This window comes from Cololabis saira, chromosome 3 (genome assembly GCF_033807715.1).
Source record: "Cololabis saira isolate AMF1-May2022 chromosome 3, fColSai1.1, whole genome shotgun sequence".
In the NCBI taxonomy this organism is placed as follows: Eukaryota; Metazoa; Chordata; class Actinopteri; order Beloniformes; family Belonidae; genus Cololabis; species Cololabis saira.
In genome coordinates, this window is record NC_084589.1 from 13,137,721 (window position 1) to 13,198,668 (window position 60,948).

The 60,948-nt window shown below is 40.4% G+C and overlaps 1 protein-coding gene across 1 annotated transcript; it reads right to left on the minus strand.

Annotated features, from left to right (window-relative positions):
• Nucleotides 1-22,411: 22,411 nt before the first annotated feature.
• emc2 (ER membrane protein complex subunit 2) lies at nt 22,412-59,788 on the minus strand. Its single transcript, XM_061716282.1, has 11 exons — nt 59,730-59,788; nt 56,251-56,364; nt 50,368-50,432; nt 49,450-49,535; nt 47,794-47,851; nt 42,983-43,068; nt 42,684-42,743; nt 33,508-33,589; nt 33,164-33,274; nt 29,319-29,423; nt 22,412-22,922 (listed from the first exon to the last, which is right to left on the minus strand). Exons 1-11 carry the CDS (start codon nt 59,767-59,769, stop codon nt 22,836-22,838), a joined length of 894 nt encoding a protein of 297 aa, XP_061572266.1. The 5' UTR covers nt 59,770-59,788; the 3' UTR covers nt 22,412-22,835.
• Between the last annotated feature and the right edge of the window lie 1,160 nt (nt 59,789-60,948).

Consider the following 60,948-nt stretch of genomic DNA (forward strand, 5'->3'; position numbering starts at 1 on the left):
ATGGGCATTTTCTCAGTCAAACGCGTTACCGTGGCGACGATAGACACCAAAAAGCGCATCCCCCCCTCATCTGATTAGTCCATATTTGATAGTTCCTACTTTCTGCCATAACTTTTGAATGGTTTGACATAAAGAGTCGTGGGTGGTGTCATCGGACTCGGTTTTGAGTCCTTGAACATAATTGGTGCAAATTAGCCCCGCCCCTTCTTCTGATTGGTCGATATTTGATAGTTCCTACTTTCTGCCATAACTTTTGAATGGTTTGACATAAAGAGTGGTGGTGTCATTGGACTCGGTTTTGAGTCCTTAGCACAAGGGGTTAGCAAACCAGAACATTAACTTTTTGAAGATAGCCCTGGGGTGTGCAAGAGTAAGGTATCATTGTGCCTGCATTTTTTATTTTTAAAAGACCTCACATTCTTTACTGTTGACAGGTCAGGACAGCAGACACATTGGTCCAGTACCCATACCCTTGTCTTGTTATGTGTGCAGAATATGGTTTTGCAATGTCTTTGTTTTAAAAAATGGTTGAGTATCCCTGGGACAGATGTCTTGACGTCCATATTTCAAATATATTGATAACATCAACTGAGAGAGTGAACTTCATGTCACAGTCCTCCCAACATATTGGACATCTCTCAATTGCTGCCTAAATGTGAGTTGTTTACCTTAAGCTTAATGTAAGTTAGTCTTGTGTGTGTGCGCTATTGTCTACTAACACAGCAGAGCTGAAAGTGAAACTCTGTGCTGAGACAACCCCTTGAGCCCGAGAGGCCCCAAAGTGGCTGCCGATGGTGATCAAAGCAACACCGCGCTGTCTGTTGGGCTTAAGCACGAAACTATAAAGGGATGCGGCAAATTAACCAGCAGCGCCCGGGTTAGAATACTACATAGGTCATATTTACATGCCCCAAACACAACTCAAAAGCCTCAGAAAATAGGTCAGTTTTTTAGAGGGGTTAATAAATTATCCACATAGCAATATTTCTGCTGCATATATCAGCATGTAAATAGCCTACCAATATCACTGTAGGCTCACGTGCACACTAATAATATAATAATTGAGCAATAAACCAATTTATTATTTTTATCTGGTGAAAAACTTTAGCAGTGAAGTTAATCATGTTAAATAACTGTGATCTTAATATCGATCCAAAATAATTCTGATTATGATTTTCACCATAGAGATTGAATTCAGGTGGTGAATGAAGGAATCAATATATTCTGATATCATCCTATTTATACTTTTTGTAAAAAAAATGAATACCCCCTTTTTTTTCTCTCTCTCTTTTTTATTTTTTGTTCATGGACCTCATGCACTGGCATAGGGGGCTACTCACATTGCGAGTGTACAGGGCCCAGGATTTGGTGCTACGTCCCTGTTGATGGTTACATATGTTGCTCAGCAATCAATGTACTTTTCTGAACGATATAAGCCCAAAACATCACAAAGTTCATGCTGATAACAGTCTGAAGTAAACTTGACATCTCTGGTCCAGAGCATTCAGAACCCATTTCTTAAAAAAGAAAAAGAAAATACTGATTTGTTTCCACTGTGTGATGCTTCAGAGATGCCTTAGAGAGATGTTGATGCCTCCACCAGACAACATTGAGGTTCTTTGCTACATGGTAAAGTTTTAAATGGTATTTATGAATGTGGCTCTGTACTGTCGTGCAATGTGAGAAACATGCATCAAAACGGTGACATTTTGTTGTTTTAAATTATTTTTCTTAGCATTTGGTGTACAATTTAGTTGTGAATTTTTGTGCAGAAATTCATTCTGCAACAATGAACAGTCTCCGAATGACTTTTATTTTATTGGTATCATTGTAAAACACTTTTAAAATGGATATTTCTTCATCATATATAATAAATGTCAAACTAATTACAATTCCCAATGTATTGTCATCATATATTTTCTGTTTTAAACTGAGTCAGTGACTCTGGTAAACATTAAAAGTATAGAGCATACTAACTCCAAAGGGCAGCTCCAAAGAGCTGGGAGTATGACTTTAAACAACCTACTACTATGTTATCAATATCATAATAACAGCTGTATTCTACTGAAATATACATTCTGTCAGGGACGGAGGAGTACGATCCAAATTGAGGAAATGGCAGGAGTGATAAAATGTCTAACTATTTAACAAAAAAATGCTGTACAGAGCCCGATATCCAGGACACCAAAAGTCTAAAATGCAGAAGCAGGCTGGGGGATGAAACAGAAGCAAGACAAGCTGGCATGTTGGAGAAGCAAAACTGGGCAGTTGTACTGAAAGCTGGATCTTTGATGTCACGTACTGTACTGTAAGATACACAGTACCCTCTAAATCTGAACAGCACACTGAATAGCATGTTATTACTAGAATCACAGAGTAATAAGATTGTGTTATCTCAGAGTTATGAGTTGGTATTAACTTCAGACACACAAATATACATTTTTTTTATTATTTTTTTTAAACATGTCCCCTTGAAACACTGGATGACCCTCACAGGTGCTGAACAGATTTTTCTTTGTGGTGGTCAATCTACTTGTCCTTGTTTAGAAACAGTTTACATGATAATTATATGAAAGCTATTTATTTTAAGGATCAGCATTACTGTTTCTCTACAAACTTAGATCTTCTTGGTTTACTGTAACGTCATTGTCAGGGACAAAGAAAACATGCAAAGCCTGTTCATTAAATCATAACATTTTCCATTGTTCTGGCAAGAACTGTAGCTCACAAAAATTGACACCAGCCTGGAGATTGTAGTTTTATCTTTAAAAAAAAATGTTTCTTTACCCATTAGAAAGCACATGCCCAATCAAAAACTGAGCAACTTTCAGCTCTATTTTAAATTGAGGTTTATCTTAGATTCTCTAAAGCAGAATTAACCAAGCTGATTGTTGCAATCTTGGTAAATCTGCTATGTTGATAGCTACATGTTTGGTTCTGAACATCAGAGTTTGGGTATAGCAGCATTACTCTGTCAGTTCATCTCAGTTGCTCTTTTCTATTTTCTTACATAAATCGGATATGCAGTTTGATTTGTAACGTGTCGTCTGTCTAAGTGCAAAATTGCTTATATAGCAGTCCAACATTACTAACCAGATTAAACACCGTTTTTGGTAGAAATTATATCTCTACATGGCATTCATTCATTAGAGGGGGTAGCAGAGTTAAAGAAAGCCATAAGCCATGACATGCATGCTGCTGATTCTTTGCAATATAATCATTAATTGAAAGGAGCGTGTCCAAAATGATAGCAGTGTGGAGTTCAATTAGTGAGGTCATTTATTCTCTGAAAAAAACAGGAGTCAACCAGGTGGCCCTTATGTGAGGATGAAGACAGCAAAGGTTGTACATGCTGGTTATGATGCATTTTTCTCTAGGCAGGATGTTCCAGACTTCGCTCATAAGTAGAGTATAATTTAATTAAAAAGTTGACTGGGGAGGTTAAAACCTATAAAGAAGTGCAGAAAATGATAGCCCACGATGTGCTGATGAGGATACAGTTTGCCAAAGATCACATTGACTGCCTGCTGAAAAACGGCATTACATGTTGTGGGCTAATGAACGCAAGCTTGTTCTTTTACGGCTATATATATATATTATTTTTTTTGAACACAAAACAACTGCTATGATGCATTCCAGTCAGCTTTTAGACAGCACCAAATAACTGCTCCGACCAAAGTGTTTCATGACATATACTTCAATACAGATAGTGGAAAGTGGAAAAATTGGATCTCAGTGCTGCATTTGATACAGCTGATCACAATATTTTACTCAAATGACTGGAGAACTGGTCGGTTCTTTCCAGAACTGTATTAAACTTGTTCAAAACGCACTTAGAGAACAGGGAGTACTTTGAGTCAATAGGGAACTTTACATCTGAGCAGGCAATAATCACATGTGGAGTTCCCCAAGGTTCCATACTGGGGCCTCTTCTGTTTAACATCTACATGCTCCCACTGGCACAGATTTTAAAGAACAACAAATAAACTACCATAGCTATGCAGATGATACTTAGGTATATATTACAATGTCACCGGGAAACCGAGGCCCTGTACAGGATCTTGTTAAATGCATTGGGATTAATGACTGGATGTGTCACAACTTTATCCAGTTAAACGAAAACAAAACTGAAGAAATTCGCTTTAGCACTAAAGAGAAATTATTACAGGTCAGCACAGAGCTTCAATCTATACACCTAAAAACTACCAACCAGGCCAGAAATCTGGGTGTAGTGATGGACTCAGACCTGAATCTGGAAAAACACATGAATCACTTTAAGAATATATAAAGGACAAAAGATCTGATGTCTCAGCAGGACCATGAAAAACTAGTCCATGTGTAGTAGGGTAAACATCTTTTCCCTTTAATAACACTGGGTATAAAAGGGTGAGTGCACAACTGTTTGTTTGGGTTTATGATTTAATTTTATTTTGTAACAAGCATGACTTAAATTGTTTCCTTTTTTGTTTTGTATTTCAGTTTTATTTTATTCTATTTACTACTTAACTTTTGGTTTATTTTTTGGGGAGGGGGGTTTGTATGTTACTGAGCCACTTTGGCAGTCAGATTTCAGCTACCTCAAGCAGTAGGAGGGGAGTAATGAGATTTTCTTTGGTTAATTGTTTAGGGATTGTTTTTGGTTTAATCTCTTAGTGTTTACTTTTGTTTATGTTTTAATATATACTTGTTAATTATGTGTCTCTCTAGCTGTGTAATTAAGTGCTGGGGGCCTCACTGGTGGACTGTAAGGATAATTTATTTTTACCGGCTATAGTTATCCTGTTGTTTTATAAATACACTTTTGTATAGTCTGGGAATACGTCTCTTGCCTTGCTCAGTATTATGAACTTGGGTTGTTGTTGGTTTAGATTTAGTTACAGTTAAGAGTTGAAGAGAGCAGTGATCTACCACCAACTCAAAATATTGAATCACTTTTCTAAGTGAACGATGCGAACGCAGCTCAAACAGCAGGTGTACCCACCCCTTAAATCTGATTGGTTTACGAGTAAATCGTCCCCCACGTGTGGTGCGCTCATATGATTGGCTGAAACAAAGGAAGATATCTGATTGGTTGCAGATCCTTCCGTGTTAAAAAAAACGTATTTGTGGATCGAGTCACGTCAGGGGTCTCAAAAGTCACACACAAATCCAGGGCAGTTCACAGACAAAAAAACATTTGTAAATCAGGTTATAATTGTGTGTGCATCAAAAATACGTTTGTGTATCTTGTCCTACGCACGCGTGAATTGTTCTGTGCATTTGTGGATTTTGTCCTGTGCATTTGTGGATCGGCGTGTGCATTTGTGAATTATGAGACTGTTCTAGCTCCATACACACTTGCTGCCTGTCCCTCAGAGGATAAACTATAAAGTTCTGATGCTGGTCTATAAAGTTCTGAACTTTGGTCCAAAATACATCAGGGACTTCCAATCCTGACCCATGAACCTTACAGACGCATCAGGTCATCTGGATCCGGTTTTTTATCAGTTCCCAGAGTCAGAACCAGACATGGAGAAGCTGCATCCAACTTCTATGATACACATGTCTGGAACAAACTTCCCAAAAGTCTCAGATCAGCTGAAACACTCAGTTTATTTAAATCCAGCTTAAAGAAACATCTATTTTCAGCTGCATTTGAATAAAGTTCCAAAACTGCACTGATCCTTTTAAGCTTGAGTTTCAAAATGTGATAATATCTTAACTAATATCTTAAGTTTGTATCTACTGTTCTCTGTTTTCTTTTTGTTTAAACTTTAAATCATGCTTTTTATTTCTTTTTTTTCTGTGTTGAGATGATATTTGAATGTCTCCGTAAAATACTTGTTTTTGAATTGTGCTGTATAAATAAACTTGCCTTGCCTTGTCTTTTTGGGTCCAGGGGCCGTAGAAGGCTTGTAAAGTGACCCCACCAAACACTGAATTCAAGTCTCAGTTCACTGTGAAGACAGTGACAGCGGCGGCGCCAGCATCATGATGATGTTTCTCATACTTCGGTGTCAGGACTATTCATCAGACACCAGGGATTTTGGATCAGTTTGAATACTACAAAAGACTAGAGGTCATATTGGCTCATACGAAAAGGAAATGCCCCTGAAACAGTGTTTCACCAAGACACCAAACACATCAGTAAGCAGCATGTTGGCCTCAGATCAACAAGATTATTGTCTTGATCAGCGTAATTCCTGAACCCAAATTCAAAATAAAACTTACGGGTCACATCAGAAATGTATTTCCGAGGCAAAAACCAAGAAATGCAGAAGAATTGTGGAATGTAGTCCAGTGGTCCTGGGCTGGAATACCTGTTCACAGGTGCCAGAGGTTGGTTGACTCCATGCAGCACAGATGTGAAGCAGCTTTCAGACACAGTTGATTATTTGTTATTGCCAGGAAAAAAAATCCATCTTCAAGCATTTGTCAGTTTATACAGAAAATGTTTGAGTTTCTAAAGAAAAATGCAGACCGCTGTTTTCTTTTGTTTTGCATAGCCTCATAATCCTTTTTCCTTTACTCTCTGTAAAGTAGTAACACATTTGATGAATTTTCATCTTCTTTTTTATTTAGATTAACATTAGCATGCATGAAAATAAGAACAACTATATATATTTTGAGCTTTACCCATTTTTAAAAGAAAAACTCATATTTTTATTTTTAACACAACTGCATATGTAATTTCCAAAAAAGGAAGATGATAATATCACAGCTTTCATTCCTGGCACATGTAAATATGAGCTTGTTAAATAACCCACTGTACTGGCAACATACCTCTTTATTGTCAAGTGTTACCTGTAGTGCAGTAACAACCCTGTATGTTACTGCACTGCTGCTCAGTTTTGTTCGTTGTTAAACTTTCATTGGTTGACTCCGTTTGCTTGAGGCTCTTTTACATAACACTGTTTTGATTTTATGGCAAACGTATTTTAAATTCATCCATTTTTATTCTTGTCGTTTATTTTCTTTATTTACTGTTGCTTTTTATGACTTGTCTTCCTTTAATTGCGTGTCCACTGCTGTAGCTGCCAACATGACCACCACAACCCCACAATGCAATGGCTATTCCCTGTTGAGGATCCAGACGGTGAGTCAGCACAAAGAGACAGAAGACATCATAGTTAAATAGCCATTACCTAATGATGACAGGATAATTGATGGGCAATGTGATAAACACTCGTCATTAACTGCTACAGATGAGGCTGTACTTCCTTCCAAGGAAGATAAAAATAATGACTAATTAGCAGCTAATAATGAATTATTGATTCAGTCCTGATGAATTTCACTTCATGATGCTCCACTTCACTTGAAACCATGATTAAATGTAGGGCTAATGCATAAAGAGTAACCAAGGTGGTCTTGCTGATTTTGTGCTGTTTAATGAAAAATAAATGGATAAATAAAAATATCTGATGTTTATAGCAGTTATTTTCCAATTCGTCTTCATTAAACCTCATTTAATTTATTAAATTATGGTATTTTTGCGTCACTACCTCACAGATTTACAAGAGCGCTACTGAAGCGGTGTTCTTGTAAATCTTGTAAACCCTTGGTTAGTCATAGTAAGCCTTTCCACCTCAGCTTATAAAGTGTTTGTTTACCACTTTAACAGACGATGATGAGTGACAGCAACGCGAGGTCCCAGAGCAACCAGAGCTGGCCAGCGAGAGCAGCCAGTAAGCCGAGCACGGGCATCTCTGCTGGATGACTTTTTGCGAGGCCAAACTGAGCTGCCATGAACACATTACTGCTTCTCTGCTTCTTCTTGATGGACAATTTCTGTCCTCGTGTCAACAGAAAAGAAACACAGAGTCCAATTCTAAAGGGTTTTACACCAGAAGTTTTATTTTTTTTGTCAAGGTTGCAGGCCAAAGTGACGCTGACAACAACACCGGTAGCTCCAGGGACAATGGGTAATTAGACAGAATGGATGGGAACTTACTTGTCTAAATAAAATGAGCCAGAGCCAACTCTTTGTCGCATTGAATGATGGAGGCATCCGGGGTTTATGGTCCAAAGTATTTGAGCCAGGCTCATTAATCTTCAGGGAGGAGCCCTACCCTTGAGATACCAGATTTGGGTCCTTTGAAACCTTTATAGATTTGTATTCAGTTCTTATTCAGGATGGCAAGTTCAACCCTGGGTAAAGTATCCATGCTTGAACCAACACTTTTGAATTCATATGAGTCAAACTGAGCACTCTAAAGATTTGACAATCCCACTACATGCAAATGTCATCTAGGAAGGAGAAAGCATTTTTTCCTTCATTGGTGCATGAACACCACTTGAACATTCAGGTAGACTTGCAGACTCCGTAAAGGACTTGATTGCACTCCAACAATTTCTCAAAAGGAAATAAGAACCATAAGAGTGTTGACAAGGGGGAAAAAATAATACTGTCAGTCAAGAAACTTAATAGTTTTGGGTTTTTTAATACCACTCACAGCGACCTCTCACAAGAAAAATACCCCAGCATGGGCAGCTGCGAGGAAACCAGACCTGTCTCAATGTTGGCCGTACATCCACAATTATTTTCCAAGGGGGTAGAAATTTCTGCAAAAGGTTTCCAGAGGTATAAACAGTGTAAATATTGACAAATAGAAACCCTTTTTCTTTTGGATCATGCAGATTACCATAGTTTAAAGAAAAGGTTTAACTTCTCTCTGCCGGCTATGGAGTTGATCCCACAGCTCTGATGTGATGATACATGCATGACATGTCAGACGAGGACACAGACTGCACTGCTATTTTGATTGTATTGTTTCTTAAATGGGCAGCATGGTGGCTTAGTGGTTAGCACTGTTGCCTCTCAGCAAGAAGGTTCCCGGTTTGACTCCCAGGCCCAGCAGGGTCTTTCTGTGTGGAGTTTGCATGTTCTCCCCGTGCTTGCCTGGGTTCCCTCCGGTTACTCCGGCTTCCTCCCACAGTCCAAAAACATGCATGCTAGGTTAATTGGTGATTCTAAATTGCCCGTAGGTGTGAGTGTGTCTGGTTGTTTGTTTGTATATGTGGCCCTGCGATGGACTGGTGACCTGTCCAGGGTGAACCCCTGCCTCTCGCCTGAAAATAGCTGGGATAGGCTCCAGCAGACCCCCATGACCCTGCAAAGATAAAGCGGGTATAGATAATGGATGGATGGATGTTTCTTAAATGCTTTTTATTATATTTTCCTGTTTTTTAAATGATGATTTCTGTTTTATTGTTATCTTACTGTAAAGCACTTTGGTCAACCTTGTTGTTTTTAAATGTGCTTTAAAAATATATTTGTACTTGACCTTGTCATTAATGCATGTGAAAAATAAGCTGCATCTTGTTTCAATTCTAGGCTTTTATATATAAGGACCATAGACTGCATGAGAAGAACTTGACCCACCTTTGTCATACGTATCTGAAGACTGCTTTTGAAGCCTCTTTTCCTTGTACTATAGCCTACAGCTCCTTGTTGGAATGAGTAGAGGAAGCCAGCTAGAGCCCACCCGTCTTAGTCACAGTTAGCAATTTTAGCTTGGCTGCATTAGCTTATGCTAAGCTATAATGTTAAATATTACTCTGGATCAATTTTTATCAAATCTCTCATTACAAGTGTCACTACCAGAGCTGAAATGAGGACTTGCAGGGCTCCACCAGGATCCACGGTTTCACTGCTTGCTTTTGGAGGTTAGAAACACTGCAGTCACCACCGGCATCGTGGGCTGATTGACTGCAGGTGCCAGACTTTCACCAGCAGACGGATCCACTGTAGCTCCCGGCTTCTTCAGCCAATACTGAGCTTCCATCAAAGACTTGCATTGAACCTCCTGTTTCAAATGTAATGTTAGGGATCATGTCAGCAATAACCGCTACTACTGAACTTGGTAAAACCTAAACCAGTGCTTCTCAATCCTGGTCCTCGAGTACCACTGTCCTGCATGTTTTAGATGTTTCCCTGCACCAACACACCTGATTCTAATTAAAGGTCCTAATTAGCTTGTCACCAAGGTCTGCACAGTTCTGTTGATGACACAGGTACTTGTATCACGGTGTGCTGAAGCAGGGTAGCATCTAAAACATGCAGGACAGTGGTACTCGAGGACCAGGATTGAGAAACACTGACCTAAACAATAAAATAAAATAAATGTTGCTTTATTACCAGGAAACAAATGAGGAACTAATCAAACTTAACCATTAGTTAATCGTCAACTATCTGTGTGGGTTTTTGGTAAGTAATGGTTGATTAATGTTGCTTAATTACCAGGAAATAAATGAGGAAATAACCAGTACCATTAGTTAATCACAAAGTACCTAATAGTGTTTTTAGTTAGTAACAGTTGGTTAATATTGCTTAATCACTGGGAAACAAACGAGGAACAAACCACATGAACTAACGAGAAGGCTACTTAAGCATTAATTAATCATCAAGTAGCTAAGAAGGTTTTAAGTAAGTAATAGTTAGTTAATGTTGGTTAATAACTGGAAAACATATGACAAACTAATCAGTGCTAACTATTAGTTAATCATCAAGTATTGAATTGGGTTTTGTTATAATGACAGTTAATGTTGCTTAATTACTGAGAAGCAAATTAAAAACTAACTACTACTTAACAAGAACTTAATCTCCAAGTTGTAAAGCAGTTTTTAAGAAAGGAGTCAGGTAAAGATTGGGCACACAAGGGTTTCTGGCCTCACATGTCCAAACGACATTATCCAAGAAGTCTAGTTTAATGAGGTGCAACTTTACCAGCGTAAGTAGTGCTCACATCTTCTTTTCAATTCAATTCAATTCAATTATTTTACTGTCATGTGCACATCTAAAAATGTTTCATTGCACAATGTAATTCTCATTTTGCTCATCCACCCATAATGGCATATTAAAGAATAGAAAAAGAAGTAAAATTTGAAATTCAAAATGAATGAATTAAAAAGGATAAATATAAGAATAGGTTGATAGAATACAAAATACACAATGAACTCTTCGTACACACAAGAGGTTAAAAAAATGATGTACATAAAGCTTAGTAGCAGATAAACAAGGCTCTGTCCTTGCAACCATACAAGACCAAAGTTCATCAACCTTTTCTAATTGTACAAACGTGAATTAAAAAAATGCTCTTCCAACTGAGACTTGTTGAATCTGAGATGCAGCTATCTGTTGTTTAAGCAATTTTTTGAGCATTGTCAAATCTAATCTTTGAATGATGGTGGTATCATTATCACTTACTAACAAGGACCTTTTCTTTTTAAATAACATATGTGGTTTTATGGTAAACCAAAAGGGAGCTTTTTACTGAATCCTGCGTGAACAGGTCTCGGAGCTGCCACACCTGCTGCAAACCGTGGTCCTTTTTGACAGCCAGAGTGGTTTCACAGCACATACTGTGAAACAGTTTACGAGTGTCCCACAGGGAACTGTCCACTCTCCTCTAAAGATGTGCATCAAGTTAAGTTTGGCAAAGGACCACGGCTGAGTTGCATCAATTTACATACAGCAGATCGAGGTGGCAGAAAGCCAGACATGGAACTGTCATAGACATCAGCTGGTGAATTTTCAAAATAAAATGCCATGAATGGGCTCTGACTTGAGCACTGGCATTACGTTATCCTGTTTAGGCTGTTGGTAAATTCATGGGGTTTCAGAAGAGATTTGAGGCCCCTACAAGGATATGTTTGTTTGATTAAATAAAATATCTTATTAAAGCTCATTTGACACCACTCATCCATTTGATATGTATTTTTTTAGAAAGAAGAGGATTGTTAGACACATGTCTTTAAACAACAAGCATGACTTTCTCATGAGCTTAAAGCCCTCAGGTAAACTCTCAATCTCACTAATCCATCTGCGGAACAGGCCTTGGACATGCTCCACTTCTTACACGCTCCCAGTGAGACCTGAGGAACATGATCGCTACAAAATTGCTGCAGAACCAGACCATGGTAGTTCCTCTCCGTGTGGGACTCATTTATCAGATCATTGCTGCTTTCTTTCCCCCGTGGCACTGTGTAAACGCAGATGTGAATGCAGCTCACTACCAAAACTGCTGCTTTTTCCCACATGTAAAGGGCTTTCGGGCACCAGGTACTGATAAAAATGTGTCTTATGAATATAATAGTCAGTAAAATGCAAGGACTGCACATGAGGCCAAAAAGTCATCTGGCAATATTGTAGTTTTTGACTTGCCATGTCTTCATGTATTTTCCGTGCACACTATCGCACCAGCAGGAGTCCAAACTAAAAATTTTCTCCAAGGGCACTGATGCTTGGAAATAATTTCCTCTCAGGCCAGGAGAACATCCTCCAGAAAAGCATGCGAGCACACATTCTCTCCGTCTTTGCCTTTTGAGAGGCAAACAGGGAGAGAATGTGTGGTTATGAAAGTGTGATTATGACTGCACAGACAGTGTGCAGGCATGCCTGTGTGTCAGTTTGAGTTTGTGTGCACATGTGAGCAAGACTATGTGGTAATTTCAACAGTATGAAGACCTTTTACCCATGGAATTGGAGTTATTGGCCTCAGGCAGCGCTTGTACTCCTAAGCCTCTTGACCAGGAGGCTCCAGACTGCTGCATTGTTCTTCCAGAGGATATTCTGTTGCCTCCACAGGCCTTTCTGGTTGTTGCTCTGGTTTCTCAGCTCCAGGCTCTGGCGGAGGTCTGGACCGTGCACGTATCAGGCCTTCGTCTTCTCTGCACACTCTGTCACAGTTGCAGCGCATGTGTCAAATCAGAGAGGGGCAAGTTGCTGGAACCAGGACAGAGTTTTTCTTTCCAGCCGAGGCCTTCAAAACCGCAAATCCCTTCTCAGAGCGTCTTCTCGGCCAGAATGCACAAGTCTACCCCACACAAGGCCTGGGGCCTAATTACCTAAAGGAGGGAAAACCAGAATTGGCAACTGACTGAGCTTCCTGGGTGAATGTTTCTGGCAACCAAAGTGGGATATTTTATACCAAAAGAGAGATGCAGCAGAGACCGGCAGTATGCCGACGATGTGGAGACTTGGGGTTGCAAAGACGAAGCTTTTTGTACATTTAGGAGAACACACACAAGCTACAGCACATTCCTTTAATGCAGTTAGGACAATATTCCACGACAGCGTGTACAGTAACCCTTGAGTTTCATTACACACATGACATGGTGCTAACAGAAGTACAGTATTGTAGTAGAGCCTATTCTTCATTTGAACATGTTAAAGTTTGACAGGACAGCACTGTGATGTCCATACCGCTCATCCACTTTTACCTTTAACCAAAAAGACTGGAGTCAGCGAGAATCAGTGTGCACCAGGTAAATTATACTATTTAATTTCTATTTTTCAATTCTGAAGAGTGCAGTAGCTTTGGGTGGCAGCTCCAGAAACTGCTAAATTAGCTCTCTTTCCAGTCTTTATGCTTAACTAAGCTAACTTATATTTGACTTGGCTATAGCTTCACATTGGATGGAAAGATATGATCTCATCTAACACAAATACAAGACAGGCCTTGCCGGCTGTCTGAGAAGTGGATCAAGTCCTGAAATGAACATCTTATGATTCTTTAGAATTGTGCATTCGTTCTCAGTCAGATTAATTTTTACTCACCAAAAAATAAACATAAAAAAGGACAATGGTCAACAAAGATCAGGCTTTCAAAGCAGTGGTCCCCAAATCAGTGATTTAATGGTTATTAATGTTGATGTAAAGCACTTTGAATTACCTTGTGTTGAATTGTGCTCTAAAAATACACTTGCCTTGCCCATTGTTTTTGTATGTAGGGCCTTTTTTTACACACGGCACATACTGTGCATTTCCACCGGTACAGATCGTCCCAAACCGGGTTTAATGCAGTCACCCATGCCGCCGTGTCCAGGAGCCACTCTTCAAAACATCCAAGACAGCTGCAAACTCAAATTCTGCAAATTCACCAGTGTTCCTACTCCACAACACACATTGGGATGACAGTCTGGTAGTCACGCTGCAGATGTCACATGCTTTGTTTGTTCTGATGTGTTGGTATTCCTGTCCAAATTCACCCGGAGACAGTTTTTTCTGCGTCAAGGTGGAATCCAGAGGAACCAGACTAATCTTTCATGAGGATGTTTAGGATGATTGAGCTGGTGTGAGAAAGTGAGCAACCCCTCCCCTTCTCACCATCACCGGACTTTTTTTTTAATGTGTGTGGCAGAGTGGAGGATTGGGCGTGGTCTGCGGGGGAGCAGCACACAGGTGTGCCTGGTTCTGCTGATTGTGGCACACCTGTGTCCAATCAATCTCTCCACCCTGCCTGGGTTTATAAACAGCAGCTGTATACCAGAAGAGGGGTCTGCTGATTTGAGATAGCTTGTTGAGAGGCTATGCCCCTTTGTGCCATTTTTTAGAATACAGATTTTGCCTTCCGCCTGTATGTCTGTGTTTTTTTTACGTAAATTAAAAAGCCTTATTTTTTTGGCATTCTACGCTCTGCAAGGTTTTTTTTTTACACCTCATCACCCAGGTCCAGTTTTGCCTTGTCCCCTTGTACGTGGGGAGGCCGCTCTGGTTCCTCACAGCTGGCTAACACCACACTGCCATGAAAGTGAGTAAATGTTTCCCAAAATGTGATTTATTATTTCAAGATAAGAGCCTTATAAGTTATAACCCTTCACCAGTAAGATCTATACGCTAGTAGTGAAATATACTGTAATAACTGTTCAATTACAGTTGAATATTTAGTTATTTTATTAATTTTGGTGTTTCATGCTACTGCTTTTGCAGATTATCTTTTATTAAATCTAAAGGTTTGATAAAATGGATTAACAAAATGTTAAAAATAATTATTCAGAAAAGTTGAGTGTAGCCTATTTACATTCAAATACCACATATTCAAATTTTTACTAAGGTATTTTTAACTGTTGATATTGCTACTTTATTTAGCAAAATTAGCACTTGTATTCTTTTTAAACCCATAGTCAAAAAACTAAAGCATAAAATCTTGAAATCTAAGCTTTTGTCTGGATTCAACTAGCGACATATTCGTGTTATTGAGCTTTTAGTGGTGGCAGAGTTTTAATAATAGAAAAATCCAAACCAGCTCTTCATAGCTACTTTCATTGCCAGCATCAACAGCAGTGTGCTTGTACTTAATAAGAGTGGGTTGATTCTCTCAAATTTAACACTATATCCATGACAAAATAAATTAATTTCATAATATGTAAATGACGTAGGCTATGCTTATTGGAAATGTATGCAAACTAATTATAATGTTGTTAGCATCTTAGCATTCTTCCACCTGTTTCATTGTGAGGCAATGGGCCAAGTTCTTTAAATGTAAGTAAGTTATTCAAGTAAATATATATTCAGAGATGAGAGATGTGCCCAAACGTGCTTCGTTTACCAGTTGGCTGTTTTTTATTGCGTTTGCGAAAGCAAGTTTCTCTCCTATTGTGTAGCAAACATGGAAGGCTCTGAAAGCACAAGGCTGGGCAGGAAAAAGGCCTTACTCAGCTCCGTGTAGTTTGATACGTGTCAATTATAGAATCAGCAAGAGATTCAAGCCGCAATCTCGAGGACATACTGACATGCAATATGATCTGACTTACTTTCACAGAGCTGTTCATTTCCCACTGTCAGCTGGCCATCTCATTTTCACAACAGGTCTGTTACATCCTCCCTTCACACATACAGTCACTCATTTTCCCGTGACATGATCTGTAATAGACACGAAAACACGCATTGTTCTGATGTGGACGATAAGGAGGAATTTGTAAGTGGTGTATCGTGACGAACGAGAAGGAGCTCTACCATGTGACCGCGTATGATTTTATGCAGAGTCACAAACGCGTATAGACCAGTGGATACTCGCGTCTCTCACACTCTCGCCCTCATCCAAGCTAACTCGACAAATCAGCAATGCCACCATCTGCTTGAAAGGGATATGGTAAACTGAAGACCGCAAACAGCCAAGGTAATAGTGATGGATTCCACCCAGTCTCTATCTCCCAGACAGCACTAGACCCCCTCATTTCACGGCTTTTGGACTTCGTACAACTCAAGCCACAGCACGACGACAAAGTGCTTCTCCAGTTCACTGGCAGCTACTGGAAGGTTTCTCTCACATTTATGCAGCTTTTGTAAACCTGACAGAATTTCTTATTCATGCATTCTCTTACCCATGAAAACCTTGGAGCCAGTTTCAGCCAATACTTCCAGGTAAGCACTTTTTTTTTAACAAATGTTAATTACGAAGAGAGTTCTTTTGTTCTTCAAGACGTATAAAGCACGGAAAAGAGGCACGGAAAGAAAGCATGAAAGTGTGAGGCATCGCCAACAGACTAATAGGAAAACAGAAACACAAAATAAAAGAATCTAGTTTATGAGTTGGGTCCTCGACCAAATGAACAGAAACAGTCTTTGCCAGGGAACGAAAACCACTGACTGTGTCATTATTTTAATGGACACTTTCTTAAAGCTAGATAGTGGACAGCAAAACCTTTACGCTGGGCACTTTTTGAATTTCAGGAACACAAAACATCTATATAACTGAAGCACTAATAATGAATGCTAAAGCTGACGTTCAGACATTATGTTTTCAGGTATAATTGACATATTGACATGTTTCTGTGTCTATGTTTGCCAGAGTTTGCACATTTCTGCTTGTTTTCATCACGAGACCATGGGGTGTAATTTCTCCAATTCTCTAACTTCAGTTCAGAGCAGGAACTTTTTACAGGTGCTGAATTACAGACTTCTACTTACGTTGATTGTAACATGTTTGAATCCAGGTTTAATTGCTCTGTGCAAAGAGGACAATGCCTTACAATCAATAATAGCACTGATCCACTGTGTCTATCACTACATTTTGATCAGTTACACATCAAACTCGATGGACAATGTTAATACTTAGGGGAATTTTCAACAAAAACACCAGTAAGCTGAAGAAAGAACATATATTTTCCACATTTATCATTTAGAAAACTTCCAAAAGTAATGCAATCTTTCAACGATGCTTTAAAGAGCTCCACTTAACAACTATAAAACTGTGGTTCTGAAACAGTTGAAATGTTGTTTTAAACGGGAACTTTAAACATTTTTAAATGATTATGATGTTGTACTATGTGCAGAATGTGCTTTGGCATTGTCTTGCCGAAATAAGCAAAAGCTGAGCCATGACGCAGAAGCAGTGTGTGATTCACTAAGTACAGCCTTACTGCTTCCACAGGAATTCAAAGGGAAAGTAACAGCTGGGCGATGACAGTCAGATGCATCTGATGGCCATATGGCGTGGTCAACTTTAGAAAAGGAGAAGTTTTGGGAGTGTGCTCATCTGGAACATTCAGGTGTGTGTGTTAAAACAATGCCAAAGGTTAGATAAATCAGCAAATGTCTTACAAAAGCAACTGCTTCATCCATCGGTCTGGAGAGGGTTACGTAACCATTTTATTTATCATACATCAGTTCATTATTTAAATCAAGGAATATTATTTACAAGTGGAAAACATTAAAGACAGCTACCAATCTTCTCAAAAGTGGACGTCCCACTCAGACAAAAAAGTCCAAAGCTTTTTGCAACAATACTCAAAGGCTCCGTTTCAGACTCCGCAGGCCACACCCAGCATCAAAATTAAAGTTTATGAATATAAAAGTAGAAAAAGATTGAACAAGTATGTCTTGTTTAAAAAATACTGCCCAAAGAAAGCTTCCTCTCCCGGTAACCCAAGATCACGGAAGCAAAGCTTTGGCTTGCAAAGTTACATCTTTAAAGAAACCACAAGACTTCTGGAACAATGACATTTGCACACACAAGACAAAAGTAGCGTTTGGATCTAATGCACAGCACCACATTTGGCAAAAACCACACACAGTGTATGAGCACAAACACCTAATACCGACCGCCAATAATGGCGGTGGAGGGGTGCTGATTGGAGGTTGTTTTTCAGCCACAGGACCTGAGCCACAAGAACTGAGAACCTTGCCGTCATGAAGGCGATCACGAACTCCTGTGTATACCAAGAGTATCCAAGACGAAAACGTTTGGCCATCTGGCCAACATTAAAAGCTTGGTCAGAATCGGGCCGTGCAGCAGGACAATGATACCGGACATACCAGCTAATCTACAACAGCATGTCTGAAAAAGAAAACACTGGAGGTGTTGGAAAGGTCCAGTCAAAACACAAATCTCAGTGGGACTCAAATAGTGGGACCTTAAGGCGCTTGTGCATAAAGCAATGCTTGCAAACCACAGCAAAAAAATAAATGAATAAAAAGACCAAAGAAGTGCTGTGTGTGATGGCAAAGCTGGAAAAACTACTTTAAACTGTCAACTTTTTTTATTTTTTTTTTCCACAGACTGAATAACTTGTAAAAATTTAGGTTCATAGAAAGAACGGTAATTTCTCAAGACAAGCGGAACTAACCTATGTAAGCAGCACAGAATGAACACTTCTTATTGTGCTTTATGTATGTTAATTTTCAAAATCAATTGAAACCGATTGAAAACCTGGAAGCCCTTATGGTTTCACATTTTTGTACGTTTGTTGAGGTCTGGATGGGCGGTTGCCTGGCAACCGGTCCTCTCAGCTCTCCGCTGCACGTCAGGTGTTGTTTGATTGATCCATCCTCACTGGTCTGACTCTCCGCTTCTCCTGCATCCCCATTCCCAGAAAAACGGGAGTGAGTCAGGCCGTCCCCGTCCGTAGCCAAAACACTATCTCATCACCAGGCCGGCTGGTGTGATTGGACAGGGTAAGATTTAGCATTGGAGCCTCATCCATCTTTGACACTCCCAGTCTCTCCCCGTAAAACAGACAGAGATAGATGAGTGTGCTGAAGCCCTGCTCTCAGTTAGTCTACTTCCTCACCTTGGGAAAGTTACCACAGATGTAAACAGGAGAAAATGATTATATTTTAAGTGTTAAAGTTTGTATCTCCACCTTCAGACAGACAAGTGGAAACAGATGCTTGCGTAGGACCACCTTACTACTGACTGTTTTGTTATGTGGGGTTTTTTTCTTGTAATTTTTTTCTTAAACTTTCTGTTTTTTGTCTTGATTCTGCTCCATTTAGTGGCTGATAAAATGTTAAGGCACATCTAGGTGAGGCAAGTTTATTTGTATATTTCATGTACAAGACAATTCAAAGTGCTTTATTTAAAAATGTTTTTAAAAATGCATTAAAAAGTAAAAGAGTTTATTATCAGAAATTAAAGACAGACACACAAAAGTTAAATAAATAAAACAAATGAGAAGCAGGAAATAATGGTTGCAATGCATCACGGGAGATTACTGAAATGCAGTAAATAAAAAGGTTTTCACCCTTGACTTAAATCAACTTTCAGTCCCAGAGTTTCAGTAGCCCAGGTGCATTCTGGGAGCATAAAAGCTGAACGCTGCCTCACCATGTTTGGTTATAATTCTGGGCACAGAAAGTAGGCGTGACCCTGATGACCTGAGGGTTCTGGTTGGTTCACGATGGACCAGGAGATCAGAGATGTATTTTGGTCCGAAAACATTCAGAGATTTATAAACCAACAGCAGGATTCAGCATCTATTCTGTGACAGACAGGAAAGCAGTGTAAAGATGTAAGAACTGGAGTAATGGGTCCATTCTCCTGGTCTTAGTGAGGACTCAGGCAGCAGTGTTCGGGACTAACTGCAGCTGTTTGATGGAGGTTTTAGGGAGACCTGTGAGAACAGCGTTACAGTAGTCCAGTTTGCTGAAATAAAAGCGTGGACACGTTTTTTAGACATCGGTTCTTTAAGCCACGATATGTTCTTTGGTGACCTTACTACATAATGTGGCTGTTAAAATTCAGGTCTGCTTGAAGCTGAGTGCTGACTTTTAATCTTTGTTCCTTGGCTCCAAACACAATTATTTCTATTTTGTCTACATTTAACCAAAGAAAATTCTGGCACATTCCCTCTTTATTGGATTATAGTCTCCTGGCGAGATGGTTATATAGATTTGTGTGTCACCTGCATAGTTATGGTAACACATTTTGTTCTTTTTTTCAGAATTTGAACAAGTGGCAACTCAACATTAAACAAAGGGGCTACATCTGGACACTAACCTGAAGTCAAAAAATTGTATTTCCTGTAACGACCACTAAAAAGGGTGGCTCCTGAGGTTCATACTGTCTATGCATGAAACCAGGTTGCACTTCAGTATTTATCAGTGGGGGTTTGTTCATAAGGGTGATCAGGTGACGCATAAAAACATTGGAGAAAAGGTAACACATTTGTAGTATTGTTCCTACTGTTGATTTCCATCGGTAACAACTTTATAAAAATACACACACACACACTCACCTACTGTAACATCAATTATTGGTAGCCGATATAAGGTGTGAAACAAACACAATATCGCCCTACATGGTTATTTGCTACCGACATTAGACATTTAAACGTGCAATAAACATTCAGTCTTCTATTCTTTGGTGTCGAACCATTTGTCCACTAAACTAAATCACTGCGGCACTATTTTGTTCAGTTGCAATGAACTACACGATATGTGTCCGTTTAGGTGAAAGGAGGATTGAGCTCACAGGCAAAGCTCCTCGACTACGTTGCAGCTCCAGCTCGTCCTGAGTTGTGGTCAGTGACTGAAGGAATGAGATTTTAATATACAAACTGCTGAAATAAGTTTTCTTTTGAAGCATGTTAATGCAGACCCTTAGGGATAGAAGGAGGGGCTCGTCATTCAGAGCCGGCTCAGAATAGGAGCCAAATGAAGTGGTTTGGACATTTGATCAGGATGATTTCCAATCACCTACCAAGAGAGATGGTTCAGACAGATTCCTCTGCTAATGGCTTCAGGGCAAAACCAGGAATCTCTTATTTGTCAGAAAACCAGCTTGATCATTGGTATTACATGTTTATGTGATGTGTGAAGTTTTCACCAAGCACTGGAGGTAAAGAAAAGGTCAACACAGAATCATTTATGAGATTACGAGAGAATTGCATGTTTATTAGGCTGTGGAAGTTGCAGATCACTGTCGTCTCTTCTGCTTTTTGATCTGGTTGATCAGATGGCTCCCCTCCACTCATGAACCCAGAGCTCTGCCTGTTCCTCTAACCTGACCACTGCACTGCTGCCAAGCACAGGCAGACTCCAGCAGCTCATCTTCCAGGGAATCCTCCATCAACAATAAACACAGACGCTGGCTTTCACATTTTCTCCCCACTTTCTTCTTTGTTCCAGTCCAGCACTTCTGTACTTCTGGACCACTGTACTGCAGGTTCACTAGGCTGTCAAAAGTGGGGTGGAAATCAGTTTTTAACTAAAATACGAGTAGGATCCAATATGTTACTTAAGTTTCCCATACTAGGATGCGTTCAGAAAGCAAAGCTAAAGAGAAAAAGATCAGTCTTGATTGGTTAGTGATGTGCATCCGACTGTTTTCCTCCACAGCAAGTCAGGGTTGAGGGCAGATTCTGAATTACATTACGTTAGGCGCACACCGTCACTGCTGCAAACAGGTTTACCCAGTCATAAGTTCTCCATCCGAACTACAGATGGCACTATTGCTTCAGCGTGGCTGGCACCGAATACCCATTTCTCATGACGATGGTCAGGACTCCCATCCAGCTGATTGCCTGAAATCAAGCAGCTTTCACCCTGTAATTCTTCTGAAGGAGCGTCATTTAGCCTCAGCTCTTTTCCTGTTCAAATAACTCATGGCAGTTAATGCTCATACATCCCACGGCTTTTATTGGTTCTGCCACATTGGTGAGGCAAATCAAATGCAGACACCCTCATCCACTGATCAAGGCCAGAGCATTTAAAAAGTTTGGGGAAAATTAGTTTTCCCCACAGCCAGCTTTTGAGCCTGCGACCTTTCAATTTAAATCTCGTCCCCTCAAAAAAGAGAAATAAAAGAAAAAAATACAAACACATAAACTCAGCACTTACGTTTTCCGTCTGCCCGGAGGAAAATTATATTATTGCAGCGGCTTAATAAACAAAAGGAATGGAAGTAACAGCTGACCCCGCACGTGTGAGCGACAACTTCAGATGAGTTTATGGATCGATTCAGATTCAACATTTACAAGTGACCCGAGCGCAGCGCTCCGGCGGTACGAGGAACCTGCCCGGGACAGCATTTACACGTCTCATTTCTCCATCTGTTATGAATGTTCCCAGATTGATGAAGAGAAATGTTGGCGTGCTGTCCAAACTGAAATGTCTGAGGTGTTTTTCAGTCTGCTGCAGTTGGTTTAGACACCATTCAAGGGGAACCGAAATCCAGAATATTCCAGCGGTTATTACTAAGACAGAAGCTCCCTTTTTCTTTTTTAATGGCCGCTGTTGCGGTCATTTATGTTTATGAAAATGTCTTTCCTCCTTTTCTTGGAATTGTTACATTTCAAATTTGGCAATAAATACAAAACAGAAAAACAACCTCAAGAATGCGTTCATGCGACCACATTTATCCTGAAAGAAAAAAAAATAAAGACAAACATTCAACTCAGCTAACAATCCTACAAGGAAACATCGTTGGGCTTTGAGAAAAAAAAAAGAGGTTTATTAGTTTCATTTACAGATATTATGGACACAAACAAAAGAAGATGCCAGTGCAAACAGGTGGGGTCTCCACAATATCTTTATAAATAGCTTTTTCTGTACAGCTTCTCGTCTTTTCTTGTCTCATGATGTTAGCGTTAATGTGGATGCAGCAATAAGTGTTTCAGCTCCCACCTAAACTAAAAGAAAAACAAAAAAAAGTATTACTTTACTAAAACGATCAGGAAACAGTTGAGAGGAGATTATCGTGTTTCATTGTCTGTCAAATTAAAATGATTACAAAAGAAAAACCTAAACAGTTAAAAGACCCAGCTCTGGTCAAGGCTGTTTGAGCTGCCATGTTTCTCTAACCGAACAGAAAAAAAAGAAAAAGAAAAACGGAGAGCGGCGAGGCCGATCAGGACTAAGACATGGTGATCTGCATGGACTCCAGCATCTCCTCCACCGCCTTCATGGAGTACTTGTTCTCCTTGCTCCCACGGCCGGCCAGCTGCGTGTCAGGAGAGGAGGGGGGGAGGCGGAGAGGCACAAAGGAGAAGGAGAAGAGAAGAAGGGGGAAAGATATCATCACATTAGGTTCTCCGCCAGCTGAAGTAATGGAGAACACAAAACACTCAGGCATGGCCTCGGCGAGGCAGCGATAGCCTCGTCCGCTGCTCCGCTGACTGAGAAAAACACGGCTCTCCGGTTAAAGTGATCAGCGTGTTCATTAGGTCGAGCTGGGAAATGGGTCACGCAGAGTAAACTAATGCTGCTTATCAAAGTTTGTTTTTTTCTTCTTCTTCAAGTGTTGCATAAGTGCTATTTCGGATCAAGTGCGCTCGGAGACAGGAAGCTCCTATTAGTCCACTTCCACGGCCTGTGGTGCAGGAGCAGCCCTCTTCGCTCTGCTGTCTGTCCCGCAGACGGCGGCGCAGGAAGTGCCGCAACTCATCATCCACTAATATGAATGAGATCACTCATGCGTGCGCATATTGCCACACTATTTTTCTACTCAATTTAATATTGCAACCAATGAGGCGGCCCCTTAAAAAATACCCAAACTGAAGAGGATTTCCTCCGCCGTGGGCTTATACCAGGCTTATAATTAGAAGTTTACAGATATCAAAGATCTGTCCGGTGAAACTTCACCTGACCCGAGACACAAATGCATCTTTGAAATCTTGAAGAGGAATACTTTTACAAAGCTAATGTTAGGATTCGGTACGGCGTGTAAAAGAGAGAATCCAGGGATTTTCTCAGTTATTTAAGGTCCTCTTAAAAATGTCTAAATCATTTAATCAAACCGTTTCTTCTCCCGTTTAGCCCTGACTGTGTAACATACACGATTTCCAAAAGCTCTTTTCCACTGCGACCGCTCAGACCACAGGACTGCTCAAGTTCATCTCAGAGGAGCTCGGAGACGAGGAGACAGCAGCTTCTCCGGGCATTTCATTGCACTGCAGTTGTGGATTAGGCAACAGTTTTCGCTGATAACGGGGTTCTGAATCACTACCGAGGTCGTCGGGTCACAACGCGGGTTTAACACCCAGTACAGTAGTTGGCTTTTCTACCTGTGGATTTTGGCATCACCAAATCCTCGATCAACTACTTCCTGGGGAGTGGTAGACTAGTAGTTACAGAGGTGGGCTTGGGTCTAGTTCCAGATTCAAGCCCAGAAGATGGCAACAGAAAAATATACCACTTTGGGCCCCTGAGCGAGGCCCTGAACCCTTATTGCTCCCAGGGCGCCAGAATAAAAGGCAGCCCACAGCTACTAGTGTAACTAGTGATGGGTTAAAAAGCAGAGGACACATTTCAGTCTGTTTTCCATGTAAACTGACGAATAAAGTCATTATTATTATACGGTGATTATAATATTCCTTTGTGAAGCGTCCTAGTGTGCGGTGCTGAGCTTCCTTCTGTGTACTTGCACCTCAGACATGGCAACTGAAGTCAATCTTGTGTGATAAATCTGGACCTACTACAGTATAAGGTAGGACACATCTCCTTTAAAAACACTGCTACTTTTTGGGAAACTTTGTGTTGAGTGAGGCACTATGAGACGGGACGGCCGGCATTTCCATCAGGTTGGTTTTCCACTTGTCGCATCGCACTGCATAAAACAGCAGTCTGTATGGTGAACTCCAGCTCTACAGCCAAATGGCGCCTCTACATAACTAATTCAATCCGTGTTTGTGGAGCAGCGCGGCTAAACAGACAAGACTCGGCCGTTTATTCAACGGGGAGCGCCGTTTTTCGCTGATCCGACACCTTTTTTTCATGCCACCTTTGGCCCTTTCACAGCAAACAGGAACTAACTGTAGCCTTAACCTAGCCCATACTTAATTGTCATGGCAAAAGTTTTTTCCTTGCTCTTTAGCCAAACTCCAATTTAGAGTGTGCAGTTGGCTTAGGTATACAATTGGCTATGCAATTTCCACGGGTGACTCATTCTCCCAGATTTACTGAGTGTGCGCGTGTGTGTGAGCTGCAGCTGTAATGATCAGTGCATTTAATTGCTTTGCTGCCTAATGCACCATTACCCCGGGCCTGGTAGTCAATTATCTCCTCGGCCTGAGGTGAGACCTCCACATTAACTCCTGCCCTGCTCTACAACAAAAGGAGCAGACCAGACAGCTCCACATCTATTTAGAGCATCACGCGGCAGCAGGGAGCCTGTGCTCCGTGATCGAGGGGCTAATCAGAGAATTTGTTTAGAATTATGGCAGGAGGGCGAGTCGTATCGTGCTGCGTTAAAGCCCCTCTGCACCTACAAACCACACCACTGCAGGTCTTTCACATGTCAGCGGGCCCCAGCGAGGTAATTACATTTTTTTTTAAAGTGCCCCCGTCAGTCGTGACCTCTCCCTAACGTCTGCTCCCACTTGTGCTCACTTGCCTTCCTCTTCCTGACACTGAGGTATGACAATCACCAGGTACCGAAGTCTAATAAAAGTGGACGACTGACACGAGCAACACTTTTAAGGGGCCATCAATCAGCCAGCACAAGCTCGTAGCGGCTCGCAGCTGTCCGACGGAGGCCCACACCGGCGCTCCCTTTTAAGAGAGCTCAGAAGTCTCTGAGCTGGAGGTGGGAGCAGCGACGTGAAGGAGGCAACCTCACACCTTGTCATTTAACTCATCACATGGCAAAAGGGAAGAATTAAAAAACACGCCGGTAATGGACACGGACTGAAGTTTAAACATACAGTCCCAGTGCCATGAGGCTAAACAAACATGTTTTAAATGAGGTGGAGAAGCAGAGGGATGACTGATGATCGATTAACGTGCCAAGGAGGACAAAGGTCAAACATCTCTTATCGGTCAAAGCCTTCCATGGCCAGCCTTTTTAATGCTTGTACCTCTCATTTTTAAGCTTTTAATGATACAATTGGAACAAAAATATATTAAAAAAGTGTTTTCCACCAACTATCATGTGAATGGTTGTAGCTTTCAGTCATTTCTATTGGAATAAAAAGGTAAGTGTTTTAGACATATGTTTGGTATGGTATATGTGAGGTATGGTATATCACTAAAGAGAAACATGTTCCCAGTTTGGGATAAAACTTCCTCCCAAACACAATAACTACTCATACTTAAGAAAGGAGATGTGCTACACTGCTGGTTTTGCTGCTGTCCTGTGGACACATACAGAAGAAATCCCTTAAGAAGTTCTCTCAAAATCTCTCTTTTGGACCTCTGGTTCACGGCCCAAACAGTTGTCTTGTCCCCTACCGGGCTCAAAGCATTCATGAGGCAAATTAAAATAAATTTATGTACCAGTATTAACAAGTGTTCTTTTGAATCAGTGCATTTTCTTCTGGCTCAAACTAAAGTCAAAAGTTCAAAGTTTCAGCAACATTCCTGCCACTTCGACAAGACAGGATTTACTGACAAGTAGACTTTTTTAACAAACAGAGGTGAATAAGTGCGTAGCTAGGGCAGGGTGAGTCAAGTCTGGTGAGACGAGGTCTTTAAAGCTCCACACGGCCCACACCTGCGAGCAAGACCCTTAAGTGTGACTGCTACTGTAAAACAACACGGGAGCATCACAGCAATGCTCAAAGGTGGCCTTTCTGACGCCTTCATCGTACCAGTAAACAGCCAATCAAATCTCTTTCTGCCTGGGATACAAGTAGAGACACAAGACGGAGGGTTCTGACACAGATCTGCCCCCACGTAAAGTTTAACTGGCTAGCACTTGCTGTGTAGTCACGACTTGATCGGCTGGTGCTTGTGTTGACGCCTGAAAAGTTGAACTTTTGTCCTGCTCTGATGGGAGCAACGCCTGCAAGGTGAGGCAACAGACCCACAATTCATGTGAGCGCTTGGTGAGAGCCTTGTTCCACCTGGTAAAAACATGTATTTATCGAGGACTTTCCTGCTCTGCATGCAAATATCCGTGCTGCTAGCGTCACACAGTCCGCTCAGGCAACCATCAAGACAGTAAAAGGTTTACTAATGTTTAAGCAATATTCTCAACTGCTTTTAGTGACCAAGCGACAACCTTTACCCCCGAAACGGTCCTGGTAGCGAGGTAGTACGCTTGAAAATACTCGTACGAATGTTCAGGGTGGCTTTTCCAGCGCTAAACATTTCTGACTCATCGGGCATTCCCAGACTTTAATTTCCACAAACTCAGGTTTCATATCCAAATGGCTCGTAAAATCTGTTAAGTCGTGCCAAAGTAACAATTGTTAGTGTTTGTAAACTCAAATTTAACCATTCATGTCTGCTTTAATCAGCTGAGAAGACACAGACCCACAGACCTGCAATGGTTGAGCTAACTTCCTAATGAATGAGGGAAGAGAGCTTCAACGCTAACAAGAAAACAGGAAAATCCCAGCAATAAAACAATAACCCGAGTTCTCAAAATCGCCTTTGTTCTATCCAGAGATGATAAAATAAAATAAAATACAAATAATCCATGGAGATCATGTAAAATTCTCAGACTCTGTTTTAGGGCATATGAAATGTGCTTCGTTTAACGGCGCTGTTGTCTGAAGTGGAAGGAAGAGACAAAGAGGATGCAGTTCATCTGATTGTTTCCGAACTAGATCCAAATATAAAGCCACACGATCTCGCAAAAGTGTGTAACTTGAATAGATTTTGAGAGAATACACTTTAGAAAGTGTCTTTAGGCTGCTCTGACCAGCGACACACCAGCAAGGAGCGACTCGCCTCAACACTCTTCATTGAGAGGCAAAAGTCCCAGGTCTGAAATGATCCACCAATCAAAAAGAAAAGCCCCAGGCTCTTTTCTGAGAGTAGCTAGTTGAAATAAACCCTTTAATCTGCCTTCATTCTACACAATTTTCAGGATTTTAAGACCAATTTGTGAGTTGCCTGGTTCAGAGACAAAAATAGAAACACAACTATTGGTCAGAGGTCAACGCTGACCGCTCACAACACATTCTGTCTGGTAAATATCTGAGCTGTTGGCGACTCCACGTCCATCTTCAAATAAACAACTCCTGTTTTGCTTGTGGGTTCAGATTATTTTTCATGTGATGCATTTCCATTCATCTGAGATTATTTAGATTATTTTGACAGACATTTCCTTTCAATCCACTTGTTTTTCCATGATTTTTTACTGTGGCATAGAGGAACCAATAATATTTAATGGTAGATCTTATCTTTCCTATTTTGAAACACAATGATCCATTTCAAAAAGCTTGACGGTGCGTACGAATTCTTAAACTTCAACTTGAATTTAGATCATTTCATGATTTAAATCATTTCATTTCTGTGATTTTAAAAGCTTCATACAGTGAAATGTTCCACTCAACACACTTCACAGAGCATTTCACTCACACAAACACTCATTTAGCCCTGCTTTATATACGAACACATTCTATTCACAGCATTTATCTCGTTCTCTTCACAAGGTCACCTCCATGAACATGTGAAGGTTCAGTCGAGCCTTACTGCAAAAACTAATTACCTGGAAAGGAAAAAAAAAAAAGCCTAGTTTCAACAACACCAGAAGACTATTTCAGACTATTTTGCTAATTTTAAGAAATCTGGCCAAGAAAATGTTTCTTGGCCCATTGGCAAAGCTTTTGTTGCTTAAAATAAGACAATTTCGCCTAAATTTAAGGAAAATTAGGCTAATTTCTAGAGGGGCTGTTTTTGGGACGCAGGACTAGTTGCAGGACTAGAAATCCAAGTGTTTGCAGGAAGACACACTCCTCCCTCTGAAGCCCTTCATGTGAGCTTGAATAAGAAAGATCTTTTTTGAAATATCTGTGAATACTTTCTCCCCTGAAATGGAGCGTGTATTTGGAGAGAAAAACATTGGAGAGCCTCTGAACCGGAAAGACTATAAGCAGGTTCATAAATTTTTAAAGATAAGATCAATTCCTTTCAGATCAATCAATAGGTCACAACATCTCACTCAGAGACAGACTGAGCGAGACAACTATCTGCCATAGTTTAGTGCGGTTATTCTCTGAGAATCTGTTTGTGGCTCTGCAAGAAACTCGTCTGAAGCCAGTTTGTGGGATAAAGTCTTTGCAGACGTTGTGGCCAGCTTAAGTCAACACATTAGCAGTAAATGAACCCAGACACACTGAAAGACACTATGATTGTTATTACAATTTTTTCCAAATCAAAGCTGCCGTCAGCTCTGCTGTGAATTTAGGGGTCATTTGGTGGTGAACGCGCTTTACATTTTATGTAAATGAGGCGGTTTTCAGGATGTCTGGATACAATGTGCAAATATCCCATGAAAGCTAAAAACACAACAAAAGACTGAGTGGTGGTTTTCAGTGTCTGGGGATTAAGGAGGGATGCAGGGAAAAGGAAAAACACATCTTTTAGGAGTTGATGGAGACAGAAAAAAAATTGAGGAAAATAGAGAAATGCGTATGTCGTTTGTATGTAAAATCCGGTCATCACTCACCTTATAGGCTTTGTTTATTTGAGTGGCGGCCCAAGCAGCGTACTTCATGTTGTCCTTCTTCACCTTGGCACTGGCTTTAGGATTGGAAGCAATGTGACTTGCAGACTGTAGGAAAAATAGAAAATGAGAGGAAAGAGCAAAGGACAGAACAGGGTATGGAGTGTTATATCAAAACCTGGTGAAACAGCAATAAAAGCATAATTGAGATGAATATGCAACCACTCTTACCATCTACCACTCCACTAGTCATTGTGGCAGAATGAAGAGAAAAAACAGACCTTGGCCTGATGACACAGGGGAAATCATTTATGGGGAGGAAAAACTGAGTGTTTTAATGCTTCATACGTAAATTGTCACTTAACAGGGCCTAATTTCTCCAACACCATTGATTCTGGGCGATGAAAGGACCTTGTATGCTTTAAAACGAGCCCGGAGCACGGTGAGGGGAGCGCCTTGTGAATCACGGTCTTCTCCTGCCCCGACGGCTCCCCTCTGAACCACAAATCCCATGTCTTCCCCATGTCCCTGCCATCCTCTCCACACAGCAAACCCCAGAGGACTAACCATGCCTGCACTTCAAAGTCCTTCCTACCAGTGCGCTGAAACTTTAACTACACACCAATCAACCTGGCTTTGTTGTTTTTCTACAAAATGGTTTGGCTTCTGTATTTCTTTTTTAGCAAGCAATTTCTTTATTTCTATTTTTTTAACTGGAGAGACTCAATTTAGATGATGTCAACCCTGACAGGCTATCCCTGAATAACAGTGTGCGCTATTATGGAGGGGGAATCCCCACGCATCTGTTGTCAGTAACTAACCCACAAACCAACTGCGGTCGGCACCAAGTCCACTGTCACACTGACTCAAGACGCTCGGAGATGGCAAAAGTTTGCTGTCCCTTCACTGAACTTCTTCCACCTGTCAGGATTTGAACCGCAGCAACTAGCTGACAATCTGCAAAACACTCTTGAGACACATCTGTGACCGATGCAGAACAAACTCCCAACTTAGGCATTCATTTGAGACCTAACTGGAAGTGGATGACTTGTCCAAAAACAAAACCCGATGCTCGGTCCCCAGGCCAGCTGGAGTTGTCGCGGGTGAATGGCTTGGATTTGACCCCACGCTGTTCCTGCCGCACTTAGAGGTTACGAGCGGCTGTGTGGTGTTTGGACTACCTGAAGAATCCAAGTGCAGGGCAGAGGGAAAACACTGGGACTCTCTGTGTGAGACCTGCTTCCCGTCTCCACCTTTTATTTCCTGCAATGCTTTGTTTGTGTTTTTATGTCACATCTCCCTTATATATGTTGCACCGGCACTGGCAGACATCAGCCTGTTTAAACAAAGACGTGAAAGCAAGATTTTGCAGTGGCAATTTTCCACAAATACCCCAAAGAAACCAGCACTTGACTTGGGAAATTACCCACCGAGGCTGGACTTCTCCCCTTTTGTGCTTTTCTCTTCATTGTATTTTGAAGCCATTAATGGTATTTATCTAAATACTGCTTTTTTTTTTCTCAGCTTACTCCTTTTATTGCTTTTTGTATTTGGTTTAACCTTCAATGTGCTGAGGGTTAAAAAACTGCAATATCTGATTAGCATGGCTTACATTATTACGCTGGTTTACTATTTTGAGAACAGTCAGTGCATTTACATGTCATTAGAGGGAAATCTAATTACTGCATTAGCCTGACTGAAATCATCAAAACTACACTGTAGTTGGACTAATGCACTCAGGGTAATATGACTGAAAGTAAACTAATCCATGAACTTGCCAACGGGACTGGAATTGACCCACGCAGTCTGAGCCTGCTCCGTACTTCCTGCACAGGCTACAGTCTGGAAGTACTGGGAGAAGCTTAGTGAACAAACTAAAAACACGAGCTTAAACAACACACAAAATAGAGCGAGACACAAGTCTCTTCAGTTCACCGTTTGTTGTTTTTTGGCTGCCACCAGCTAGAGTGCAGATTTATCTAATGTGTGGTCTGGTGTGTGGTGTAAGAGGACAACTGGAAAAGCACAATGCCAAGGACAAAGGAGCGGGACAGACTTTAGTTGATAAATCAATTTCCTTGGATACACTTTCCCAATTAATAAATTGACTGGGAAAGTGTGTCCAAAGTTTTTACTCCTGGTGTGTGTGTGTGTGTGTGTGTAAGTATATATATATATATATATATATATATATATATATATATATATATATATATATATATATATATATATATAATATATAAAAACTTAAAGCATAAAAAGTAAGAAAATGTGTGTTTGGTAGATTATTTCTTCATAACGATGCTTCTTGGTAATAAATCTTAAATCGCTGCAAAGCCTGTTTATTTCCCTTTTCAATGGTGTCACATTTTATGAGGAACATGCATTTGTGGGAGGAGCAGCAGAGCTGAGTATGTTGGTTGCAAAATATACTAAATCTCCTGTGCCAACAACACAAATTGGCAATTCAACAGTTTATCTATTTAACAAACAGGGGCTTCCCCATTTTTCCTGTGAGGCAGTGTGATTTTTCCATCACACTTTGACCCTACGATCCAGCTGCTGTAGGCTGAATCTGGACTCACGGCTGAACATAACGTTCCTCCACATGTTCAGGTTCCAGTGCACGTGTTGCTGACACCAGCACAAACGGGCCTGAGGGTGAAGGGCAGTCACGGCAGGCCTGCTTGATTGAGGGGTGCAGTCTGTTCAGGATTGTCTGGGTAGAGCGCCGTCGGCCATATCGTCCTGCAAGCCTTGACTGTAAATCTCTAGAAGACTGTAGAAGCCTACAGTACCAGAGTGCTGGCAGGGTGAGGAAACAGTCTTCTTGGGTCGCCCACTTTGCAGCCTGTCTCTGACGTCCCCCTCTACATGGGGAACCCCAGCTTAAATAAGCCCGAAGGCCCGGCCCCTATCCAGATCAGTCGTGCTGATTCTCGGAGCAGAGACCTACTGACCCTGTAGCAGGGCCGAGCTCACAGGTGCTGCCTATCAGAAGTCTAACGCTGCCAAACACTAATTTCCAATTAAATGGCCTTTTAAATGAGGCCTTGCTGAGGTTTAGACTTCCTTCTTTCTTTCTTGTACATTTCTCTTGATGTCTTTTAAATGCACTAATGTTATTTATCTGAAGCAGCTTTCACTCCCAAATTTGGATGTTTGAAGTGTTCCCGCTTTCAGATGAGCATGAGATCCAGAGATAATTACGCTGGTTCATTATTTTGACAACAGTGCACTCCCAGCTGTCTCCCTGATGGGGAAAAAAAATCAATTAATCTTATCTGCGTGTGTTTGCGAGTTATATCCATCAGATTTAAAGATGTTACAGTTGGCAGAGTTGTTTGTGTGAAGAAAAGCTGTGCCCACTTTCTGCAGCATCAAGTGCAGCGCCCTAATTGAAAACGAATACGTGCTGAGGTTGTGTGCTCCCTTCAATCCAGATCAAAGTGCCAATTAATTACATCCCCATTACATGCAAAGGCAAGATGTTAGCAGCTGGTAAAGGCTTTTTGACCAGTGTAGACGGGCTTAAGACAAACAAAGTCTCACCAAAAGCAAGGTTACGGCTAAAATTAAGTGCTCCACAGGGGCAGACTTTTCCGATGCTGAGGTCCACTTACTGAGTCAGCAGTGCGCTGACCTGTCTGAGAGCCCCTTCTTCGTTCCCCTCAGATGCATACATGCATGCACACACACATAGTACAGTCTTATTTAACTCACACTGTGGCCAACCTCAGCCTTGACAAACCACAGGGTTACAAAAAGGTTTCTCCTGTTCTTGCTGTTTCTCTCCTCGCCCTCTCTCTATGTCTGTCTCTTCTCTCGTCATGCAAAGCAGTACTCACCATATACAGACCAAACAATGCCCTCATGTTTCGGTTGTTCAGCCTCAGCGCCTGGGCAAAATACTTTCTGGACAGCTCCAGGTTTTCCAGCCCCCCCTGCGTGTACTTCACCTGTGTGAGGAGGCATTAAACAACCAATGAGCTGCACTAAAGGGCAACTTGCGGGAATGACAGCACAACATCTGTACAGCAACACACGGAGGAGGAAACACATTTGGTGTTGTGAGTATATATTCCCAGTGACGAGGAGCATCTCTCAGAGGGCCCACCGCTGACAAAGAGCTAACATTCATCGCTGCGCTGTTCCCCGAAGTCTGACGACGGACATCCGGGCGGGTACGTACCTCGGCGTACTGCTCACAGTACAAGTGATTGTGAGGGTTGGTCATCATCAGCTCCTCCAGGCAAAACGCAGCTTTTCCATAGCTGTGGAAATAAGGCAAACAGTAAAGCGATTGACAGAGCCGGGGATGCGTCATCCTTAAGCTTCCTCAAAAGGAAGGAGAACATCTATTTCTATATTTCATTTACAGGTACATATCTAAGCTACACAGTATATAAGTAAAAGAGAGGTACGCGTAAAGACTTTCCAGATGACAGTCTGTTTACCGGCTGACAATAAAAGACGGTGCAGACAGCTGGGGAGGGTAAAGCCTTTCTGGTGTGAACATTCCTTCTCCTTTGAGGGCACAGAAGAGAAATCCTGTACATTTGTGTGTTTTTTCTGCCTTTAATGTGCAGCTAACCACCTTCCTGAGGTCAGCACTACAGTAAGAGCTGGCACACCGTGCCTACACTCAGATGAGATCATTTCTCAGCAGCACACTGCTGAGCTGTTGACCTCACACTAATCTGCTGCGATTCCACTTCTAATGCACAGTTTTCCCTCCGCGGGATCCTGCCAAGACGAGCCACGATACAGTATATCATTAAACACAAAGCAATAAAACGTCTGTACACCTAACAAAATAGAGGCAAACATGCAGAAGCAGAGCCACCGTCGCGTTAGATCTGTACATCCAAAATAGCTGCAACTTATTCTGTCACAAAGCTTTCATTTAAACGCTGAATCCCTCGTTTTAAAATTACTTTAAAGGATGTTACACATTTATCTACAAAACATAACTCTGATTTCTTTTGAGAAAATATTGAAGAACTCAAGTGAAGTTTTGTAGATGTGAAAAATGAGACAAATGTTACACACTCCAAAAAAAGTAGTGTTTAAATCCAGCGTCGTAATTAGTTTAAGATAAAATAAAATAAATAAATCACACGATAGCCCAGAAAGAAAGGTTGGGACACAGAAAGAAAGAAATAAACAGTGGGAAGGAGCTGAATGGAGGTGGAGATCAGAGGGCTTGGAGGGTTGGGGGGCCGCTTACAATTACCACTTCCTCTTCATAAAGACTTTCAGATGTGCTGGTGCAGTGGTCGCGCACTGCAACAGAGCTCCTTCAGCCGTCCCCCGAAACCTCCTGCCGGTTCCAGAAGTTTACCTCTATTCTGCCTAAGCGTCTAACCTCACCATAACCAAGTTACTCTAATGATGATGCCTGAGCTTTTCTGCGCTGCAGCGCTTCAGGCACGGTTGTAGTCCCTCTGTTGTCCAGGACTGTAGGAACTGTGTTTGTTTCTTTTGGAGGGCAGTGAAACCAGCGGCAGCCTGTTTCAATACCACATTCTGACCATGTACAAGACTAAAATAGAATTAGACTCAGTAAAGTATAATGAAAAAATTATTACTATTTAAGAGGCTATTTTGGTCGACCAAACTCATTTTGTTGAACAGTCTCGTAACGCAGGTCTGACTGAGTCAGCAGCAGATCCAAACAGGAGCCCAGCGCGGCACTAACAGACAAAATAATCCATCTCAAGGACCAATAAACAATGTCAACTCAACGACAACAAATTACATGTAATTAAAGGGATATTCTGCTTTTTTTGGTAGTAAGATTGTACGAAGCACGAGTTGTTTCATGTTTTATCTGCTCTAGGCATACTCCTCTGCTGACCTCAGACTTAATGACTTTACTTGATACTCAAAGTTGCAGACAACTTTCCGCAGGCAGAATAGTCGTGAAGACCTTTGTTGGTAAGTCAGTCTTTAAGAGTATGGCAGCAATCGGATGCGTCAATCTTTAAAGTAGGACAAAGCAGTTTTCTTTTAGGTTTAAATATCTATTTCAATTACATTAAAGGGAATATTTGATTTCTTTTTGGAAGCGTCATCTAGGTCTTGCAGTTAACAATCCCTACCAAAACATGCCAAAGTCACTTTGGACTCGTGTCATGGCTGCTTCTGTATCGCTTTCCAGCACAATGTCACATATCAATGGCAGTAAAACTAAAGAATACTTTCCATGTTTTTTTCTGTCTTTTATTCTCATTGAAGTCCAAGTTAATTACTTAGATGTGGACATGGTAGCAAGGGCAACTAAGAGCTGGAAGAGAGCGATGGTGGAAGACAAAATGAGAACATGACTGTGCGAGAAAAATGAATGACAAAAGGAAAATCTGCAAAATTTCCACGGTGGTGCTGAGATGTTATCTCAAACCTTTAGTCTCGTCTCAAGTTAACTTTATCATTCCATGCGGTTGCCGTTATTTTGCAGAATCAGTGGGGAAATCCTGATGGATGAGCCGCCCCAACCGCTGCTTACCAGAAGCAAAAGGAAAACTAATAATGACTATTTGAAAAATAAACTCTAACCTCCAACATTTTACATTAGTTGAGTGAAGCCTGAATGTCTGAATTTTGCATTAGTAACACAAACGTTGTAGGCTTAACTGTTGAAATAGACTCTTTTCTGCCGATAAACTGCTTTAAGCTTGTAATGTAAATTGAATAAAGATACAAAAGGGAAGAAATCCACAATACAGCACTTGTTCAAACTTCTACTTGATTCCCAGTGACCATGAGTGAAATCCACTGTTTTCAGCTTGGCCAACACATTACCTTATTTAAGTTAGACACCATGTCACCTGACGTACCAACACCCTCAAACAAACACACAAATAAGGGGTTGATGCTGGTGCATTCAACAGCTCTAACAGCTGCGAGGGAGAGCAACATTATTATCAGCATCCAGGCTATTTAGCAGTGATAGGGCCGTTTATTTTTCCTGTGCGCTTCACCATTAAAATCAGTTTTCTCTGGATGGCAGGGAGAGGAGTGCCACCACCTTCTCCTGGGAATTTCACACCGAGAGTTTTCTCCCTGTTCTGTCATCCTGGAAAAGAGTGGTGATAATGCCTGGCTATCCGGAAGGAGGAGGAGGAGGGGAAACGGAGCGCTTGTAGCCCAAAATAAAGAACATAAAGAAAAGATATTGACACGCCTGTAGATAAGAAACTGTGGGAGTGAATGGCATGATATTAGAAGTGTTGGGATAAGCCGGGAGATAATCCTCTCACCCTGGATTTCCTCTGGCTACTACAGCAATAAAGCCTCCCCGGACAAAAGCACGAAATATCCAATAAGTAGCCTTCTGACTGTGCTACACATTCCTGCTGCCCCTGCCTTTCTGCCGGAGCAACCACACACACACACACACACACACACACACACACACTCACACACACACACACACACACACACACTCACACAATTGTTAAACAGCAGATTCTGCTTCACTAACTTCTGAGCCTAAGACAATTACAAAAAAAATTAAAGCTGCAAGCAGCGATGAACGGGCCCTCGCACTCACGGCCACCGCCCCCCATAAGCATATCAGAAATGACACCACCCACGACTTCCTATGTCAAACCATTCAAAAGTTATAGCAGAAAAAAGGGACAACCAATCAGAAGAAGGGGCGGGGCTAATTCAGGCCAATGAAGGTCAAGGACTCCATACAGAATCTGATGACACCACCACGACTCTCTATGTCAAACCATTCAAAAGTTATAGCAGAAAATCGGGACAACCAATCAGAAGAAGAGGCGGAGCTAATTAAGGCCAAAGAAGCTCAAGGACTCATTACAGATTCCCATGACACCACCCACGACTCTCTATGTCAAAACATTCAAATGTTATAGACGGAAATAGGGACAACCCATCAGAAGAAGAGGCTAATTTTCACCAATTATGGTCAAGGACTCAATACCGAGTCCCATGACACCACCCACGACTCTTTATGTCAAACCTTTCAAAAGTTATGGCAGAGAAAAGTATTCTAGGGGGCGCTGTTGAGCCGTAAGGCCACGCCCATTAATGCAAACCATGAAATATCAAATTTATCGCCAGGCCTGGCTTGCATGCCAAATTTGGTGCCTTTTGGGGAACTATCAAATATGGACCATTCATATGAAGGGGGGGTGCGCTTTTTGGCATCTAGCGTCGCCACGGTAACACTTTTGAAAGAGAAAAGTAATGCGTGTAGTCGCAGGATGGAGACGCACATTTTGATGTATCACACATCTGGGTTCACGATACGGTACGGGCCGTATTAATTGCCGAAGGAATGGCATAAATTGCGCCAAAATTACACAATTAATTCAAAATGGCTGACTTCCTGTTCGTTTCGGCCATGGCGCTAAGAGACTTTTCTTTAAGTTGCGCCATGATACAGGTGTGTACCGATTTCCGTGCATGTACTTCAAACCGTATTGTGGGGCTTGAGGCACAAAGTTTTCCGGGGGGCGCTGTTGAGCCGTTAGGCCACGCCCATTAATGCAAACCATGAAATATCAAATTTTTCGCCAGGTCTGGCTTGCGTGCAAAATTTGGTGCCATTTGGGGAACTATCAAATATGGACCAATCAGATGAAGGGGGGGTGCGCTTGTTGGCGTCTAGCGTCGCCAAGGTATCACTTTTGAAAGACAAAAGTAATGCGCATAGTCGCAGGATGGAGACGCACATTTTGATGTATAACACATCTGGGTTCACGATACGGTTCGGGCCGTATTAATTCTCGAAGGAATGGCATATATTGCTCCAAAATTACGCGATTAATTCAGAATGTTCAAAATGGCCGACTTCCTGTTTGGTTTCGGCCATGGCGCCAAGAGACTTTTCTTTAAGTTGCGACATGATACAGGTGTGTACCGATTTTCGTTCATGTACGTCAAACCGTTTTATGGGGCTTGAGGCGCAAAGTTTTTTCTGTCTGAACCAATCAGATGAAGGGGGGGCACGCTTTTTGGCGTCTAGCGTCGCCACGGTAACGCTTTTGAAAGAGAAAAGTAATGCGTGGTGTCGGAGGATGGAGACGCACGTTTTGATGTATAACACACCTGGGTGCACGTTACGGTTCGGGCCGTATTAACTGCCGAAGGAAGGCATAAATTTCGCCAAAATGACACGATTAATTCAAAATGGCCGACTTCCTGTTTGGTTTCTCGACATGACGCCCAGAGACTTTTCTTTAAGTTGTCCCATGATACAGGTGTGTACCGATTTTCGTGCATGTACGGCAAACCGCATTGTGGGGCTTGAGGCACAAAGTTTTCAAGGGGGCGCTGTTGAGCCATTTTGCCACGCCCATTAATGCAAACCATTAAATATCAAATTTTTCGCCAGGCCTGACTTGCATGCAAAATTTGGTGACTTTTTGGGCACGTTTAGGGGGGCAAAAAGGCCTTCCTTTTGTCAGAAAAATAATAATAATTAAAGCTGCATGCAGGTATGAACGGGCCCTCGCACTCACGGCCACCGCCCCCCATAAGCATATCAGAAATGACACCACCCACAACTTCCTATGTTAAACCATTCAAAAGTTATAGCAGAAAAAAGGGACAACCAATCAGAAGAAGAGCGGGGCTAATTCAGGCCAAAGAAGGTCAAGGACTCAATACAGCGTCCAATGACGCCACCCACGACTCTCTATGTCAAACCTTTCCAAAGTTATGGCAGAGAAAAGTATTCTAGGGGGCGCTGTTGAGCCGTTAGGCCACGCCCATTAATGCAAACCATGAAATATCAAATTTATCGCCAGGCATGGCTTGCATGCAAAATTTGGTGACTTTTGGAGAACTATCAAATATGGACCAATCAGATGAAGGGGAGGCGCGCTTTATGGCATCTAGCGTCGTCACGGTAACACTTTTGAAAGAGAAAAGTAATGCGCATAGTCGCAAGATGGAGACGCACATTTTGATGTATAACACACCTGGGTGCACGTTACGGTTCGGGCCGTATTAATTGCAGAAGGAATGGCATAAATTGCACCAAATTTACACAATTATTTCAAAATGGCTGACTTCCTGTTCGGTTTCGGCAATGGCGCCAAGAGACTTTTCTTTAAGTTGCGACATGATACAGGTGTGTACCGATTTTTGTGCATGTACGTCAAACCGTATTATGGGGCTTGAGGCACAAAGTCTTCCGGGGGGCGCTGTTGAGCCATTTTGCCACGCCCATTAATACAAACCATGAAATATCAAATTTATTGCCAGGCCTGCCTTGCATGCAAAATTTGGTGACTTTTGGGGAACTATCAAATATGGACCAATCAGATGAAGGGTGCCGCGCTTTTTGGTGTCTAGCGTCGCCACGGTAACACTTTTGAAAGAGAAAAGTAATGCGCGTAGTCGCAGGATGGAGACGCACATTTTGATGTATAACACACCTGGGTGCACGATACGGTTCGGGCCGTATTAATTCTCGAAGGAATGGCATATATTGCTCCAAAATTACGTGATTAATTAAGAATGTTCAAAATGGCCGTCTTCCTGTTCGGTTTCGGCCATGGCGCCAAGAGACTTTTCTTTAAGTAGCGACATGATAAAGATGTGTACCGATTTTCGTTCATGTACGTCAAACCGTATTATGGGGCTTGAGGCGCAAAGTTTTTTCTGTCGGAACCAATCAGATTAAGGGTGGGCTGGCTTTTTGGCGTCTAGCGTCGCCACGGTAATGCTTTTGAAAGAGAAAAGTAATGCGTGGTGTCAAAGGATGGAGACGCACATTTTGATGTATAACACACCTGGGTGCACGTTACGGTTCGGGCCGTATTAACTGCCGAAGGAATGGCATAAATTTCGCCAAAATGACACAACTAATTCAAAATGGCCGACATCCTGTTCGGTTTCGGGCATGACGCCAAGAGACTTTTCTTTAAGTTACGTCATGATACAGGCGTGTACCGATTTTCGTGCATGTACGTCAAACCGTATCGTGGGGCTTGAGGCACAAAGTTTTCTAGGGGGCGCTGTTGAGCCATTTTGCCACGCCCATTAATGCAAACCATTAAATATCAAATTTTTCGCCAGGCCTGACTTGCATGCAAAATTTGGTGACTTTTTGGGCACGTTTAGGGGAGCAAAAAGGCCTTCCTTTCGTCAGAAAAATAACGCGAAGAATTCCTACAGATACAATAGGGCCTTCGCACTGAAGGTGCTCGGGCCCTAATAAAAAGTGAAACTATCTTTTTTTTTGGGTACAAAGCTCCTGTCTGTCTAGTAATTCTCCTTGGCGACGGACACATCAGTGGGAGGTCAGAGAGTCTTATTGCTCTCATACATAAGAGAGGGGGGCTTAAGAGTGAAATCCTATTAAACTACTCTTATATGACAAACATGGACAGGGCTCCATTCAGAACCGTGGCTGAGTTTGGCATCTCGACGCCTTCCGCTGTGACCGTCCAGCAGAACTGGAAAGATCAAGCCATCAGTGTGATGTGAAGCTCTGAACCTGCAGGGACGACCTGAACTCATGCTGCTGATCTGCTGCTCTTTTGTGTCACTGAAGGAACAGTTTCCACTCCGAGGGCCATTTAACCTGCAGCATGTTCACACTGAACACCAATCCAATTCCAATTCCAATTTAGGATTTTTTAAAGATATATCATTGAAAGGATAGAAAACCCAATTTACTAGAATAAACTTTCACTTTCATGAAGAAACATTGATTATTGATAGCTTATATTTCTCCAAATTCAACATGGTGACAGCATCTTTCCTCTCTCTGTCTCTGGAAATCTAAATAGGTAAAGGTAGAGAAGTATTCATAAACATATATTCAAACTGAAAAGAAATTACAGTTTATCCCGCTCAAATTATAGGTGCTGAACCTTTTGCCTCTTATTTCCACGTCTCACAAAACAGTTCACCAAATAACAGTAGAAACGTTTTACCCAAAAAAGCCTCAAATTAAAAAAACTGTAGCAGCATCAAATGAAACATTTCAGTTCTGTAGGGTTCCATCTATTTTATATGCAGCTTCCCACAAGGACATAAAACGCCAGCCAGGAAGATGAAGGATTTTGGGTGTGTGGTCCCAATTTATATTCTAATGTCAATTCCACTATTCAGTACTTTCTCAATCATATTACATCTGTATATTTCATTTTAACACTCTGGGGGGTCTGACATCAGTTTTCTCAATTGCTTAATGACAAAAAGAGTTCTGGGACATTAGACACCGCACAATTATAGTAAGTAAGTTCCACACTATTTCCAATTTCTGTCACAGTCAGTACGTTTACACGCACTAACAGAAAGTTGAATTGTTGTCTTAATCCGACCAATATCAAAGTTTTAAAAACCATGTATACACCTTAGCCGGGCTGTAGGCAAACCGAACTGAAGCTCTTGAGATCGAGCTGTTAGTGCCAGATAATGTGGTCCTAATTCCAGTTATTCCCGCATGTATACCAACCCACGCTTAGCTGAGCTCCTGACGACACCACGAAAGCCAGAATATCAACACAGTAGGAGAAGAACAACAAATAAGGAACCAGAAGAACGCCAAAGCAAAAGTGCATGTGGCGTCACCTAGAATCGTGGAGTCGAAAGCACCTCACTTAATAATTGATTGTCTTCTCGCCATGTTTACTTGGATTTCTCTGAACCTCCAGTTAAATCCTTACCTAGATTGTTGCCAATAGCTTGATCTAGAATGAGGTCTATTTTAGACTGTGTATGTGTGTGTGTGTGTGTGTGAGATATGTGTGATATATATATATATATATATATATATATATATATATATATACACATGCATACACTCAAGAAAAACACCAATGTGGCACATTTGTCTGGGTGAATTTTTGCCAGTTGCTCAAGTCAGACTCAAGTCCAAGTCCTGGATTTGACTACTACAAGTCTGAGAGACAACATTTTCAGCAGACTTGAAATTTTCAGACTTTAAAATGTTCGGCCAATATGTTGGCAGGTTTTTCCTAGTCTCAAAGTTCACACACACACACCTGTAATCAAGTAAACTCAGGATCTGCACTGATGCGGATACTGTATGTACGTTGCTCACATCTTTTTGAAGTAGCGCCAATGGACTGTGACAAGGCAAATTACAACTTCATAATCATACCTGTTAAATTATTGCATATAGGTCTCATACAGACGATGGCTAGACTTTAAGGACAGTATTCCAGGCTATTCCAACAAAATTAATTCTTCAAAAGGGTGAAACTTATCCTCCATTTGTGAATGATGGCATTACAGGCTAATATATATGGACAAATCCATATATACTTTATTACGTTATGAAAAATACAGACTGGATTTTTACTTGCAGCACATTAATGAAAGTGCCATTTCAATAATAAATAATATATTTACTCATGTTCGTTGATGTAGAGCTCTGATAACTCATGCCATGCTTCCTGGTCCCCAACAAACCTGTAAAACACAAAATGACTTTAAGTTCTCCTCGAACAGAGTAATAAAAGGTGATTACATTTGCAACATATTAAAGTTAAAAATGTAAGCCTGAAATTGTTTAATACAATAGCACTAATGACAGTGTGGGAGTGCCAGCTCCACTGAAAGCGGGCTAATTTTTAATTAAAATAAAAGCCGGAGAAGATGAAGAATACGAGGTGGCGGTTGACCCCGTCCCCCTCCGAGAGCTCACTCACTGCTCCAGATACTCGTTGAGCTCCCTGATGGCTTCAGCGCTCTTCCCCTGGGCCTTCAGTATGGAGATCTTGCGCTTTCTTGCTGCCTGTGGAGGGTTGAGTAAACAGGATTAAGGACTGGGCTCTCAAAGTGTTTGTGTGAGGAGGTGAAAAACTCGAGTGCGCTGAAGAGTTATGTCTTTTCAGTGCACCACAATGCCTCTTAACCCACCCGGACCCCAGGCGCTCTCTGGGCATGGGAGCCGCATCACCCGCGTATTAAATCAACGCTTAATGAATCAGTGCAAAATTATAACAATGGAGAGAAAAGAGAAAATACACTTTATAAGACAAAGTTATCTTTGTCAGGTTTATTAATATAAAGCCGTGTCCTGCAGGAGATGTGAGGACATTATGAGTCAATGTTTGGGAGCTGGAATAAGCTCAGTGGCTGAGATAAAAAGTGGTGAGTCATCCCCTTACCAAGTGGGGAAAATGGCACACTCCCCCAAACCCCAACGCCCGTCTTCCTCCGGCGCAGCACGCATCAAGCGCTGCAAAGCCTGACTTACATCAGCTGAAAATTGCTTTCCACTCCTTTTTGATGTCGAACTGACCTTAAGGTGGATTAGATTCTCATCAATTTGAATTAGAAAGTATTATCCCTACAGCTCTGACTTTTCCAAATGTCCAAGGCACCTCATCCTCCTCCCTCCTCTTGATAGCGAGTGAAAACCTTAACAGGAGGCTACTGCTCCATTAGGAGTGCATTGCTCTGCCACAACCCATTTTATTTATGAACTGGCACTTGATTGAGTGGGGCTTCCTCTCCTGTGCTCATAACCAAAGCCATTGAGGGCTGTGCATGAGTCATGTCTAGGGGACTGTAAATTTGGGCCTCCACTGACACTTCTATCACAAAAAAATCCACTTATCCATCAAGCTGAGACAGAGACCTGCTGAGAGACTGCAACCTCAACTGACAAGCAATATTTTAGTCTCTAAGGCACACACAGGCAACAGGAGAACGGCTTCATAAAACGAGCAGGAAGGATTTCTACCAACAAAGCATCTAACTGCAGAAGAAAATGAAGATCTTTAGTGTGCGGGGAATCAAAAGGAACCGTAAAAGAAAATGATTAAAAAGTCCTAGAAAGTCAGCGATCATGAAAAATTGGTAAAAGGTCAGTCAGTCACTTCTTTACTAAAGTCCTTTGGCTTGAAAACAAAGATCACATGATTTTACTTTGCCAACTCCACCAGCACTTGACGCTATGTGAAATTAAGGAATTTCTACTCACTTCGGACCAAATTACAAGCATGTGGGTTTTTTTTTCTCTACTCGCGCCAAAAAAGGAAAGTAGAAAAAAATAATAAAACAAACACTAAAGTGATGCTGAACGCTGATTTCTGTACTTTTCTGCACTTGTGCAATTGCTACACTTGTGTGTTTTTTTTTCTCATATATAGAGACCCTCAGAGCTCAAGAGGAACATATGGAAGTTAGTAGCCCAGAAGAGTCACACGGCACTTTATTAAATGAGCAGCAATTCAAAACCACTTCTCTCCCTCTCCTCCTTTCTCTAACTAATGATCCAGAAAAAACTGGCATTGGGTCTGATCCATCTGTTGTTGTGATTCTTTTTCAATTAGCACTTTGAAGAGACTTTAGGAGTGAGGACTGGGTTATTAACATCGCCGCTGGCTCCGGGCTACAGCCTACCGCAACCTTCTTTTACAAAGTAATAAGAAACATCAGAACAAGGGTGCCTCACTTAGCACAAAACGCATACCTGGGAAACTGAGCTCAAAAGAAAGAAAATAATAGTTAAGGACTGAAATACTAATTTAGAGAAATGCTTTTTTTTAAAGATTTTTTTTAACTTAACTACACGTACATCCAGTATTTTTCCTAGAATACACAGTTGGTAAAAACTGTAAATTTCAATATTATAGCATTTGAATAAATATACTCTAGTCCTTCAATGAATATGGCACAGAATTATCAATCAACTTCTGAGGAAAACTCTGACCTCAATGGTTTATTTAAGAAATTAATGCTTTTAACATCGAACAATTGGGGTGAAATGAGGGCAGGGGGAATTTAGCAGGTCCACTCACTATTAAATAATAAACTCCTACATGCTTGAATGCAAATATTGTGAGTACTGTGTAATCTAAATTACAAGGACTAATACATAAAGGGGAAAATGCACTTTATGCATAAAGATGAACATTTTGCCAACCATTTGCTTTAAGTACTGGAACATAGCAAGCAATGGAAGAGGCTAAGAGACTGAAACATTTTTTGGAAAAGGCCATGGCAAATAGAATAAAAAAAAAAAAAAAAACCTTGAGCAATTTTTGTTGATTCAACAATTTTGGTTAATGTGTACCACATCTATTCCACAGCCTGTAATTACAACAGCTCAGTTTCCAATCTCTGCTTCGCATGCTGGGATGCCTCGCAAGTCTTCCTTGTAGTCGCCAATTTTCCGCCATTTCTCAGGCACATCTCCTGCCCAGATTCCTAAGAGCAATGTGGAGAACATGCAGGGAGGAGACTCTCCTAACCCCAAGACAGGTGACCTAAATGATGTCATCATATATTTGCATCTACGTCCATCAATACTCCTACTGAGGACAGGGATTGTGGGAAAAAGGTTCAAGGTTAATATCCCAGAGATGGGGAACAGACTTGTGTGTTTTGTTCCACTTCCAGTCCCAGGTTTAACGACTTAAGCTCACAAGGGTGGCAACCTCCAGCGTGCACACACCAGGAAACGGACCATTCCCTTTCCAAGGATGTCCCAGAGTCTTCATTAGATCAGTGCCATGTTGGGGAGGTGCCCTGATTCACTGAAATTACTACTCCCATTGTCAAAACAGTGGATGCAGGGCAATTCGCCGCAGATCAGTGCAGCTACGAATCATGAATCACACATCTGTTGCAGAGACAAGATAATTAAGGAAAGCTGAACAGAAATGTGTCTGCGCTCCATTTTTATTTTAGCTTTTTGTTTTTTTTCTTGCCAGAATTGGGAATACCATGAAACTGAAAAAATGTATGCTGATTAACAGTGTAATGTTTGCGGCGTGGCTTTTCTAAGAGTCGGCCACGGTTCTACTGAGTTTATGAAGACCGGTTGACCTGGTTAATGACTGCCAAAATACAATGGGTTGTTTGTTTTATTTTAATTATAGAGATGTTAGCACCCTTTTATATCTGCTGGTAGCAAATCAAGTGGCGAGCCTGTTGTATCCCAACTTTTTTTTCTAGTGGAAGTCAAACCATAAGCTTAAGCTCACAAATCCCCAATTTTTGAATTATTCTTCCAACTTAATGAATGGAGCAGCTTGTTAGATCTTTATGTCAGTTTGGTCCAGCTGTGATCTCAGTTCGTGAACAATGAACATTTCATATCATCTGCTGCTAATCTTATTTTCATGCTGCAGTTAGGCCCGTCATAAAAACCGCATATTTGAAACACTGTGGTATTGACAAGCCAACTGCTGGGAAGGCCAAGCACCCGCCACAACTAAATGTTCCCTTATTTTCCTTGTTTCTTGATTGGATAATTTGATTTGATTTGTGTGTTTTGTTCTATGTTAAATAAATGCACAATAAAAATACGAGTTTTGAGCTTTGATTCTGTACATCAAGTGGCTAAGCTCGCTGAACTCTAACTGTAGATATATTGCATTGAGAAGCTCTCCCACACAGTATATCAATGGTGGTTTAGTGCGGAGGCGGATGGTCGTCGCCCTGTTGGCATTCCTCTCCCCGGGGCTTCCATACCCAGCCCGGATCTCCAGAGCCCAGTCCCCCCCTCCTCCCCTGGTGGAAACGTGGGATTCAGAGTCAAGAGGCCTTCAATGTTCCATTTAAAGTTTTTAAAATGATTTGACTTGAATGGTGAAGAAAGCTTTACTATCACCGTCTATTACATACATAAGAGAAGGGAATTTAAAACTTCACTACACCGTCAGGAGAGCCAGAGTGGTGAGGTGGATCAAAGCGAAGTGAGGGTTATTAGTTTTTCAGTAAGCCCTCTATTTGTTTTAGCACACAGCTGACAATGTGAGGAATTTCTGCATGGCATCCAAAGTACAAACGCCTATGGTATTTCTCTGAGTGTCGGATGAGAAAAAAAATAAAAAATACTCGACAAAAAACTAAAATTGATCCATATGTGGGCATGAAATGAGCAGATCATCTCTGGGGAAACAGGGAGATAGATGTAACCAAAATAAACAAAGCTGTGGTTGCTTTTGGAAAGCCGTTAAAATAAATTTCTTGCATGGCCACATGGAAAGACTTAAGGGCAGGTACACTGTGCTGATGAGGATGTGGGTTTGGAGAAACACTATCAAAGCAATGCTACTGAAACACAGATGAACAACATATTAAAAAGAAAAGACAGAAAGAAGCTCAGAGATACAGTATCACAGAGCACCTGAATGGATAACAAAGTTAAGGTGGGATCAAAAAGGTCCAATCAATTACTATCTTCAAAGAGCAGTCCTTTAGATTTGTTAAGACTTCCACCAAAAATGTCTAACACTAACTAAGACCATGAACTACCCCCTAAACAACCCAGCCCCCCCTACGTTCAACAATATTCAGTTGTGTGTGTGATAGGCGGATCAGCACTGTGGTTGAGGCCAGACAGGCCTAGTGGAGTTTAACTTAAAGCGAACTGCTACCACTAACACCAAAGTCCGCTGACAGATTTAAAGCTTTCCGAAAGGCTGAGACCACAGTGTGAGGCAAAGTGTGATGCAAAGGAGCGGGATTTTTTTTGCTTTTTGTGTTTGCCTCTCGCTCTTACCGTATTGGTGGGGTCATCTTGGAGAATTGCATCATAGTGCTTATTGGCCTCGTCATACCTACCGAGAGACAAACAGAAAAAGGATACAAATTGGTTTTTCAGTCAATTGCAGCCGCCATATGTGTAAAATTAGGTAGTGGGAAAATCAAGCAAGAGTTCAAGGCAATCAAGTTAGTGTATACAGAATGGCAGGTTTCTGATTAAAGTGAAGCTGTACAGAAATCTCAAAGGAACAAAGACGCTCATTTAACTTCATGTTGCTGGTCACACAGCTGACATTCTCAGAGGTTTATTATCATTCCACAATAAGTCATGAAATCAATACAAACATAGCAAACCCTTTAAGATTGCATTATCATTTGGCTGTATTTGATGTAATGTATATTTAAACAAAATTAAATCACTACTTTTACATCTGTCAGTATCAGCTGGGTTATTGATTCAACTGGAACTCCAACCTTTAGACAGGGCTCGGGTAAATCTCTCAAAAGGAATATTTCAAATCTCTAAGTATCAAATCACACAGTATGAAATATGAAGATATGACTCATGCACTTCAAATCCGTCACTGAGATACGAGTCTTGATCCTGTTTTTTTTCTAAAAGGGAGCAATCTCAGTGTTTTGTGTTGTGCATGTTTTAGTAGTAAGAGGCATGGCTCTGATCAGAAACCATCACACCCACAGGCTGCAACAGACAGAAGCAACTCTGGTTCCCATTAGCAATGAGCAGCCCCATTTCCAGCACTGATGATTCCCTCACGTTCACTTTATTACTCAGCCACACTTTGGGAGATTTCAGATGGCACCAGGCAACCACTCACGAGCCACTTTGATTTGCTTTATTTATTTAAGAACCGTGTGTGTGTGTGTGTGTGTGTGTGTGTGTGTGTGTGTGTGTGTGTGTGTGTGTGTGTGTGTGTGTATGTATATAGAGTGAAGGACCCTAACTGTTTGAAGTTGTGTCATTCAAGTGTAGCTCTGTCTGCTGCCAATTAGATCCCGGCGTGCAGTTTATTTAATCTGACGGCGCTGAAGCAATCATTCTCAATTATCACATACACTTTGACATAACCGATAACCGGCAAAAGCAATCCGGGTGGGGTAATAAACAGATTGAATTACCCATACTTCAGCTCTGTGAACCCTAAAATACCTCCTGTTTATCTTTCTTCCTCAAGCTCTCTATTCTGATTGTGGTAACATGTCAATATTTACATGACCAAGACATACTCAAGAGTGCAGAGACCAAAACGGGACAGTAAAGAATAAAAATAGGAAGCCGAAAGAGCAAAACAGGGAGGGGTTAGGAGCAACAAAACACTGAAAGAATAGAAAAGCAGAAACCAGAACCGACTGAGGGACCCCCAGAATAACAGTGGGATCCAACCACTTCCTTCCCGGGAATCCCTGACTCAAGCTGAAGGGCCACAGGACTACCCAGCACTGGAGTCTTTCTTCTCTCCATTCCCCACTTCTGCTAAACGTAAGCTGCGTTATCCAGTATAAACACACCCCACCCCACACACACACGCAGGCCATGGTACCACTCAAGAAATTGTGAACACTTTCTCCCCTTCAGCCTCCCAAAGGTGTTTGTTTTGTTTTGATTTTTGCCTCGTCTCTTTTTAGAGTTTTTTTCATATACAATGCTTACCTTTCTAAAGCTTCCAGCCTCATGCCTGTTAATCGCTTCACTCTGTGGCTATCTGGAAACTGCTTCCTCAGTTCCTGTAGACAGGTCTGCAAGGATGTGGGTAGAAGGAGAGAGAACAATTACAGACAAGATTTAACTTTATGTTAACCTCTTCTTCACCTATAGATAATAAAGCTTTTCACATATAAACCAGGTGTCTTGATCAATGCGTGAGCTTAACAAACATAATCCAGCAACAAAACAGTCTGTTGTAACACTAAACCTTCCTCCCTTAGGAGAAACACTTGCTTAGAAAGAGAATAATGAGGATTCTCACTGCCTCTTTTCTTCTCCTACAGCAAGACAGAAGTTTACATATTATATTGTAGCAAAAGAAACAAGGAAATAGTCACAAATGCGATCAGTAATTATCTTAATGAGTGTAACTCTTGGATCATTTATGCAATCCATCAGTTTGAATCTGGCAACTCGTTTATTTTCGTTTGCCTGCTTTTAAAAGAGTGACAGCAGGGTGAAAGGAGAACTAACAGACAACAAATTTTAATGACTTAGTTTTGCCCTCTCTCTATCCCGATTTTTTATGATCTTCAGAGATATTATTTACTATGAAACAACGCATGAAGCTTTATGATAGCAATTAAATCTGATGGGGAGAAAGAAAACGTTAAATTCCATAAACGATGCCCAAGTTGGGCTAACACTTGAAGCATGCTTCTCAAGTCATTTGCTGCACCCTCTAATTCCAGCTCTCACTAAATTGTTTTTCCAAATTACAGGCGGCGTAATGCTCCTTGGCCAAGTAAAAATCAGATTTTCACATTTGGCAGTGTGGGTGCCACAAAGCAGGAATGGCTGCGAAAGCGCGAACGATTACTTTTGAAGCTCTTGGGTGTGTGAGGAAGTGTTGTAACAACTTACCAGAGCCAAGTCATCCCGACTGCAGTCCAGCGCTGCGATCATCACCTGCTCATAAATAATCCAAACTGGGCAGAAGAGGCACAGACAAAGAAAACAGTGTTAATGGCCTTTCCATTCCACTGTCTGCCTTGACAAGAAATAATAACACATTGAACTGTATAGCAAACATAAAATCATAATATTCTGTCGCCAACAACTGCATTATTTTTTTTAAATCACACTTAAATCACTTAAAAACATTAAATCAAACATCTGTTTCTTTAATTTAATGTGCAATACTACATAAACTGATGGCAAAACAAGGCACGGACAGCACGGCAACATTGAAAATGATCATGTATGCAGAAACAGCGTAAAATGTGTAAAATTACTTTAGTATAACAACCTGTAACCAGTGTGGATAAAACATGGGGAAAATAATTTTTCAAGGCACCAGAGAGGAAAAGGGAAAGAGTCATATGTTGGATAAAAATAAACTGTTAAGTATTAAAGGAGTTCTTATGCCAAAGGAGGTTTGGACGGCTACATTTAGCTGGCTAACAACATAATGAGTGACACTCTTTACCCACAAACTGTTCAATGAAGGTGCACATTGTCAAGAAAAAAACTTAACTGTGTTAAAGTGGTCTTTTTAAAACTTTGTACATTTTTTTACATGGGCTATTTAGGGCTGGGTATCAAATATTGACAGCACTCTGGAACTACTTTGACACAATCAACTATTTAATAAGAAAAAAAAAACACTCAAATTCGTAAATTCCTAATTTAAAACAGCAGAACTGAGCAGTAAACTTTGACAACGGTTTTTCAGTGAGACATATTGACAACTTTCAGGTCTCTAAAAGCCAAAATTAATGAATAAGTGCAGATAACTGTTAATAAAAAAATTGTACCTACACAAAAACACATTAAATTCTGAAACTATTTCAGGAATAAATATGTTTTCTACTATTAAATGTTTAATGTAACTTCCTATATGATCAAATTAATTTGAACCCTTTACATAACAACAAGTGACCATATTTGGTCACTTCCATAGAACTACAGTCTATGGTTATTACAAAAAAAGTTACTATGTTAATAGAGGTCCTTTAGTATTCCCCAATAACCCTTTAAAAAGGTGACATTTTGAAGTTTCAAGTATTTTATTGACTGCACTAAAAAGGGTTAAGAATTTGGTACCAACGAAATGTGCAAGAATCGATATTTAAGGGGACCTATTATGGCATCTAATACCTATTTTAAACAGGCCTTGGATGTCTTAAAAACAAGGTTTTGATTGTTTTTGCTAAATAAATTAGAAATTCAGCCTCTGAGCCATGTCTTTATCTTCCCATTCTCTAACCTCATTATCTATGCAGGATTCTGAGTGGGCGGGGCTATGATAATGAGGCTCTGTGCTGATTGGCTGCCTGAATGACGCGAAACACCGCTACGGAAAAATGGCGGAAGCTCCGGCCGGCGGAGTTAGTTGTGGGCGTGGTTTCACGCATCGCTCTTGTCGTTACGTAACGACGGGAGCAGAATCTGAACGGCTCGTAGAAGCCACATGACACTGGACGGCTCATCCGGGCGGCTGTACAGACACTGCAGAATGTGGTTGCTTTCCTCCTTCTCTGAGTTGGCAGGCTGAGGGGAGACCACTTTATATATGTTAAAGCAAAATAAAACGTGTTTTTCATAATAGGTCCCCTTTAAGATAAGCATCTGTTTTAGTATTGATAATGAACATTTTTTAACGAAACCCAGCCCTCAGTAAGTCACAATTACTATAAGATTGTTTTGCATGACTGACCCCCCCCTCCCATTTAAATGTATAAAAACAAGGGAATTAGACTATAACTTTTTTCCCTTCATTTGTATAGTTGGTCCCGTCAGTTCTCTGGTTTCCACTTAATGTTTGGGGATATTATTGACCTATACAGTTGAAGTGACCTTTAATGACACGATGAAAGCAGTACTTTTGATTAATTCAGTCTTGAAGTCATTAGCCGACATTTCCCCCAACAGTTTAACTTTTTTATTATATTAAAAAAAATGTCTGATTAATAATCCTGATTGCACGTTAAGCCCCAAGGCTAGAGCAAGTGAAGCCGTTCCTGTAACTTGTTTTAACTCGGTGGTTAGCAATGTAACAAAGAGATATTTATTCTTTCAGTCAACTGTAGCATATTACACGAAAAGGCTGGCAACAAAAGCCAATTAATGAAATCAGTACAACGTGCAACGCTAACAGCTTTGACAAGCAAACAGAACGTGTTCAGCCAAATGAAGACCACCTGCTAACTGAACAGAAAAATAAAAAACCCAACTCAACCCGAAAACTGGTACACCTAAACAAACAGATGTCGGGAGTTTTCCTCACTTTAATGATTCCGACTCTTATTCTGATAACTGCTTTCTCGTTTCACGGCCAATTTAATCGCTGGTTTCAATAAAAGCATGGCATGTCAAGTGTTTATGTGCCTCCTATAAAGGCTGTATGAATGATAATGTTTTTGGTGGAAAGAAAGTTTTATGGCGCAATGCAGTGGGACAATTTCTTTACAAAAGGAAAACCATGACCTTTTATAGAGTTAATAGCCACTAAAACAGACTGTTCCTTTTAATCAACAGTCCATTAACGAACGGATTATAGTCAACTCAACCTTTAACACATTTAAAACTACAACATAAAGCAGTGTTAATACTTTTAAAATCTGTTTTGCGATTTTACTGATAATTTCAATTCAATAATAACAGTTACATAATGTTTTCTTTTCTTAGAAAGGAGTGCATTCAATAAACCAAAATCTATGAAAATACTGCTACTGTTTTTTTCATTGCATAGAAATTCCCTTTGATCTCCTACTTATTGATAGATCCATAACTATGACAGACTATGATGATTGTGCCATTTTGATTTTGTCTTTATTTAATACCACAATCCTGACTGAAATAAAACAATCAGATAAATCGATAGCTCTTTTGTCTTGGCCATGGTTGAGTTTAGAGTCTGATTGTTTGAGGCTGTGGACAGGTGTCTTTTATACAGATAATAAGTTCAAACAGGTTCCAATAATACAGAAGAGCTTCGGCCCCGTTTACACGTAGCAAAGCAGTGGTGTTTTCATGCGTTTTGGCCGTTCGTTTACACGAAAACGAAGCTCAAAGTCACCAAAAATGATCATTTCTGAAAACTCCGGCCAAAGTGGAGATTTGCAAAAACTCCATCTTCACATTTGCTTGTAAACAGAAGGAAACGGACATTTAAGCTTCAGAACGTCACATTATGCGACACAAATCTGCAATTTTACATCAACTTTATCTCCAACCAAGACAAAGGGTTGCCTGGCAACGGCGTCGTTGTCGTTTTTGGATCCGACCAGGGTGGACCGCTCGCTGGTGGGAAAACTTTGAAAACTAAGTAATTGTCCCGGAGGAATGGCTTGACAACTTCAGGATGTCGCGGCCATCGCTACTGTCCCTTTCGGAGTTACTACGCCCCCACATAGAAGGTCAGGCGACTGTCATGCGGTTGCTGATGAGGGTAGACTGCCCAAGACGGCAAACGCATTTGGTCTATCTAGATCGCCTGTAGGTTTGGCATGCTCATAGCACCCCTTAACAGCGTATTTATGCGGATTCGTGTGAATGAAGAGATTTTGAAAACGTTCTGATGTAAATTATGGTATTTTTCAAAACGTAGAGGGGGCTATGTGTAAACGTGGCCTTAGAGAAGATGTTACAGGTCTGTGAAAGCCAGAAAAATTGTTTGTTACTGACCAATACTTAATTTTCCACCATAATTTACACACACACACATATATATATATATATATATATATATATATATATACACACATACATATATACACACATACATACATATATAAACACTTCAGTCTTCAGTAAATGAAAAGCGTACTGACCATAGTTTAATATCCTATTTCTCTGCCTTCAAAAAGACTTGAATTGCATTCCCAGTATTTTTAGAGTAATTCTCCATCTGCACTATGATACTTTGAGACATTTTTCGGAAAGTGAGCAGGAAATATAGATCCATACACCACTAAATTGATCTTGTCATATGTCTTGGCAGTCACATCATCAATCACCAAAACACTCAAATGTATTTTGACAAGCAGCTGATAAAAAGTTAACTGACCGAGTGCAGTTCATTCTTTTGGTACTTCAAGACAAATGGAGCAGATTAACGATCTGGAATTAATACCAGGTACTCGGTTGATGTTTGCCAGTTGTTTGATGCCAACATCCCAACTTCCAGGTTGAAGCCAACTATAGAAAATTCCTCGAATGATCACTGGAGGCTGGTTCCAACAGTTGGTCAATCTCTCTTACTTCCCATGTTAAAATATCAAATATTTACAGCAAAAATAAACATTTACACCCTGGTTCAAAAAAAATGGTTTTGGCCTCCATGGCTTGATTTCACATCTGTGACAGCTGTATGGGGAGTGATTTTTTTTTTTTGTACCACATCAGGTAAAATTACATATATTTTCTGAGATTTATGTATTATTATGAGCTGCTGTTTTGATTACCAGTGGCTAGCTATCATCATTTTTACTACTTAGTGATTACCGTTGTCTTAACATCTGAATATAACGGCTGAGCTCTGAATAAAGACCTAACAAATGATTCATATTTCAAGAGATTATTTTGTGTTGTAGCGATAATTTGACGAACACTGCTGTGACTGGCTGTGGGTTGTCCTAGGATGAAGCAGCTTCTGCTAACTGACAGTTGGCTAAACTGGTGGTGGTGATTTCTGATTTCACCACCGAAACGACATTTGAAACGGAAGGTCCTGTTCCAAATGTTCACTGGCAGCTGCACAGCTCCTCAGGCGAGACCAGCCGGGGGAACCCCCGAGTAACTGAGGTATGCTGGGACCCACAATCAATTACTGCTGTAACGCAAATGGTCTAACCCGGCTGAGCGACTGCAGGACCCAGCAGAACTGCTGCTCCTTGTTTCAGCTCTGGCAGCACTTGTTTTGTCTTTTTTGTAGTGACTCTTGAAATAAAGATGTTTGGACAGATCTGATTAGAATGAATGCAAAGTAATATGAACTAGAATCTTATGTTATCATAAGCCAAGTCAGCCAAGGAAAAATTGCTAACTTTGCTTCTGCTGTGCCAAACAATTTTCATACTTCTGATGTGTGTGTGTGTTTATACACACACACACACACACACACACACACACGCACATATATACATACATACATATATATCAGTAACAGGAGTCGAGCACACTTACGAGAAAGTACACATATCATTGCCAAAATCCACAACAAACAGATGCCTCCATGACTATAAATACAGAGGTTTTACAACAATGGGGAAACCACTGGTAGCATTGAGAATAGAAGAGTCACATTAGACTTTGTGAAAACATGTTTTTCTTTTTGTTGTTTAAAAAAAAAAACCCTCCCCCACGTATCAAATTCTTTGTTTCCAATTAAACCAAAAGAAATGTGTATCCAAATGATGTGAAGGGAAAAAGTGGAGAAGGAAAAAAATGATACAAATTAAAACACATCATGTGTCAACATGGTGGAGGCAATGTTATGGTATGTGCGTGTGTGGTTTCCAACAGAACTGGTGTCTATTGATGATGTCACTTCTGAGAAAGTAGCAAGATGAGTTCAGAAGTGTATAGATCAACATTTTCTGCTTACAATCAGAAAAATGCTACAAAACTGAGATTTTTTTAGGAGAATGAATAGGATATTCTTCTTTGGTTAATTCAGCAACCTGATCAGCACCCAACAAAGTATGTGAATATATATATATATATGTGTGTGTGTGTGTGTGTGTGTGTGTGTGTGTGTGTGTTCTCCATATATACAATTTATGTGTGACGTGTGACACTTACTGTCATCTCCAAGTTTAGATCCATGCTCACTGATGAGCTCTTCACCAACATCCACTATTTGTTCACTATTTCTGATGTTGTCTTCTCTCCATCTGCGTAGTTTGTCTCTCATCTCTGTGGACAGAGATATTCAACCATAAGGACACATAGTTCAACACAATTTGCACCATAAAGCAACCTGAGACCTTGATTTCTGTGGCTGTCCAATGTATTACTTTACAAAAGATTGTTCATCAATTTAAATAAGAAAAAGGTAAAAGCAAAATTCAAAATTTGCTAACGCTTTTCAGCTGAAATGTAATGCTTAAAAGTTTGTTCTTGTGTTACCACTATATAAACTTCCCGTTACAGTACACTCAAGCATTGGAGGAAACAAAGACAGCACTGACATTAAGAGGGGACATGGTGTGTTCTTCCATGTTTTTAGACTTATTTAAAGTGTTGCAATAATGAATTCTTCCCTTAGATGTCATAATTAGCTCAAAGCAAAGAGATGTAAGAGGCGATGTAAAGTAGTTAACATTTGAAGTGGATCAAAACATTTAATCAAAGTTGTCCTAAGACAAAACCAGCAGAAAATTGGATCCACTGATTTGTATGTTTTGGATCCACTTCAAATGTTCACTATTGCATTTATATACAAAATAAACATGATGTATCAAAGTCTCCCCCACACTTTGACGTAATTACGTCATAAGGTGTGGATTGGATTCAATAGTCATAGTGTACAATAGACTAAAGGAGCTGCGTGCATTCATGAGGACAGTTTGAAGATATACGTCAGGATGTCACCATGAGAAACGAAGACATAGACAGTCTTGTGTGAAGATATATACATACACTACATTCATTGTAAAAGCAAAACATTTAACAGTGTACCAAGCTTCTGCTTTGTACAAACTTTTTTTTTCTTTTTTTCTCCCCTTATATTTTTGGGAGGAAATCCATATTTGGTTGTGATGAGGCACAACCTAATATGAATCATCCCATATTATGCATCGTCACATATATATCCAGCTCAGCTAGATTGCTTTTACAGATACATCAGCATGTAATCGTTGTTGTTTATAGTTCCTCTGGTTGATGACTTTCATACTGCTGATCTGATTAATCATCCAACTGCATGGCTGGATTTCTGGGCATATCATCATTGAAAATTTAAGTAATCACTCAAAGATTATTTGTCTTAACCTGTTTTGGATCTCTGTGTGCGTGTCAAAACAAGATTTGCACGTTCATGAGGAACCTCCTCTGGGCTGGGCAATTAACTGAAAGTGAATCAAAACCGACATTTGAAACCTATGACTGATGTAATCTTGCCCATGTCAGTTATTTGGGTTTTTTTCTCTTGTTATTACCGTCCTAACCGAGTGTGTGCATGTTCACGTGCTGCTCAAAAAGCCTACTAGAATCACAAGATAAAGAAGTCAAATGTAACAGTTCTCAAAACAGTTTCATTCAGTAAAAATGACCCACTTATTTTATCAACTGCAACTTCATCACATTGCATGAGTAACAAATCTACCGATCGCCACACACCAGCACAAGACGGGTGAGTAAATACAAAATGATCGTTCATTAGTTGAATTGAGGTAAAACATTTAATTAATCGTGAAGTTGATTCAAGGTCATAAAACGTCCGCCAGTCAGAAGATACTTAAGAACCTGCCAACATTTGACTGATGAAAAAACACTGAAGAAAAAAAATCATCCCATTAACCAGAATTAGTCTTACTCCTGATACTATTCTTTATCATTTAAAAGTAATCACAAACTCTTTGGAGGTACGATGGGGCAAAACTAATGTAAAATTCCAAAAATGATTGGAAATGGCCATCTGATTTCCACTGTTATCAGTCTTGCAGGTCCAAATTGGAACATTTTCTATCGTAATTATTATTTTTGTCATCATTTAAAAAATACATAACATAAGCATTACAACTTATCAAATAGGTACAATAAAGCTAAGCAGAACAAAAGCAGAGCACAGAACAAACTAAAAATGAGCACAATCACAATAAATATGTTGTATTCTGTGACGCACTAGGATACATTTTACTGTATGAAAAATGCTATAAATAAAGTTTGATTTGATTTAATTTGATTTAAAATGTGCCATCCAAGTCACAAAGAAATATAATTCATTTCCTTTTAGGACTTTTTTTTTTAAGAGTAAAATAAATCGTTTTTTTTTTTAATAATTGAATGATTAAGCTACTTTCAAGGGTTTGCATTTTTGTAAAAGGAAATATTTGGAAGGTAATAAAGCCCTAAAAAAAGAAGCATTAAATGTTCTGTCCTGTAACATCAAACCAATTGTTATATCAGGGCAAATATTCAGCAGTAGTGGTGGTTGTGGTGCAACAATTATAGCTATCCGAGTAACAGAGTGTGCAGCTATTAGGAATCAGAACTCAACTTTAAACACAAATATTGTTTGCACAGATAAGACACCCTTTATTGATTTAAAGTGCACCTCGTTGGCTTGAAATGGAAATGTGTTGAGATATATATATATATATATATATATATATATATATATATATATATATACACACACACATGTTGTATAGGTATATTATTTATAAGTGCTCTGGTATATCATTTATTTAGAATGCTCAGGTATAATATTGCAATGAAGTGGTATAATATTTTTATAATGTAATAACAGGTATATTTTTTGATAAAGTAAAGCTTGCTGTTATATTTATTTTGTATTCAAGCAAAATTGAAAAAGAAACAAGGGGTAGGACCTCATACATTTTTTACTTCCTCCTACTCCTTTTCGGGCATGAAGGTTTATTTCCTTTGATTTTGTTTAATGAATGTTTATTTGTATTCTTTTCTGATGTTTTGTGTAATTGTTTTTCTTTTTTTATTCATAATATGCTCAAAATAAAGATTTCAATCAATCAATCAGATCTGATTCCCTAACAAGCCATAATACTCGCCCTTTTGGAAAGAGAACTCTTGTTACAGATTTGTGATGGAGGAAGTTAAACAGTGAAGGTTTTAATAATAGCATACTATTCTGTGGCAGTACATGCTGTAGCATATTTACATTAAAACCATGATCTAATGAGTAATCTCTGTCATGTATTAAATCACTGAAGACAGCTTCACGTTAGCAGCAGAACCTGTCATCTCCAACACCTATTACCGCCGCAAAAGCCCCGTAATAATCCGCAACCCGAGTTTGGGTTATGATTAATAAGACTAACGATGCTCTATATCGCATATGCATCACGTATATCACGATTAAACGCTGAACCAGGGAACATGTCATCGTTATATTCTCCATGTCCATGAACGAGGTTAGCAGCCCGAGCTAACTAGCATTAGCTCTGCAGCTCAAACGCTCATTTCTCCACCCGTGTGTTCACATTGACGCAGCTGGGACTACACACCGCGCTGTTTGGCGAGAAAGCAAATGAAAAATACGTCCATATACCCCGCGGAGACGGCCAGTTTTGACCTACCTTCCCATCCCACATCGTACATTTCTGACACCGACGCCATGTTTCCCCGTAGGACTACGTCACGTGACGTCACAGGCACGCACGCTGGCGCACAACAATCATCACGTCAGATAAACATTAGAAACTTTTACTTTTTTACTTTTACTTTTACAGTAAAAGGAAAATAACCCCAAGACAGGGACATTTGTTTGGAACTCCCATTGTTCTGACATTCAATGGAAAACAGCGTGGCTCCTTCCCTTTAAATTTGCAATCTCAAACTAATTAAAAGAAGCCCAATATAAAATTTTACATCTTATTTACCCCCACCACCAATCAACTTATATCCAAATTTGTAGACATTCATAGCAGATGTGTATTTTGTAAACATGACGAAGAGACCATCATACATTTGTTTTATGAATGTGAACATACTTTAAGTTTGTGGAAAAAAATTGAAGAATTTTTTGACATACAAACTAATAATGTAATAAAATTAGAGGCTAAAGATATCTTACTATATTACGAAAACCAAAATTACAACAATTGGTCAACTTTATGATTCTTATTGCTAAGTTTCACATTCATAAGGCAAAATTCTCCAAATCCTGTCCATCCTTAGTTCCCTTTAAAGTTGATTTCAAAATGTATTTTGAGACGATACAATTGATTAATAACAAGAAATGTAATACCACTGTCAACCTCATAAAAGAAATGTTTACTGATATCTTGCCTTCCTATTATGTTTAGTGTAATTGTTAATGTCACAAACTACTTGCACTTTATTGTAGTTTTTTTGTGAAGAGAATCATTTTATATTTTTTGGACTATGATGATGCCTATGTATGTTTGTGTTTTTATATTATTGAATGATGTCTGCCATTTATTTTAATGTTATTGTATTTTCTGGAATTGAAATAAAGTTTCATACAAAAAAAAACAAACATAATGTCAGGAAGAAAAAGTTTGACATATTGCAATAAGAGCCAAGTGCTTTTAATTTGCAGTTATTTTGTCTTGTTTTAAAATTGCGTGGGATGTCACATCGCTCACCTAAAAAGCTCATTCGCTGCCATTAACAGTTGATGTTTTGACCAGCACTTCCACTGAGACTGAGTTACTGGTCATATCCTAATGACGTCCAAGACCACATTGAATGTGGTCTTACTGTTTGTGTTTATGCCATGTTCTGGCTTAAAAACAAAACAAAAGTGATTCCAGTGTAAACCTACACTTATAT

Bases quoted from the DNA above. Each gene is read 5' to 3' on its own strand.
- emc2 (XM_061716282.1), bottom strand. From the start codon at position 59,769: ATGGCGTCGGTGTCAGAAATGTACGATGTGGGATGGGAAG. The intron at 43,069-47,793 runs GTAAGAGCGAGA...AACCCTCCACAG, and splicing joins AAGATGACCCCACCAATACG to GCAGCAAGAAAGCGCAAGAT. The intron at 22,923-29,318 runs GTGAGTGATGAC...CCTGACACGCAG, and splicing joins AAATAAACAAAGCCTATAAG to CTGGCCGGCCGTGGGAGCAA.